This window comes from Aquarana catesbeiana, linkage group LG08 (genome assembly GCF_042186555.1).
Source record: "Aquarana catesbeiana isolate 2022-GZ linkage group LG08, ASM4218655v1, whole genome shotgun sequence".
Taxonomy (NCBI): Eukaryota; Metazoa; Chordata; class Amphibia; order Anura; family Ranidae; genus Aquarana; species Aquarana catesbeiana.
The window spans coordinates 268,343,660-268,415,748 of record NC_133331.1 but is presented as its reverse complement, the minus strand read 5'-3'; the positions used below and the strand labels follow the sequence as shown (position 1 = coordinate 268,415,748).

At 43.4% G+C, this 72,089-nt stretch overlaps 1 protein-coding gene across 1 annotated transcript; it reads left to right on the top strand.

Annotated features, from left to right (window-relative positions):
- The first annotated feature begins 15,767 nt into the window (after window positions 1-15,767).
- On the top strand, window positions 15,768-44,603 carry LOC141106426 (pulmonary surfactant-associated protein A-like). Its single transcript, XM_073597201.1, has 5 exons — window positions 15,768-15,922; window positions 16,531-16,624; window positions 30,343-30,441; window positions 40,886-40,969; window positions 42,790-44,603. The coding sequence occupies exons 2-5, from the start codon at window positions 16,534-16,536 to the stop codon at window positions 43,167-43,169; spliced, it is 654 nt and encodes a 217-aa protein (XP_073453302.1). The 5' UTR covers window positions 15,768-15,922; window positions 16,531-16,533; the 3' UTR covers window positions 43,170-44,603.
- The last annotated feature ends 27,486 nt before the right edge of the window (window positions 44,604-72,089 follow it).

The following is a 72,089-nucleotide window of genomic DNA, read 5'->3' as shown; positions in this document are numbered from 1 at the left end:
TAGATCCATCTGCATGCCGCACTCCAATAATATACTGTTTGCCAAAAATACATAAGAGTAGTACCAACCCACCTGGCCGACCAATAGTCAATGGGATTGACTCAGTCTCGTCAAGACTGGGTCAATACATTGACTTTTTCCTTCAACCCATGGTTACCAAAACCAGTTCCTTTTTGAAAGATACTAAACATATCATTCAGATTATAGAAGCCTTACCTGACTTATCATCTTGTTTTTTAATTACAGCGGATGTCAGCTCACTGTACACAATTATTAGTCATGAGGATGCCTTGAAGTCTGTGCAGTGGGCTTTTAGAACATCCGATCTTACAAGGAGACATAAGAGCTTCATCCTGGATTGTTTAAATTTCTGTCTATCAAAAAATTACTTCTGGTACAACAGACAATTCTACCTCCAGACTAGAGGTGTGGCTATGGGGGCTCGGTTCGCTCCCAGTGTGGCCAATTTATTCATGGCACACTGGGAGGAAGACGCTATTTACAAAAATACGCCCCCAGAACTTGTCTGTTACCAGAGATATATTGATGACATTATTATGATTTGGACGGGAGATAGGACCAAGCTGGATTTGTTTATGCAGAAACTGGATAGGAACACCAGGAACATTGTTCTCTCTTAGAACATTAGTAGTGAACGCATTGTATTTCTTGATTTGGACATCTCTATGGAGGGGAATCGTTTTAGGCTGATGAATCATTTCAAGCCGACCGATCGCAATGCGTTCATCCCCCTAGGAAGCTGCCACCACTCTCAGTGGCTGTGCAATATTCCGAAGAGATAATTTGTGCGCATTAGGCAAAACTGTACACCGGAGAGTGATTACATTTCACAATCACAGGTACTGGCGTCCCGCTTTATTCAAAAGGGGTATGACAGGACCAGTATTGATAAAGATATAGAAAATGTTCGGACGCTCGATAAAAATACGCTAGTGTCCAATTGCCCTAAAGTCCAACAGGACACACCAGGGAATATCAAAATGATCCTTGACTTCAATGTTCAGTACAAACAATTTGAAAGAGTTGTTCACAAACATTGGCCTATTCTCAAGCGGGACAGGGTGCTAGGTCCAGTTCTTCCTCAGTTTCCTCAGTTTGTATACAAAAAGGGCCCTTCTTTGCAAGATAAGTTGGCCCCTGGGGTTATTAATCCACCGGTTCCGTTTGAAAATAGGATTTTTAATATACTGACAGGATTTTACGCCTGTGGACAGTGTCCACCATGTAAACAGGCTAAAATTAATATTAAAAAATGTAAGGAGTTTATCGCCACAGCAACCAAGAAAGTTTATAAAATAAAGGATTTTATCACATGTTCCACCACAGGGGTAGTGTACATGATGGAGTGCTAATGTGGCCTCCAGTATATAGGGAGAACATCTAGACCTCTGCACATTCGATTAGGAGAACATGTGAATAACATTAAAAAAGGTTTGGTTACTCACAATTTTTTCAAGCATTTTCGATTATTCCATGCTCGAAGCCCCGCCAAATTAAAATTTTGGGGGGTTGAAAAAGTGACCCCTCACTGGAGGGGGGGGGGGACTTTATTTGACAATTGAGCCGCTGTGAGTCTTTTTGGGTTTATGAGACCTGATAGATAATAATTTGTACGGTGTATCATCTTTGATTGGCTTATCAAGCGCATGGTGATAGAGAGATAGATAATATCTGTATGGCATATCATTGCAGACTGTTAATTACGTACATGGTGCATTTTTTCACTGTAATATTGATACTTACATTTTTAATATGTGTGTCTTTTATATCAGGATTGTGAATAGATATACATTAGACACATATATCTGCATTATGGTTATTTTATCCATTTGGGTTGTGAACAGATGTTCTGGGTAGGTGTGTTAGGTGGCTGCAGTGATGTCATTTATATAGTATATGGGGAATTTTTCTCCATGTGCTGATTTTATTGCTATAATTTTTAATACCAACCATTTTATTTTGAAATCTCCTTCCTATCCTTTTTTTCAGCTCAGGGCATGTAATGTGATTTGGAAACCTGCTCCATTCATAGGCCCGGCAATAGCTTTACGAATGGTGACATTTGGTTGTCACATTAAAATGTCACTAAGCAAGCTGAGTAAATGGCTGTTGCTATATTTAGCTGATTGCCATAGTAACGGCTCGAGGAGGAGTTTTGGCCATTAGGGGCGGTGCTCTGCATTTGTTTGTGTTCCAGCTTCTGCTGGTAACAAGAGTGTAGGGTCACATGACCAGCCGTCCCGACGTCTGCAACGTCACGTCGGCCTCTTAACTTGATCTGATGCTGATGGGAGTGTCCGGCCTCCTGAGTGATGGCCTGAGGGGGAGGCTTGGCTATCAGAGGTGGGGCTCTTTATTTGGGTGAGTTCACATAACATGAACATGAACGTAGGGTCGCATGACTGGCCGTCCCGGCATCAGTGATGTCACGGCGGTCGTTTTAATTAGATCTCATGCCAACAGGTGTTTCCTGCTTCCCGAGTATAATGTCACATGACCGGGCGTCATGATGCAAAGGCCTGGGTTACTATGGTGACTTAGTAGCTTCGGTAGGAAGCAATACCTTTGACCCTCGGTGGCCGGAGCTGATTGGACGGCACCCATGGGAGGGTTTTTTACCTTATAGGAAGTAGATATTGGGGCTCTATATATATAGATGTGATGTCTTTTATCTCCATTACCGCTGATGAAGTCCGGATGTGGACGATACGCGTGCGGGAGGTCTTTGAACATCACTACAGCCACCATCTAACTGACGCTATCTTTTGATGTTATTTTATCTTTATTCCAGCACTAGGGCATAGTGCTGTGTATGTGAGTACCTGACTTTTAATAAATGTTATTATTTTAAGCCACGCAGTGTGCACTATGTATCTTCATTTTTATTTGCATGTGAAATGATCATCAATATTGAGTGCCATCTATATTACCGTGGGACCATCTACCTATACAAGTCCTCTTCCTCATCCACTGAGAGTGGTAAATGCTGTTTTTGACCCATCTGTTAGTTCAGGGGTCCATATGCTGAGGTGAGCAGTTTGGCTAGCCAGTGGTGGAATCACGGATGTGTAGCACTGCATGGACTGTCTTGAGCACTTATATCATCACAGAGGATTACCTTTCTCTACCAACTTTATTTTAAAGGGATTTTTATTTGGACTTTTGGGTTTAGCACTGCACTGCTTTGTTTACTATGGGTCCAAGTCTGCCTGCAGGACTTTACTACAAAACAGGCAAAGCAGGTTTTAAAGTGGAGCTCCAGGCTCCTTTAGAAAAAAAATTAAGTCAGCAGCTTTAAATACTGTAGCTGCTGACTTTTAATATTGGGACACTTACCTGTCCAGGAATCCAGCAATGTCGGCACCCCAGCCAATGTTTCCATTGGCTTTCAGGTGCTGCTGCCACCATTGCCTGTAAGGGAAAATGGCAGTGAAGCCTTACAGCTTCCAAGATGGTTCCCTACTGCGCATGTGCAATGCACGCTGCGCTTTGTGAATGGCGTGGCGGCGGGGGAAGGAGCGAACATTCACAGCGAGATCACCCGGAAGTGGAAGCCCTCCAAAAGGTGCCAAATGTGGCACCAGAGGGGGGGAGGAGGCAAATAAGTGAAGCTTCCTTTTTTAGGTGGTGCTCTGCTTTAAAAACTATGGGTGGTGAGATCTATACAGATTGAAGGGATACAGAATGGGGAAGGCTTAGGTTAGTTATTTCTGCCGAGTTTTGTTGGGGCCCTTACGATGGTGCACTGCTAGTGATGTTTGGTGTCTTTTGTCTGCTTTCAATTCAAAAGAACAAACTGTTGGGGAGAGGGTTAGTGGAGTTAGTTTGCAGAAGAATTGGAACAGGTAAAAAAAATATAGAGGAAATTCTATGTCAACGGGGCAGTTCTGGATGGATGCTTTGATAGACTGAACAGGAAGGGCAATGCCCAAGGAGCAGGAGGAAGAGGCTGTGCTGGGTTAAAGTTTCAGTTCCCGTTGTACAGTATGAGCAGGTTAACAACCCTCTCACCAATCCTGCGCTTCAGCCATGAATGTTGATGGCAGAGGGGCCCCTCATAGGTACATAGCATGAGCTCCAGTGAACCTGCTCTGGAATGCTGGAGATGTAGAAGATGGCCGAGGAACCCGCACTGGAACACTGTGGATGCAGAAGATGGCTAATGAACCCGCACTGGAACACTGTGGCTCAACACTTTAGCCTGGACGTCTGTTCTTTTCCCTAGTTCTGGCACCAAGAGCCAGCTCCCTAAGCATTTCTGCACATCTCCCTCAGGCTACATGGCTCCCTGGGAACTGAAGTTTCTTTCACGCTGTAGAGCAGTGCCGCCTGTACATAGTGATACTACACCTCCGACAATCCTTTTTTTAACAGTGTCTCCTCCTCCACAGTCTAATGTTGTCCAGTTAATGGGGAACATGCAGTACAAATTGAAACATAGTGCTCTCCAAGCACACCACCATCCAGCGTGCAGACTGCATGGAGGGTCCACGATCCCAACCATACAGAATAGTTCTCTTTGTGACAATAGATTACAACAGTGGGACTTTTACTCTGCTCTGGCTGCCTCTTCAGATCCATCATTTTCAAGCTGGTAAGTCCCATTGCATGATTAGGCATACAGTATAGCACATTTGCATTGCTACAAATGCAGATGAAGCCAAAAGACATATCTCCTAAGATCCAGTCTGTATGGACAATATAGCACTTCGTGACTTAGAAAGATCCACACGCAGTTTACCTCTTCAAGAAGACACTGAAGTTGAATCCAATGTAGTTTTACTTCAGCTCAGCACAGTACAGAGGATGTTTTTCCAGTCTTTTGGAGTGCAAGAAGACAATGATTTTACAGAGCCCTGCCTCTGTAGTGGTAAAATGAAGCTAACAATGCTGCATGAACAAAACAGGAAGAGGGAGGGTGTGCAAAAGGAGGAACGCATGAAAAGCAGAACATATAAAGCCCACATTTAATTTTACTCATATTGGTATCATCTTGTATCTTTATTCATAAAAATCAAATGTATTTATTCAGCATTAGGGATGAGCTTCGAGTCAAACACATGTTCGACTCTAACATTGGCTGTTCGCAAGTTCGCCGAACAGCGAACAATTTTGGGGTGTTCGCGTCAAATTCAAATGCCGCGGAACACCCTTTAAAAGTCTATGGGAGAAATCAAAAGTGCTAATTTTAAATGCTTATATGCAAGTTATTGTCATAAAAAGTGTTTGGGGACCTGGGTCCTGCCCCAGGGGACATGGATCAATGCAAAAAAAAGTTTTAAAAACGGACATTTTTTCAGGAGCAATGATTTTAATAATGCTTAAAGTCAAACAATAAAAGTGTAATATCCCTTTAAACTTCATAGCTGGGGGGTGTCTATAGTATGCCTGTAAAGGGGCGCATGTTTCCCGTGTTTAGAACAGTCTGACAGCAAAATGACATTTGAAAGGAAAAAAGCCATTTAAAACTACTCGCGGCTATTGCATTGCCGGTCCGGCAATACACATAGAAGTTCATTGATAAAAACGGCATAGGAATTCCCCACAGGGAACCCCGAACCATGATGAAAAAAAAAATGACGTGGGGGTCCCCCTAAATTCCATACCAGGCCCTTCAGGTCTGGTAGGGATTTTAAGGGGAACCCTGCGCCAAAAAAAAAAAATTGCGTGGGGTCCCCCCAAAAATCCATACCAGACCCTTATCCGAGCACGCAACCTGGCAGGCCGCAGGAAAAGAGGGGGGGACGAGAGAGCGCCCCCCCTCCTTAACCGTACCAGGCCACATGCCCTCAACATTGGGAGGGTGCTTTGGGGTAGCCCCCAAAACACCTTGTCCCCATGTTGATGAGGACAAGGGCCTCATCCCCACAACCCTGGCCGGTGGTTGTGGGGGTCTGCGAGCGGGGGGCTTATCGGAATCTGGAAGCCCACTTTAACAAGGGGACCCCCAGATCCTGGCCACCTCTGTGTGAAATGGTAAGGGGGTACTTTGTACCCCTACCATTTCACTAAAAAACTGTCAAAGATGTTAAAAATGACAAGAGACAGTTTTTGACAATTCCTTTATTTAAATGCTTCTTCTTTCTTCCTTCATCTTCTTCTTCTTCCTCTGGCGTTCTCGTCCAGCATCTCCTCTGCGACGTCTTCTATCTTCTTCTCCTCGGGCCACTCCGCACCCATGGCATGGAGGGAGGCTCCCGCTCTTCTCTTCATCTTCTTCTCTTCTTCATCTTCTTCATCTTCTTCTTTTCTTCTCTTCTTCTCTTCTCTTCTTCATCTTCTTATCCGGGCCGCTCCGCATCCATGGTGGCATGGAGGGAGGCTCCTGCTGTGTGACGGTGTCTCCTCTTCTGATGGTTCTTAAATAACGGGGGGTGGGGCCACCCGGTGACCCTGCCCCCTCTGATGCACGGGACATGACGGGACTTCCCTGTGGCATTCCCCGTGACGTCACAGGGAAGTCCCGTCAAGCCACCGTGCGTCAGAGGGGGGCGGGGTCACTGGGTGGCCCCGCCCTGTGTTATTTAAGAACCGTCAGATGAGGAGACGCCGTCACACAGCGGGAGCCTCCCTCCATGCCAGCATGGATGCGGAGCGGCCTGGAGAAGAAAATGAAGAAGATGAGGAGAAGAGCGGGAGCCTTCCCCCATGCCATGGGTGCAGAGTGGCCCGAGGAGAAGAAGATAGAAGACGCCGCGGAGGAGATGCTGGACGAGAACGCCGGAGGAAGAACCAGAAGAGCCAGAAGAACCAAAAGAAGAAGAAGAAGATGAAGGAAGATAGAAGAAAGAAGAAAGAAGAAGCATTTAAATAAAGGAATTGTCAAAAACTGTCTCTTGTCATTTTTAACATTTTTGACAGTTTTTTAGTGAAATGGTAGGGGTACTTTTGTACCCCCTTACCATTTCACACGGGGGGGGGGGGCCGGGATCTGGGGGTCCCCTTGTTAAAGGGGAATTCCAGATTCCGATAAGCCCCCCGCCCGCAGACCCCCACAACCACTGGCCAGGGTTGTGGGGATGAGACCCTTGTCCTCATCAACATGGGGACAAGGTGTTTTGGGGGGCTACCCCAAAGCACCCTCCCAATGTTGAGGGCATGTGGCCTGGTATGGTTCAGGAGGGGGGGGCGCTCTCTCACCCCCCCTCTTTTCCTGCGGCCTGCCAGGTTGCGTGCTCGGATAAGGGTCTGGTATGGATCTTTGGGGGGACCCCACACCGTTTTGTTTTTTTTTGGCGCAGGGTTCCCCTTAAAATCCATACCAGACCTGAAGGGTCTGGTATGGAATTTAGGGGGACCCCCACGTCATTTTTTTTTTTTTTGGCCGGGGTTCCCCTTAATATCCATACCAGACCTGAAGGGCCTGGTATGGAATTTAGGGGGACCCCCACGTTATTTATTTTTTTTAATTTTGGTTCGGGGTTCCTGTGTGGGGAATTCCCATGCCGTTTTTATCAATGAACTTCTATGTGTATTGTCGGACCGGCAATGCATTAATAGCCGCGAGTAGTTTTAAATGGCTTTTTTCCTTTCAAATGTCATTTTGCTGTCAGACTGTTCTAAACACAGGAAACATGCGCCCCTTTACAGGCATACTATAGACACCCCCCAGGTACGAAATTTAAAGGGATATTACACTTTTATTGTTTGACTTTAAGCATTATTAAAATCACTGCTCCTGAAAAAACGGCCGTTTCTAAAACTTTTTTTTGAAATGATCCATGTCCCCTGGGGCAGGACCCAGGTCCCCAAACACTTTTTATGACAATAACTTGCATATAAGCCTTTAAAATTAGCACTTTTGATTATTCATGTTCGTGTCCCATAGACTTTAACGGTGTTCACGTGTTCGAACGAACTTTATTCCTGTTCGCATGTTCTGGTGCGAACCGAACAGGGGGGTGTTCGGCTCATCCCTATTCAGCATCATATACAGTATCTCACAAAAGTGAGTACACCTCTCACATTTTTGTAAATTTTCATGTGACAACACTGAAGAAATGACACTTTGCTACAATGTGAAGTAGTGAGTGTATAGCTTGTATAACAGTGTAAATTGTCTATCCCCTCAAAATAATAAGATATATTTAAGACTCTATGTGTAGTTAATAGGGACTAAAAACCCAATGTGGGTGGGGAGTTAGATAATATATTTACCTTTCCTCTGGCTTTCTCCCGCTGAGCATGGGCCCGGTGATGTGATTCTCCTGACCAGATCCCAGAGACCGTTAAGTAGCCCCAATCTCTCTAGATGAAGATTCTACACTGTGCAGCAGCATCTTCTCATGAAATTTGGGCTACTCAGCATTCCCAGGATCTGGTCAGTAGCAGGATGTTGTCAACCCCTGCACTGTAGAAGTCAGGGAAAAAGTGAGCATATTATCAAAATATCTCCCCCCCCCCCCCCCCCCCCGGCTCTCTTTTTTGCTGCATTTTGCTGAAAAAGCGGACCTCACCTGAAGTACAAAGTCAGCTTTATTAAAAATGTGATTTTTGGGGATGAAGCTGGTGGCTCATGTTAAAAAACTTGGGCTGCAGAGCTCTGGTGTCTGCAGGACCAGTGCTTAGTGTGAACTTTGCCTGTCAGTGCTCTCTGGCTCCTGCCCTCTCTCTACTACTGAGCTGACAACAATCCCCAGCAGCATAACAAGGAGGAAAAAGGTCTCTAGCACTGTGGAACATAGTGTGCAAGATGGAGGCAGCTGTGCTCAGACACCACATGGAGGCTGCAACACCAGAGAGAAAGTGCAGGAGATGGTGACAAGCCAGATTAGAGAACTTCACTAGTGAGCCCAGCCTTGACGGGGATGGAGATTCCTCACCACTCCCCTGTCATGGTCAGGGGTCAAGCTCGGAGACCAGTAGCTATAGCAGTAAAGAGGCTCACACCGACCAACAGGAAATGTAGGTGAGCAGGTCACCCTAGGAGATGACATTGGCTGACCCAAGGTGTAGGGTTTAAGCAATAACTGGTCTGAACCAGAGTACCATATGGTGGAGATGGGTTTCACTGCACTGCATTTTACTTCTCAGACATGATTTACAAAAAGCGTGGGAATGCACTTCATCACTGGAGGGACATCTAAGCGAGCTACAAGACATAGTACACTCTTTTCAAACAGATGTGAAAGTGACCGTGTAGACAGGTGCATCTGCTTTCTCCACTGCAGGTGGCACTCAAAATCAGCGGCATTGCAGAGGAAGTCAAGAGGAACTTAGTTCCTTTGTGGTTTCCTGAGTCACAGGGGGCAGCTATCCAATTGGATGCTGCCACCCAGTGCCTCTAGTGGCCATCTTGGGTCAGGCAGAGTCTAATTAAGACCCTGGCTCAGGCGCATTTAGTGTGTGGCTAAAGTAGGGACAGGTCACCCGTCTGGCAAGGAAAGTGCTAAATATCAGGGAGAGGTTCCGAAGGAGTAGGGAAAGTGCAGGGACACGCCATCCTATCTGGAAGCCTCCCTATATGGCCAGGCCACATTCTGCCCCTCGAGACAGATGCTGTTGGCACACCCAAGGCCTACTTTTACTGACAGATTGCTTTTACATGCTGTGAGTTTTCCTGGTCCAGTTGCCTTGTCGTGTATTGCAGAACTTCAGTTGCAATATATTTCTGTTTCGCTTCGCTGGGACTCTGTGTTTTCTGCTGCCGCACAGTGCTGCACCAACCTACAACCATGCATAAGATTAATACCACATACAGAAATCATAGAATCTCAAAAAATGCCTGTGTTACAATAATATCAAACTGGTGGGCCTCCCAGAGCATGCATCTGATTTTGTAGAATGCTGACTATTAAACATGTTTGGAAAAGAGCATCTTTCATCACTATTCACGATTGAGAGAACAAACCCACCATGTTCCTACTTGCCCCTTACCTCCTGCTTATCCTTCGGACCCTTTACTTATCTGATTTCTCATTTACCAAGACTAGATAAATATTAATTGTATTATTAATTATATTAACAAGTGATGGCGCCAAACAATAATAGGCAAAAGTGCAATACAAGTGCAAAAAATGTGAAAAGAGCTGACCCTTTTTCAAGTGAATAAATCACCCTATTAAACAGTTTAAGAAATATATATAAAAGGTCGATGCTAACTCAAATCAAATGAAAATAAACATTCAGTGCTTGAAAAACACAATATTTCATAATGGTCAAACCAAAACAATTTTGAAAAATGTTCAAAGAAAAGTCCAAACACCAAAACCAAAGAGTCTGTGTAGTGACAGGTAATCTTAGTTATCCGTGCTCCACCATCACTCGTGTAGGAGAAAAACAAACTCACCACATAACTAATTATGGCAAACAAAATGCATTGCGGCTGCACGCTCGCCCGCACTGACGCCACTTCCAGTATGCTTGGTTCCAATCTCCAATCCAACCTTTTATATATGTTTCTTAAAATATTTATTGTAGGTTCAAATAGCTAATGCCACGTACACACGAGCGGACTTTTTGTCCGGACTGGTCTGACGGACCGAGTCCGGCGGACAATTCAACTGTGTGTGGGCTTCATCGGACCTGCAGCCAACTTTTTTGTCGAAAATCTGACGGACTTTAGATTTGGAACATGTTTCAAATCTTTACGTCAGAACTCCACCGGACCCAGTTCCTATCACAGTCTGCTCGTCTGTATGCTAGTCCGATAAACGAAAACCAACGCAAGGGCAGCTATTGGCTACTGGCTATCAACTTTCTTATTTTAGTCCGGTCGTACGTCATCACGTACGAATCCGTTGGACTTTGGTGTGATCGTGTGTAGGCAAGTCCGTTTGTTCGGAAAGTCCATCGGAAGTCAGCTGAAAGTCCTTCGGATAGACCGTCGGACCAGTCCGGTCGAAAAGTCTGCTCGTGTGTACGCGGCATTAGAGATGTTTCCTTTAATGGAACCAAAGTTATGATCTTTCTGGCTTTCTTGCCAGAGGTAGATAAGCAACATGCTAAATGTCAAGAAGTCAAGAAAAGACTGCAACATTTGCATCTCCAATACTAAATGGTTTACCCCACTAAATTGTGAGTAGTTGTAAATGACGCTACCCATTTCTTCAATGCACCAGGAGCTGTCACCAATTGGTTAGATAGACACTATAACAAGTGATTTCTACTTCCATCAGTGGGGCTCTGTTCAATCAATATGTAACTTGAATCTACGATACTGGAGGCTCTTACAGCTGAGAACTTTGTCTAGTTGCTGTTTTGTGTACGCTTTGATTCAGATTTGTTGCAAGTTTACTGTTACTTTTGTAGCGCTGACAACTGTTGTTTTAGCCATATGTGTGTTATGCAGTACATAAGTTGTTATAGTGCCATCTTGTGGATAATTGAAAAGGTACAATACTTTTACGTTTCATGATTAAGTGAAGTGACATGGAAGTGATTGATTGTTTACTTCAGAACTTTAGCTGTGATCCACCCACAATGCTCCTGGACAAAAGGAGAACTGAACTGCATTGTGGGAGGATATAAAAGGGTAGGAGCGGCCATTTTAGCTGTCTTGTTCCTGGGACGCTTGGCCTACCAGCAGGACTCTGTGGGTGTGTGTGTCCCACAGGGTTGCCGCCTACTTTGAGAAGGAGCGGAGCAGCTGCAAGGATCCTGCCGTTGTATCACAGTGTGCTGGAGCAGCAGAATTGATCGTTCCGGAGACCCGTGGGGAGGTAACCGAGGACTCCTGGTCGTTAGTGAACGGAACAGTGTGACGGTGTGGTGGTGCCTCCATACGGACTGAGAACTGCTGAAACGGAGACATCCATCTGCCTGGATCCCGTGTGGTGAGAGGGTTGACACTCGGAAGTTTGTTTAATACTACACACACTTAGAACTGTAACAGAGTGTTACTGGGACTGATAGTCCCACAGAACAAGTTAAGTTGGAAAACAGTACATCTACATAGACTTCAGTATTCAAGAGCGGATGCTAGATGTTTGTCTTCTTTATATGAGAACACTTAGTCTGCCGGATTATAACTGCCTTAGTGTATTACCTTACACTGCGCAGTACCCAAGAGGAACCCCTTGTGGATTACAATTACAAGTTCTTAGCTAGCAAAGACTGAAGACTATCTTTTTTATTACAGGGCTCTGTATTTATTTACTAAGTATAGTGACTTTACAGTTTAGAGCAGGGGGAGCTCCCTGGTATAGATGTATACAATTAGGTATATTTGTGTGAGTTACCAATTGTCATAACTATTTACTATATTATTGCACTATGTTGGTGTGATAGTGTAGTCATTGTAATAACCCTTTATATAAATATACTACTTGCTCAAAGAAAGAAGTTATTTCTGGTTATTATTGAAGTTTGTGTGCAGTGTTGTTATTTCTCCTGCAGGTGGAGCTACAGACACCCAGGTAGAGGTAAATATAAATATAAGTGTATATTGTGGGTTAAAGTCAATACTCATATCATTACAACACTGCACTACAGATGTGCCAAGGGGATTGAATGTTTTAAGAGGGGTAAAGAGATAAGAGGACAGGCCCGCTTTAAACCAGCAGCTCCACCGAGAGTTATTGCTACACTTTCTCCCTCAAATTTTTCATGAGCTCATTCTATATCCTCTGTACAGTAGAGGACTTCTCCTTTTAAGCAGAATAGAGAACACCAGATCTGCCAGTGTAGGGAACCCTCCACTTTTCTTCTGCGTGGAGTTTTTTTTTTTTATCCCTAAGCACTTATCCCTTCTAGTACTTGTGCAATTCTCAGCAGTAATGTTGGCCTCTGTCTTGTTAAAGTTGATTTATTTTTGTTGCATTTTCCTTTCTTCTTTGTTTTCTAGTTTTCACTCTTTTACTACAGCACGGAACCCAGACCCATTCATATCTTTGAGGACCTTTGGAAGATTCCCCTTTATGATCTCTCGACCATGCGAGAACCAACTCCTACAATGAACAGTGTTGAACATTCCTATTGTCCACCCATTTTATTAGATTTCTTTCTTGGAATGTATGAGGTACAAATGTCTCTCTGAAGAGACAATGGGGGTTGATTTATTAAAGTTGGAGTGTGCAAAATCTGGTGTATCTCTGCATAGAAACCAATCAGCTTCCAGGTTTTTTTGTCAAAGCTTAACTTGAAAAGCTGAAGTTAGAAGCTGATTGGCTACCATGCAGAGCTGCACTAGATTTTGAACTCTCCAGTTTTAGTAAACCCTTTAAATCAATCTGTGTTTAACACTCTTATGTCATTCAGTCCCAATCAAATCTTTCTCCAAGAGATGCATGTCACTGGTGAGACCACTAAATTTCCTGGAAGGTGCTGCATTCAGTCTGTTTATTAGCCTATTATTCAACTTATTCATTTGTGTGATTAGTGTCAGTTCTGGTCTACAGGGGATCATTTTACTCTTGTAAATGATCAGAGGTGAATAAACATGGTATATATATCTTTTTGCACTGTAAATTGTTTTAGTTGTGTTGTAGCAAATGTATATTTACCCCCCTTATTCTCCTGAACTGCTTTGCCTGCTTGCTAGATTTTTATGTGATGAATTGCTACTTCCAGTTTTAGTTATACTTATTTTATTGTGGCTCAACTCCAACGCATGGCTGGCTGGGAGAATTGCTTCCCAAACACGTCCTCCTATAATATACTCTCCTCTTTAGTGCTTGGTAAAAATCCATTGCAGCATTGGACTCTCCTATTTTTACTCTACAGCCCCTATGTCCCACTTCATATTTGATGTGCAAGGTATGGCAGGCAGCTAGGCACTTGCTGGCAGTAACTGGCCACACTAGGTATACCCCACTTTGGTCAAATGAAATGCTGTCTGAACTCAACTTGCTTAAGGGCTTTCAGGGGTTGGAGGGGGTGGGAGTCACAACTCTTTCAACTCTATTCAGAAGGAAATTTTAATATCTTTTCAACAATTGTGCTTAAAATTCGAACTTAGACTAAAAATGGTTTTTATCAGTATTTACAATTATGCCATGTGCTTCATACAAAACGTCCTACTTTCTCCTTCTTTTCTGAGTCCCTATTTTATACTCTAAAGTCAGCCATAGATGGTTCAAATCTTGGCCAGTTCATCAGGGACCAGCCGAGATTTCGAACCATCAATGGGCAGGCTGATTGTACCCAAGTCGATCCATTAATAGACTTGGGTACAACCAGAATGTCAGATTTTTACATGCGATTATTGCTAGTGGCTATAGCTGCTAGCAATAATCAGTGTTCTCCTTGTAGGGACAGCTCCCCATGCCCCCCTGCCAGGAGAACACAATCGCTCTACAGGAAGGTTTCCCCCATCAACACTAGCTGTGTTGATGGGGGAATCAAGCACAGGTTGCAGGAAAGAAAATTGCATCATCTATGGCCTGCTTACCTCTAAGCTAAATCCACCAAAGGGGCTTATCTCAATACTGTATACACAGTTGGTAATGAAATTCCTCCTTAAATGAGAAGTCCAGAAAAAGCTTGTTTGGCTGTACTTCTCCCATGGATCACAGGAGTGCAGTTCGTTTTGCACTCCTGTGACCCGTTTTCCGCAGAGAGCGGGCTGAAGTCCACTCTCTGCTGACATCATGGATGTCTGTTCAGGCACCGCGTCATCACGACAATACAGTCTGGATCCAAGAGGTGCCTGGACTGACACCCGGCTCAGCCTCTCAGCGGCTCGCCCCTGCCTCCCCCACAGCCCAGCGCTCCAGTGAGTGAGGAGGGGGCAGAGCAGAGAGCTGTGACTGACAGTCTACAGACTTCTAAAAACCGAGCAATGTTGGCAGTGTTTGATATTTTGGTTCTCAGTGCAGAGGCGCCAATTGACAGATGCAGGTTGACAGGTTGACAGATGCAGCATCGGACTGATGCTCCATCCACCAAGGTAAGTATGAATCTGAAAAGAAACAATTCTTTACTTCTCTTTTAAGTTTCCACTCCCCTGCAAACACAGATGGGAGGAGGATCTGGTTTCTCTCTTCGAGGAGCTCTGAGAAGATATACTATAGCACATGCAACTGGTTTTGCTCTCCCATATGCACAGCTTTATATCCTTCATAGAGTGCATTTTACAGCTGACTTTCTTTATAGAACTGATCTTAGAGAGAATTCACAGTGTGTCGGTGTAACCATGTGCAGGGTACCCTTATACATTTATTATGGAGATGACCAAACCTTAGGAGGTATTGGAACAAGGTCATCACAACCTTAAAGCGGGGGTCCACCTATCTATCGTTTTTTTTTTTTTTTTAGTTCATTCACAAACTTTTCTTCTCAGCATTACATACTGACATATTGTGTGTAATATGTCCGCCTGTGTCAGATTTCGTCGGAAAGAATAACTTATATTATTCACTGCAGGCGGTTTCCATCTTCATTGTGGGCATTTGAAACCCACAAGCATTTATTTCCTGGATGTGGTGAATGCTGTGCTCCCAGCATTCACCGCTCGTTCCCGCACATGCTCAGTGGCATCCTGGGAAGCCTGAGACTAGCTCCCAGGAGTCTGGGAGAGAATAGAAACACGCCTACTCCCACGGGAGGAGAACCAGGAAGTGCAAAGAAGAATAGAAAAATAAAAGTTTTTTAAACGGCATGTCAGCATCTAGGCAAGGAAGAGAATACATACAGATATTGTTCAAAATTTGGGTGGAACCCCGCTTTAAGTTGGCTTTATGATATTACCATGAATCCTTAAAAAAGTGTTATGCACACAGAAGTTTAATAATTGTAGATCTTCTATGTCTCATGGTCTGCTTACTGGAGTTATTCTTTTATTCAGGAGAGATTTGCGGTCAAAGTTTGTATTTGCTGTTTTTGATTTATTTAGTTTGCAGGTAGAAATATGTACATAGTCAGATAACGTATCAGTATATATAGATGAACACTTTGGATTTTCTGCTTCATCTTCTCCAGGTCTCTTGTGTCTACCTTGGTCAGGTCTCTTGTGTCTACCTTGGTGAGTACAGTACCTGTATTGTACAATTAAGTACCATTTAAATGAGCACCTTACTTCTATTTCTCAATACATGTATTTCTATGTATTGGTAGGTCCAGCTGCCAAAATTACTTAAGATCTTTTTTTTTTCAATTCACCAGTTTTTGGATTGTGAGGATATTTTTAAATTTTCTATGAAAAAAATTGAATTCAACGAAAAATATTTTTTTCTTTATTTGTAGTTTTGGATAGAGTCAGGAAGAGTAAAATCCTCTGCAATGATTAATTACTGTATTTCCGCTCGGGAGATTCACTCTATTTGCTATGGTGGCCATCGTCACCAGGACATAACGTGGTATGAGATCTGGAACAGAAAAGATCATCCAGTAGGGACACCTGTTTCTCCAACAACTAGAAGGGGATTCCCCATTACATTGGGGAGATTTCCTGGTGCGTTTCCAGGAAAGTAAAAACCTCCCCAACTGGTCAATGACTTAGAACACATTCTTGCTATTAAATTTCTATGACAAGTAGTATTTTTTGAGATCCGCAAAGGCAAGTTCATTCAATAATGGAGTGGGGGCATTAGCATGAATTGAATAAAAGATTTTTTTTTTCTTCCTCTGTAGAATATGAAAGCTCTGTTGTGTTTCGGTGTACTTTTTCTTCATGCGGCTTTAGTGACGTCGAGCGATACTCCAGAAAAAGAGAAGGAACAACGAGGTATAAATATTCATATCATTAAGGGAATTTTATAAATTTGTTGCATCAATTTTCACTTTTTAAAATCAGTTATATTTTTCATATGAGTAAAAATGTGTTTATGTGATAAATATACATATATATATATACAGTGGGGACAGGAAGTATTTAAAGTATTTCGACCCCCTTACATTTTTCACTCTTTGTTATATTGCAGTCATTTGCTAAAATCATTTAAGTTCATTTTTTTCCCTCATTAATGTACACCAGCACCCCATATTGACAGAAAAACAAAGAATTGTTGAAATTTTTGCAGATTTATTAAAAAAAGAAAAACTGAAATATCACATGGTCCTAAGTATTCAGACCCTTTGCTGTGACACTCATATATTTAACTCAGGTGCTGTCCATTTCTTCTGATCATCCTTGAGATGGTTCTACACCTTCATTTGAGTCCAGCTGTGTTTGATTATACTGATTGGACTTGATTAGGAAAGCCACACACCTGTCTATATAAGACCTTACAGCTCACAGTGCATGTCAGAGCAAATGATAATCATGAGGTCAAAGAAACTGCCTGAAGAGCTCAGAGACAGAATTGTGACAAGGCACAGATCTGGCCAAGGTTACAAATTTTTTTTGCTGCACTTAAGGTTCCTAAGAGCACAGTGACCTCCATAATCCTTAAATGGAAGACGCTTGGGATGACCAGAACCCTTCCTAGAGCTGGCCGTCTGGCCAAACTGAGCTATCGGGGGAGAAGAGCCTTGGTAAGAGAGGTAAAGAAGAACCCAAAGATCACTGTGGCTGAGCTCCAGAGATGCAGCCAGGAGATGGGAGAAAGTTGTAGAAAGTCAACCATCACTGCAGCCCTCCACCAGTCGGATCTTTATGGCAGAGTGGCCCGACGGAAGCCTCTTCTCAGTGCAAGACACATGAAAGCCTGCATGGAGTTTGCTAAAAAACACCTGAAGGACTCCAAGATGGTGAGCAATAAGATTCTCTGGTCTGATGAGACCAAGATAGAACTTGTTGGCCTTAATTCTAAGCGGTATGTGTGGAGAAAACCAGGACTGCTCATCACCTGTCCAATACAGTCCCAACAGTGAAGCATGGTGGTGGCAGCATCATGCTGTGGGGGTGTTTTTCAGCTGCAGGGACAGGACGACTGGTTGCAATTGAAGGAAAGATGAATGCGGCCAAGTGCAGGGATATCCTGGACGAAAACCTTCTCCAGAGTGCTCAGGACCTCAGACTGGGCCGAAGGTTTACCTTCCAACAAGACAATGACCCTAAGCACACAGCTAAAATAACGAAGGAGTGGCTTCACAACAACTCCGTGACTGTTCTTGAATGGCCCAGCCAGAGCCCTGACTTAAACCCAATTGAGCATCTCTGGAGAGACCTAAAAATGGCTGTCCACCAATGTTTACCATCCAACCTGACAGAACTGGAGAGGATCTGCAAGGAGGAATGGCAGAGGATCCCCAAATCCAGGTGTGAAAAACTTGTTGCATCTTTCCCAAAAAGATTCATGGCTGCATTAGATCAAAAGGGTGCTTCTACTAAATACTGAGCAAAGGGTCTGAATACTTAGGACCATGTGATATTTCAGTTTTTCTTTTTTAATAAATCTGCAAAAATGTCAACAATTCTGTGTTTTTCTGTCAATATGGAGTGCTGTGTGTACATTAATGAGGAAAAAAATGAACTTAAAAGATTTTAGCAAATGGCTGCAATATAACAAAGAGTGAAAAATTTAAGGGGGTCTGAATACTTTCCGTCCCCCCATACTATATATATATATATATATATATATATATATATATATATATATATATATATATATATAATCAATCATATAAACAAATTATTATCTTTACAAAAAATATAAAAATGTTTTAAAGTGATTGTAAAGTCAAGTTTTAGTTTTTTTTTTTTTAAATAAAAAAACATGCCATACCTGCGCTGTCAAACCTCCCCTTCTCGGGCTCACTGCTGCACACTCCTGGCTCCTCTTCTTCAGGGAGTGCCCCCCATAGGAAGCCGTTTTCCTTTGGGGGCACTCATGTGGGCGTTCATAGACACAGACAGCGTGGCTTGGCCCCGCCCTATGTTTCTTATCACAGAATTTGACTGACAGCAGTGGGAGCCAATGGCTTCTGCTGCTTTCAGTCTGTCCTGTGAGAGTGGGGAGAGAAGACAGAGCCACTCCAGACAGGCACAGCACTGGATTGAGCGAGAACTCAGGTAAGTATAAGGTGGGTAAGGGGGCAATACTGATGCCTAAATATTTTTTACCTACGGGCCAGTTCACACCATAGAAATGAGCTCCAGATGCTTTTTTTCATGCGTGTTTTTGATGCGTTCCAGTGCTTTTTTGATGCATTTTCTGGTGCAGTCCAGTGCATCCCCCCCCCTTTTTTTTTTTCTTTAACCTTAAATAAGAACATGGGTGTTCCAGTGCGTTTTTGGTGCGTTTAGGTGCGTTCCCGTGAGTTTTTGATTTTTTTTTACAGCGTTCCAGTACAGTCCAGTGTAGGAAAAATGCAGCATGTTTTACTTTTTTTTCTGGAACTGCAAGCACTGGTGTGAACTATGCCATTGAAAACCATATAACTTGCTTTCTATGCATTTTTGATGCAGAAAAAAAATGCATTGGACTGCATGTGATGTGAACTGGCCCTTAATGCAGGCAATGCAGTAGGGTGAATTTGCACAGGAACAGACAGCTGACACTCTGGTAGCTGTCTATTCCTAACTGTGATAGGGAACAGTGTGAAGCCCGATTCAGCACATCACACAGCTACCTTTTTTTTTTTTGTAGAAACTATATGTGACTACACTTCATTCATGGCAATGTACAGCAGTGCGATACACTGTGCTGCTGAACAGTGCCATGCGATTCAGTATCATCCACTGAAATAAAAGGCAGAAAACAATTGTTTTGTGTGTCCTTGCTGTAACAGACGTTTTACAATTGCAGTAAATTGTCTGTCACCCTAGATAGTGTGAAATCAGCATTAGAACCACTTTAAACATTTCATTAATTTTACAAAAAATCTAAAAAAATAAGTTTTATATATATATATATACACACACACACACAGTATATATATATATATATATATATATATATATATATATATGAAGAGAAAATGGACCAATGCTTGATGCAAATATTTCTTTTACTTGAAAATTCCAAAACATACAAAACTTGAAAGTGCAGACGTGCAAGCTACTGTACAGTATTGAGCGTGAATCGTTTTTCATCAGGCTTCTCTGGCTGTGTGTGGAGAACCCGACATCATCTTCCTCTCTTATCCCCACCCAACACATCACCCCACATGTATCAAATCTAACCATTACCATTACTGATTAGTAAAGCCTAAAAGTTTAACCCTCACTACATAAAATCAATAATAAGTGACATTACAATTCCATAAACCAAAATATTTACAAAAAAGTATCATCTTAACTTCGAGCATTCTCCAGAAGTCAACGACATCTACAGTCATCAAAACATATGCATTTATAAATCAGTAATCATTCCGGTTCTTAATAATATAATTTCAGATTTCTTAACCCATTTCAACTGGTAATTCGGTTGGCCGATTTCTCAAACGGGAATTCATTCCATTAGATCTGGAGAAGATATAGAATGTATGTATCACATATCAGATCATTGGACTACCCTGTATCCACACCCTATAAAAATAGGTATAGATCATAGTCTCTATTCATACCACCCGGGTATAGAGACTGTAATCTATTGATCCACCAAACTTCACGTTTCCTCAATTTCAAAATCCTGTCCCCCCCTCTTTTGTCACGAGGTATTTCCTCCAAAACCATAAATCGCAAATCGGTATCTCTGTGTCCCATCTCAGAAAAGTGACGTGACACAGGGAGACCTGACTGTGGATGTCGGATCGTACTGCAATGTTGTACAATACGATCCTTAATTTTCTGGGTAGTCTCACCCACATAGATAAGATTGCACGGGCATAAAAGGATGTATATCACATAAGATGTCTGACATGTGTAAAAGCCATTAAGCATTACTTTACAGTAGGTGACCACGATATTGTGTCAATCTCGCCGCATTTCTCGGCGAGATTTGACACCTGCGAACCCCGTCGCAGGAGCCAGCGCCGAGATGGCTCACTCATCGGGAAAGGAAAACTTTGTTTTCCTTCCGCGATGAGTGACAGGCAGTGCTGACAGCTGTCTGGTATGAATACTGAGGCGGGAACACCGTGCCAAATTTTAAATGAAAAAAACGGCGTGGGTTCCCCCCCCAGGGGCATACCAGGGGAACCCCCTACACCAAAAAATTGGCGTGGGGTCCCCCCCAATCCATACCAGACCCTTATCCGAGCACGCAGCCCGGCCGGCCAGGAAAGGGGGTGGGGACGAGCGAGCGCCCCCCCTCCTGAGCTGTACCAGGCCGCATGCCCTCAACATGGGGGGTGGGTGCCTTAGGGGAGGGGGGCGCCCTGCGGGGGCCCCCCCACCCCAAAGCACCTTGTCCCCATGTTGATGAGGACAAGGGCCTCTTCCCGACAACCCTGGCCGTTGGTTGTCGGGGTCTGTGGGCGGGGGGCTTATCAGAATCCGGGAGCCCCCTTTAATAAGGGGGGCCCCAGATCCCAGCCCCCCACCCTGTGTGAATGAGTTTGGGGTACATGGTACCCCTACCCATTCACCTAGGGAAAAGTGACAATATAAAAAAAACACAGTACACAGGTTTTAAGAGTAATTTATTAGTCAGCTCCGGGATCTTCTTCCAACTTCGGGGGGTCTCCTTCCGACTTCTCCCGGTGTTCGGCCTCTTCTCCCGGGCCCCGCTGCTATCTTCTTCCAGCTCTATTGCCAGCGAGGGGCCCGGTCTGCTGCCGCTGTCTCGCCGCCGCTGTCTTGTCGCCGCTTCTTCTCTTCTTCCCCGGTGTTGACACGACGCTCTCAGCGGCTCGAATGCTGTGTGCGAGCTGCGGAGCCATTTATATAGGCGGTGACCCCGCCCCCTTACGACGTCATGGTCCCAGCATGCGCAGGGACTCTGAGGTCACGCCCCTTATGACGTCAGAGTCCCTGCGCATGCTGGGACCATGACGTCATAAGGGGGCGGGGTCACCGCCTATATAAATGGCTCCGCAGCTCGCACACAGCATTCGAGCCGCTGAGAGCGTCGTGTCAACACCGGGGAAGAAGAGAAGAAGCGGCGACAAGACAGCGGCAGCGAGACAGCGGCAGCAGACCGGGCCCCTCGCTGGCAATAGAGCTGGAAGAAGATAGCGGCGGGGCCCGGGAGAAGAGTCCGAACACCGGGAGAAGAGGCCAAACACCGGGAGAAGTCGGAAGGAGACCCCCTGAAGTTGGAAGAAGATCCCGGAGCTGACTAATAAATTACTCTTAAAACCTGTGTACTGTGTTTTTTTTATATTGTCACTTTTCCCTAAGTGAATGAGTAGGGGTACCATGTACCCCAAACTCATTCACACAGGGTGGGGGGCCGGGATCTGGGGGCCCCCTCATTAAAGGGGGCTCCCGGATTCTGATAAGCCCCCCGCCCGCAGACCCCGACAACCAACGGCCAGGGTTGTCGGGAAGAGGCCCTTGTCCTCATCAACATGGGGACAAGGTGCTTTGGGGTGGGGGGGCCCCCCGCAGGGCAACCCCCTCCCCTAAGGCACCCACCCCCCATGTTGAGGGCATGCGGCCTGGTATGGCTCAGGAGGGGGGGGGGGGGCGCTCGCTCGTCCCCACCCCCTTTCCTGGCCGGCCGGGCTGCGTGCTCGGATAAGGGTCTGGTATGGATTGGGGGGGACCCCCACGCCAATTTTTTGGCGTAGGGGGTTCCCCTTACAATCCATGCCAGACCTAAGGGCCTGGTATGCCCCTGGGGGGGGAACCCACGCCGGTTTTTTCATTTAAAATTTGGCACGGTGTTCCCGCCTCAGGATTCATACCAGACAGCTGTCAGCACTGCCTGTCACTCATCGCGGAAGGAAAACAAAGTTTTCCTTTCCCGATGAGTGAGCCATCTCGACGCTGGCTCCTGCGACGGGGTTCGCAGGTGTCAAATCTCGCCGAGAATTGCGGCGAGATTGACACAATATCGCGGTCACCTACTGTAAAGTAATGCTTAATGGCTTTTACACATGTCAGACATCTTATGTGATATACATCCTTTTATGCCCGTGCAATCTTATCTATGTGGGTGAGACTACCCAGAAAATTAAGGATCGTATTGTACAACATCGCAGTACGATCCGACATCCACAGTCAGGTCTCCCTGTGTCACGTCACTTTTCTGAGATGGGACACAGAGATACCGATTTGCGTTTTATGGTTTTGGAGGAAATACCTCGTGACAAAAGAGGGGGGGACAGGATTTTGAAATTGAGGAAACGTGAAGTTTGGTGGATCAATAGATTACAGTCTCTATACCCGGGTGGTATGAATAGAGACTATGATCTATACCTATTTTTATAGGGTGTGGATACAGGGTAGTCCAATGATCTGATATGTGATACATACATTCTATATCTTCTCCAGATCTAATGGAATGAATTCCCGTTTGAGAAATCGGCCAACCGAATTACCAGTTGAAATGGGTTAAGAAATCTGAAATTATATTATTAAGAACTGGAATGATTACTCGTTTATAAATGCATATGTTTTGATGACTGTAGATGTCGTTGACTTCTGGAGAATGCTCGAAGTTAAGATGATACTTTTTTGTAAATATTTTGGTTTATGGAATTGTAATGTCACTTATTATTGATTTTATGTAGTGAGGGTTAAACTTTTAGGCTTTACTAATCAGTAATGGTAATGGTTAGATTTGATACATGTGGGGTGATGTGTTGGGTGGGGATAAGAGAGGAAGATGATGTCGGGTTCTCCACACACAGCCAGAGAAGCCTGATGAAGAGCGATTCACGCTCAATACTGTACAGTAGCTTGCACGTCTGCACTTTCAAGTTTTGTATGTTTTGGAATTTTCAAGTAAAAGAAATATTTGCATCAAGCATCGGTCCATTTTCTCTTCATTATTGATTTATGGTGGAAGATTGGGAGTCCACCCTGATGGTGCTGTGATCTGACTAAAGGACTAAGAAAAGAAGGTAACCCACCTGAAGTTTGAATATATATATTATATATATATATATATATATATATATATATATATATATATATATATATATATATATATAAATATATATATAGATATAGATCTAGATATAGATATAGATCTATATATATATATTTATATATAGATAGATAGATATAGATCTATATATATATATAGATCTATATATATATATATTTATATATATTTATATATATATATATTTATATATTACAGCATATCACTGTTTACACAAATTGGCAAAGAGGACCTTTGCTGTGATTGAACCCGGACAGATCTTTTTAAATCAATGTTTCAAAGGGTGATGCAGCAATGGAAATGTATCATAGCACAGAGTGGTACTGTGGATACATATTGAATATAAAAGTGCCACGTCCTGAAACTATATTAGCAAAAGAAAATCAAGAGGGACTTTGGACTTTGTAGGCACAGTAACACCAAGTATTTATATCAAAAATAGTTTATTGAAAAAAACATATAAATAGAACACTGGTTAAAAACCACAGATCACAAGAATACATTGAGATGTTAAATAGAGCAGTTGCTATACAAAACCATCTATATACATAGCAGCTCGGACATGGGGATAACCATCCAGAGTAACGACAGGTCCGAGGTGATGGTTGGATAGCAAATCAGCAGATGATAAATTTATATCACATAAGTACTCAACATGTTGCGCGTCTTCAACGCTTCTTCAGGAGCAGAAAATGTGTTGTGGCTATCAAAATACATAACGTATAATTAATATATCACACAATAAAATCCAAAATACAAAGCGCTACAAAAAGGTAGTCATACCATGAGGAAAAAGAAAAGGAAAACCTGTGCTGGCAGGACCAATGCGGCAATGAATAGGAAACCACAGGGGGCAATTAAAGTCACCACGGGGGCGTGCAAAACATGGTACTAAGCTATGTTTCCAAAGGGTATCAAGGTAAGAAAATTGTAAATCCATGAATAGACCATGTATAGAGACAGAACAGACAATCCAGGAAAGGAGAGGGCGAAGGGAAAAAGAAACACACGGGGGGGGGGAGAAAAATGGAGAATCTGAGAGGGGGGAGGGGAAAGGGGAGGGGGGAGAGAAGAGGAAAAAGGGTAGGGAGGAGGGGGCCCACAAACGGATATGACGGGGGGGGGGGAGGTTTAAAAGGAAAGGGGCAAAAAAATTGTACTTACTGTGTACATATGTATCAAATCATGAAAAACGACCCACAAATGTTTGAAAAAAGGAGAGGCAGACGGAGCAAATTAGCACCACACGTATGAATTCAATAAGTATCTAAGGGAACATCTTATGACCTACAAAGGAATGTAGAACTAAATTCAATAGTTTAGTCAGCAGATAGGGTTTTTTTTTATTAAATTAACAAAATAACATAAAACTAACTCACCAATAGTTTAATTGATTCTTTAAAGAGATATGTATCTTATGCATGGGAAAGCCTCATGGGGTTCAAACAGGTAGGTATAGATGCTTGTCAAAAAGAACTTCAAGTAACCAGCAGTAGTGTGGATACTAAAGACAGTAGTTACATCCGCCTACAATATAAACAAACGAAAGAGAGGGGGGCAGTAAGGAGAAAAAAGCAGGTGACTGAATGTTGCATGTCCTGATAGAGCTAATGCCTAAGCAGGGATAAAAGTACCTGGGTCCCATAGGAGGAGGGTTAACAGCGTGTGGTGCCATCCGTAGGTTGGAGCGGGTTGTAGACAGTGACAGGACACCGTCTGTTATGAATGCCCATCCCGTCCGTAGTCAACCAATTGGCGTAGCCGACGTGACGTCATCCGGGCCGGCCGAAAAGCTTCCAGTGCGCATGCGCACCACTCGGCCAGGAGCGCCATCAAGGATATAGGCGACGCGCCTACCAAGGGGAGGGGCGCAGGCAGCACAGAGCAAAAAATGGCCAGCTGGGAGATGGAAAGACCCATGCCGATGTTCTGACGAGAACTGTCCTCCTATCGGATAGTGTCCGCCCCGTACTGCGCAGGCGCAGCGCTTGCGCAGTACGGAGGAGAAGGAGATGCCGAAAATGTCCAAAGTTGATCAGCTGACCATCAGCTGTACACTGCCCTTGGGCACTTATTAGTGTTGGCTTTGTAACAGGGCCCCTCGTGGGCTCGCTTCTCTCGCCACGCTTCGCTCGCCACGCTTCGCTCGCCACGCTTCGGGCACAGTCTCGCTGCGCTCGGCATCTATTTATTGTAACTCTATTTTCTCTTGGATAGTAGGGAATGAACCTGGACACAGGGTAAGAATAAAAGCGCAGGCGCCGTGTACAGCTGATGATCAGCTGTTGAACTTCAGAGACTTTCGGCGGCTCGTTTGTCCTCCGTACTGCGCATGCGCAGTACAGAGCGGACACTATCCGATGGGGGACAGTATTCGACAAGACACCGGCCATTAAAAGCGTTACAGCCCCAAGGAGATAGGTGCTGTGACGCTGGGCGGCCGCATGGTAACCGAAGACCTGCCACCAGGTGGCGCCCAACCAAGCCGCAGTGGAAAGACCAGCACAGGGAATAACAGTAGAGGAAATACACATGTAGACAATTAGGTAAATACAAATAGGCAAATTAAACATCAATGGTCTTCATAGCAGTACTGCTATAAGCTATAAAGCTAAAAAATGCACTATGATAAGCAGATACACTCGTATATATTGTTTTCTATAAAGTCACAGTTTTAAAGTTTTAAAAGGACCTAAATCATACAGCAGGACTGGGGAGGAAAAAGGAAAATAAACATCTACAAATGAGGAGAAACTGCAAATGACTATAAAATAAAACCTATATACTGTATATCAGATACTGAACCCGGACTGATCTTTCAGGAAGAGACATACATTTAAATAAAGAAAGGGTTTGTAGGATTGAGCCTCATTAATGTCTGGGGCCCGCGTGGCATCCAAACGTTCTATCTAAAGTGTCACCTTTCTGAGTATTTGTTTGTCCCAATCACCACCTCGGGGGTTTTTCGGGATCACTGCCAGGGCAATATAAGAAACCACCGAGGTGTTGAATTTGTGATAAAGGTCTAGATGCCTACTTACTGAAGTGACCATTTTACCCCCACCTGAATAGAAAATATGATCTTTGATACGAGAACGAAGTTGCCTAATGGTTTTCCCTACATAGAAAGCTCGGCAGCTACATGTCATTAGATAGACTACACCCCGGGTTTCGCAATCAGCGTGGAAGGTGGGGGTAAAAACTTCCCCATTAGGTAGTGTAAAACAAGTGCCTGTGCGAATCCAGGGGCAAAAAGGGCATCTACCGCATCTTGTGATCCCGTTCGAATAATGTTGGGCTAAGGGGTTGTTTTGGTAATGGCTCGACGTGAGTTTGTCCCGTAAAGATCTGGACCTCCGGAACGTGATAGCCGGGGTGGGGATAACATATTTGGTCAAAATGGGATCATCGAGTAGCAAGGACCAGTATGCTGTTAGGATATCACGTTCTTCTGCATGATGTTTGGAGAACCTGGTGATATATCTTACCGTATGGCTAGGTTTGGAGATCTTATTCTGATATAGCAGAGAGTTGTGCGATTGGCGCAATGCTTTGTTATATGCCCGACGAAGGAGGGATTTACTGTAACCTCTTGCCCTCAACCGATCACGAAGTAAGTTGGCCTGACACTTAAATTCCTCCGTGAAAGTACAGTTTCTACGGAGTCTCAAGTATTGTGCATATGGTATGCTGCGAATCAGGGTATGCGGACGAGCACTTTCGGCATGTAAAATAGTGTTGCCTGCCGTCTCTTTTCGAAAGAGCGTAGAGGCCAGGCAACCATTGCTGTCTTTACAGATCGTGAGGTCAAGAAAGGTGATTTTGGATCGATCGCTGAGGACTGTAAACTTAAGATTGAAAGAGTTACAATTCAGAATCTCAATAAAGGTGTTTAAGCTTTCCGTAGTACCCGACCAGATGACAAATATGTCATCAATAAAACGCAGCCAGCACAGTGCCTGGCTCGTGAATTGTGACAAATTATCATCTGAAAAAATGGTGCGTTCCCACCCCCCCAGGTACAGGTTGGCATAAGTGGGTGCACAACATGTGCCCATAGCCACACCCTGTACCTGGAGGAAGTGGGACTCTTTGAAAGTAAAACAGTTATGTGTAAGTATGAATTGTAACAAATCCAGGATAAACTCACAGTATTCCCATCGATGGTGGGTTTGTTCACGAAGGAAGGTACATGCTGTCCTGATGCCCTGCTCGTGAGGGATGCTCGAGTAAAGAGCCTCGACATCCAGAGTCATGAGCAGTGCATCAGGAGGCACGACCATCCCCTCGATATGTTTAAGAAGGTCTAATGTATCTCTAATATAAGATGGTAGTGCCAACACATGTGGTATGAGTATCGAGTCAACCAAACGACTGGCATTTTCCGTGAGGGAGCCAATGCCTGATACTTTGGGTCTACCAGGGGGTTTAATGGAGTTTTTGTGCACTTTAGGAAGTGAGTAAAATGTAGCCAATCTTGGATGGCGTGTATTCAAAAAATTGTAAAGCTCCTGGCCAATTAGGCCTCCCTGGTGGGCAGAACCAATGATAGTCAAAAATTCCATTCTGTATTGGTCAATTAAAGCTGAGTCGATCCGTATATACCACTCCCTATTGTTCTAGATATTCATAACCATCATTTCGTAGTTGGCCTTCGTCATAAGGATGATATTTCCGCCCTTATCGGCGGGTTTGATTATAAGATCTGGGTGATTCTGTAACTGTGAAATTGCTTGTGTCTGTGCCAGAGAAAGGCTCTTATGTTTGGGAGTGATGTCCATTTTTTTGATATCACTGATTGTTCCCATCAGGAAGGCCCAAATATTGGAGTTGGTCATAAGGTCAGGAAAGCGTTGAGATTTGCATCTAAATGCAACTCTTGATGTCAGTGTTTCAGGACTGGGGTTCGAGGCAACTGGAGTATCAGTCTGATTTAGTTGTTCATTTTCGTCTAGTAGTAGCATTAGGTCACGGAGGGCCCGAAAGTCCTCCATTGTATAGTTTTTAACTTGTTCAGAAATTTGTTTGTCCTGTATGGATCGAAGACGATAAAGATAAAGGTCCTTGATTGTTTCATATTTATCAATTGCCATAGAGGGGCAAAAACTAAGGCCCAATCGAAGAACCTCTAGTTGGTGAATGCTGAAAGAATATGGTGTTAGATTTAAATGTCAAGGTTAGAACTCAAGTGGGGAGTGGTGTGTGGGCAGGTGTTTGAAAATTTGGTGGGGGATTTCTAATTTGGGAGACATGTGCGTCTAGAGTGCTTTGCCGTGTAAACGTTTGTAGTTGTGTGGCAAGTATATTATTGCTGGAGGTGTTCAAGAGTGATGATTGTGAAATCTCGGCAGCAGCAGCTCCCTGCAAGGAAAGTCTACCCATGTCACCTACGGTAGAGGGAGGGATCACATTCATAGGCGTAGTTTGTGTCTGTGATTGTGAGTTAAGAAGGTGAATGGCCTGTAGGGCTGTTGCACCCAGGTATTTGCCTGGTGGGTGACCATTTGTGTCTAGAGTTTGAGGGGTGTCATAAAGGGGCCTAACATGAGAAAAGGTAGTTTCTGAAGGGGGACGTTTTTTGAAGTAGGGTGTGTAAGACACACCACCAAGATCCCGCCTACGTGCTCCTTGATGAGAATGGTGAGCTGTAGAGTTGTTTTTCCTGTAAGAAGGCTGTGGAGGAAACAAAGAAGAGTCAGATTCTGTGTCATCATCAGTAGTATAAGGAATATTTCCCTGGCTTTTAGATGTACAATGCTTAGTCCTAGACCCTTTGTTTTGGGAAGATAGCTGCCAGTTATACGCGAAGCCCTCCATGAAGGCCAGCCTATCCTTGGATATTTTATTTTGTTTCTTATAAATAATGTCTCAATGTGATTCTGGTAACAAAGTCCTTTATATCTTGCCAGCGTTTGGTATATAAGGCATGAGTTTTTATACTCTCGTTGGAAGACTGTAACAATACAATCTCCTGATCGAGTGTTGCAAGTTCTGATTGATATTGGGTGATAAGGAGTTTCATCAAGTTGATGCTGGTTTTTAACCAGTGTTCTATTTATATGTTTTTTTCAATAAACTATTTTTGATATAAATACTTGGTGTTACTGTGCCTACAAAGTCCAAAGTCCTTCTTGATTTTCTTTTGCTAATGCTTCAAAGGGCTCTAAAGTGTGGGGGCTGGTAAATCCAGAAGTTAATTTAAAAAAAAGAAAAGAAAAAAAAAAAAGTTACTTAAAATTAGAAGAAATGAGGTTTAGTCTTAAACTACGTAGAGGGTTTTTTACTGTAAGAATGGCAAGGATGTGGAATTCCCTTCCACAGGCGGTGGTCTCAGCGGGGAGCATCGATAGTTTCAAAAAACACCTAAGAAGCACCTAAATGACTGCATTATACAGGGATACACAATGTAATACTGACACATAATCACACACATAGGTTGGACTTGATGGACTTGTGTCTTTTTTCAACCTCACCTATTATGGAACTATGTAACTATGTTTAAAGTGATCCCAGGGTCACCTCACTCTCAAATTGTGCTGAATTGTATGCTATAATTAAATAGAATTGCCTGAATTGTTTGGAATTCCGGGACCACAAGGAGAACCAGGACCCCCGGGCCCCCCCGGGCCCCCGGGACCACCAGGAGACTGCAAGAATTCAGGTAGGATGGAACATTGTACTCAAGAATTTTTGCTTTAAATGACATACTATATCTAGATGATATCATTTTTAAGGTTAAAGTAAAGCTCTAGACAAAATGTTTTTTTCTTAGCTTTGAAATATGAAGAAAGGTTAAACCTCTGCTAAGTTTATAATGCTGTGTCCTATTTGGGTTAATTTTATTTTTTTGATGGATGTTTAATATTATTTTTCAAACATTTTGATATGGAAACCTATTACAAAAATTCCTTTGAAAAATTATTCCTTTATTTTACAACTAAACGTCTGATACAGGGATCAGCATGCAAGATATATGCATGCAAGATATATTGCAAAGCATTCTGTAAAAGGAAAGGCCCAGCACTGGCTGTGTACACTGAAGCAGCTTGTGTACAGCTCAGAGAGCCCAACAGTTTGATTTGAGAAACAAAATGAAAATTAAATGAAATGAAAGTGGTGTAAGGGGGTTCCTCTGTGTGACTCAATTTAGGGTTTGTCTAACCTGATCCCCCCCACTTTGCCATAACTGTTAGGTAGAAGCTGGTATTAAAGAGGAAATTTCTTCAACCCTTGTTCACTAGACATGTGCAATTTGTTTCGGTCCGAATACAAATTTGGACAAATTTTTGGTTATTCAGAGATTGGAATGTATCCAAATCTCCAAATAAAATTGTAACGAATAGTAATGAATTCTGTTAAAAAATTAATTTTGTTTATTTATTTTCCAAAAAATTCCTACTTTTTAGAAATTTAGAACAATTAGAATTTGAATCGTTCGAAAAAATGATCGATTTGAATTCTGTGTGAAGAATAGCTGGTTGTTAAGCAGCGGGCAGTAAGCTGCTTTGTCCTTAACAACCGTGAGTCATCATCTGTCAGCGGGCTTTTCCACTGATCGATGAATGTAAAGAAAAGAATGATGGCATTGCCAGGCAATAGAAAAATGTTAAAAAAAAAACGGAGTGTGCCCCCCCCCCCTCCCAGTCCATACCAGGCTCTTTGGGTCTGGTAATGAATTTTAACCACTTGCCAACCGCCTAACGCAGATATACTGCGTCAGAATGGCACGGGCAGGAAAAATTACGTACCCGGTGCCCGAGGTGGTCGGCATTGTTAGGGGAGCGATCCGTGCTGAGGGGGGAGGCCACTCATTCGTGGTCACCCCCTCGCGATTGCTCCCAACGAATGACAATCTTCCTCTGCCTCTGTAATGTAAACAGTGGCAGAGAAAGTGATGTCATCTCTCCTCGTGTCGGTCTTTTCGTTCCGGCGCCGAGGAGAGAAGACATCCAAGTAAGTGCACCAACACTACACGTACAGTAGAACACTCTAGGCACACATTTCACCCCCCAGTCACCCCCCAATCACCCCCCTGTACCCCCTGTCACAGTGACACCAATAGCAGTTTTTTTTCTGATTATTGCATTGGTGGCATTTTGTGACAGTTATAAGTGGTAGGGCAGTTAATGTTAGGCCCCTTTAGGTCTAGGGTACCCCCCAACCCCCCCTAATAAAGTTTTAACCCCTTGATCACCCCCCGTCGCCAGTGTCACTAAGCGATCATTTTTCTGATCGTTGTATTAGTGTCACAGGTGACGCTAGTTAGGGAGGTAAGTATTTAGGTTCCCCGTCAGCGTTTTATAGCGTAAGGGCCCCTATATACTAACCAGTAAAGGTTTTAACCCTCTGATTGCCCCCTAGTAAACCCTTTCACCAGTGATCACCGTATAACTGTTATGGGTGAGCTGGTTAGTTAGTTTGTTTTTTATAGTTTCAGGGTATCCGCCGTTTATTACCTAATAAAGGTTTAACCCCCTGATATAAGTTAAGTTTTAGGGTCAGATAGGGTCTGCGTCGCCCCAGGCAACGTCAGGTTAGTGCCAGTACCGCTAACAGCCATGCACGCAGCATACACCTCACTTAGTGGTATAATATCTGAACGGATCAATATCTGATCCGATCAGATCTATACTAGTGTCCCCAGCAGTTTAGGGTTCCCAAAAACGCAGTGTTAGCGGGATCAGCCCAGATACCTGCTAGCACCTGCGTTTAGCCCCTCCGCCCGGCCCAGCCCAGCCCACTCAAGTGCAGTATCGATCGATCACTGACACTTACAAAACACTAAGCACACATAACTGCAGCGTTCGCAGAGTCAGGCCTGATCCCTGCAATCGCTAACAGTTTTTTTTGGTAGCGTTTTGAATCAGTCGCTAACAGACATGAGCTTTTTTTCCTGTGAGTCTCACTAGTGTACCACTAAATTTAGAGCCCAAAATGGCAAATTGATGGTACACTAGTGAAGAGGCCTACACGTTTCTGAGCATGACAGATGGTGAAGAGGAAGTTACTCATCTGTCAGATTCAGGCTCAGAATACGATCCTGTAGAGGACAGCGGCTCAATGACAGATAGCTCTGACGACGAAGTTGTGATCCCTGCCAAGGTCAGGCGTACCAGACCCCAATCTTCTTCTTCTGTCGTTGATGTGCAAGAACCGCAGGTCCCCTGTATGGAGCAGAGCAGTACTAGCGCTGCTATTCCTTCTGGTGAACTGGCAAGCACCAGCGGCCTAGTACACCCTGGTCGTAGTCAATCCAGCACTGCAGTATCTTGTGGTGACATGGTGAGTCCCATAAGTGCAGTTCAAGCTGGTGAGGTGGCAAGCACAAGTAGTGTCCCGCTGCCACCAAGAAGACGAACACAGGCCCGTCGTGCCAATAGTACCCTTCCTGCTGCATTCGCCAATCTTAATTGGGAACCCACCACTTCTGCAGCACCCGTACTTCCCCCATTCACTGGCCAACCCGGCATTCAGGTGGAAACAGTTCATTTTACGTCACTTGATTTTTTTTTTCGCTGTTTTTCACCGAAGATCTCTATAGATCTATTGTGGACCAAAGCAATCTGTACACTGGTCAACACATCCCCAGTCCTCCCTTGCCAGAGATAGGAGACCAATTACGGTTTCCGAATTTAAGCTCTTTCTGGGCCTTTCCTTCAACATGGGCATAACTAAAAAGAGTGAGTTGCGGTCATATTGGTCCACTGACCCAATTCACCATATGCCCTTGTTCTCTGCCTCCATGCCCAGGGCACGATAAGAGCAGATTTTGTGGTTCATGCACTTCAATGACAATGAACTCTGTTGTCCTCATGGAGACCCTGGATACTATCGGCTCTACAAAATTCGTCCCTTCATAAACCACTTCAACCAACGTTTTGCAGACTTGTTTACTCCCCATCAAGTTGTCTGCGTTGATGAGTCCCTGATTAAGTTTTCTGGCCGCTTGTCATTCAAACAGTACCTTCCCAGCAAGCATTCCAGATATGGGGTCAATATGTAGAAGCTCTGTGACAGAGCCACAGACTATACATGTAGTTTTATGGTTTACGAGGGAAAAGATAGCCACATAGAGCCAACAAACTGCCCTGACTACATAGGAAGCGCTGGCAAGATTGTGTGTGACTTGGTGTCACCCTTATTCGGAAAGGGGTACCACTTATATGTGGACAATTATTACACGAGCGTGCCACTTTTTAGTCACTTGTTTGATCAGCAGATTGGAGCATGTGGCACCGTGTGACCTAATCGCCGGGGCTTTCCCCAGCGGCTTGTAGATTAGGCTGAGGGAGAGAGCCTGCTTGAAGTGTAATAACTTGCTCGCTATGAAGTGGAGGGATAATAAGAATGTTTTCGTTGTTACCTCCCTTCATGCAGACACGACGGTCCAAATTACTACGGTGACTGGTGTTTTGGAGAAAATCCTCTGTGTCCACGAATATAACCAAAATATGGGAGGGGTGGACCTCAACGACCAGTTGTTGGCGCCATACCTAATTGCCCGTAAGGCCAGACGCTGGTACAAGAAAGTGTCTGTTTATTTATTTCAACTGGCTTTGCTGAACGCTCATGTGCTATACAGAGCTTCAGGACGGACTGGATCCTTCCTTAAATTCCAGGAAGAGATAGTCAGAGCCCTTCTGTTTCCAGACAGTGCTCAACCTCACCTTCCCCAACTAAATGCAGTAAGCCGGCTGCATGAGAGGCATTTTCCTTATGTCCTCCCGAGTACCCCTACCCAACGAGCCCCCCAAAGAAGATGTGTGTCTGCAGCAAGCGCGGATATAGGCATGACACCCGCTATTATTGTCCCTCCCGTCCTGACAATCCTGATCTTTGCATTGGTGAATGTTTTGAACGCTACCATACACTAGTTGAGTATTAGCGTAGGGTACAGCATTGCACTGACTAGGAACACTTTCACAGGGTCTCCCAAGATGCCATCGCATTTTGAGAGACCCAAACCTGGAACCAGTTACAGTTACAAAAGTTACAGTTACAAAAAAAGTGTAAAAAAGAAAAAGTTAAAAAAAAAAAAAACACAAAAAAAAATATTAGATAAATAAAACAAAAATAGTTGTCGTTTTATTGTTCTCGCTCTATTCTCTCTCTGTTGTTCTGCTCTTTTTTACTGTATTCTATTCTGCAATGTTTTATTGTTATTATGCTTTATCATGTTTGCTTGATAGGTATACAATTTTTGTATACTTTACTGTTTACTGTGTTTTATTGTTAACCATTTTTTTGTTTTCAGGTACGCCATTCAGCTGCAGAGTGGATTTATTTATCTTGACAGCAACAGCGTTTGCTCCCATGATATATAAAGCCGTGACTCCAGCGCTGTCGGAGGTGATTTCACCACGACAGTTAAAAAAAGAGCATATATGCCGAAGCATGGGGGCAGCAGGGGCGGAGGAGCAATTTGCTCCTACCTTTTGCGGGTGGATGCCCCCATGCTTCGGCATATATAAACGGTCCATGTATGCCCATCATTAAAAGTGGGTGGATGAAGGGAGGTATTCTAATGGTGGGCATACCCACCGATCAATCTCTTATTTTCGTTCAGCCCACAGGCTGCATGAAAAAAAAATTTACAATATATGCCCAACAAGGACCAGCAACATACTGGTATGTTGCTGAACTTTGAGTGGTTATATCAGAATTATGTCTGCAGGTTTAGGTATCATCTTGGTATCATTCTTTTCAGCCAGCGGTCGGCTTTCATGTAAAAGCAATCCTAGCAGCTAATTAGCCTGTAGACTGCTTTTTCAAGCAGTGGGAGGGAATGCCCTCCCCACCGTCTTCCATGTTTTTCTCTGGCTCTCCTGTCCCAACAGAGAACCTGAGAATGCAGCCGGGGATTCGGCTAGCTGACCATAGAGCTGATCAGAGACCAGAATGGCTCCAAACATCTCTATGGCCTAAGAAACCAGAAGCTACGAGCATTTTATGACTTAGATTTTGCGGGATGTAAACAGCGCCATTGGGAAACTGGGAAAGCATTTTATCACACCGATCTTGGTGTGGTCAGATGCTTTGAGGGCAGAGGAGAGATCTAGGGTCTAATAGACCCCAATTTTTTCAAAAAAGAGCACCTGTCACTACCTATTGCCTATTGCCTATATCCCTATAGGGGATATTTACATTCCCTGAGATAACAATAAAAATGATTTAAAAAAAAAAAATGAAAGGAACAGTTTAAAAATAAGATAAAAAAAGCAAAAAAAAAATAAATAAAAAATATATATATATATCACTGCGAAGGTCAGATCGAGGGCAGTAATTTTAGCAGTAGACCTCCTCTGTAAATCTAAAGTGGTAACCTGTAAAGGCTTTTAAAGGCTTTTAAAAATGTATGTAGTTTGTCGCCACTGCACGTTTGTGCACAATTTTAAAGCATGTCGTGTTTGGTATCTATGTACTCGGCCTAAGATCATCTTTTTTATTTCATCAAACATTTGGGCAATATAGTGTGTTTTAGTGCATTAAAATTAAGAAAAGTGTGTTTTTTCCCAAAAAAATGCGTTTGAAAAAATCGCTGCGCAAATACTGTGTGAAAAAAAAAGAAACACCCACCATTTTAATCTGTAGGGTCTTTGCTTTAAATAAATATATAATGTTTGGGGGTTCAAAGTAATTTTCTTGCAAAAAAAAATATTTTTTCATGTAAACAAAAAGTGTCAGAGAGGGCTTTGTCTTCAAGTGGTTAGAAGAGTGGGTGATGTGTAACATAAGCTTTAAATGTTGTGCATAAAACGCCAGGACGGTTCAAAACCCCCCCAAATGACCCCATTTTGGAAAGTAGACATTTGGGGGGGGGGTTGTGCCCCTTAGCATTTTATAGCCTTCAAAACTGTGATAGGTAGTGAGGAGTGAAATCAAAAATTTACACCCTTAGAAATCCAGAAGGCGGTGCTTGGTTTTTGGGGCCACGTGCGCGGCTAGGCTCCCAAGAAGTCCCACACATGTGGTATCCCCGTACTCAGGAGAAGCAGCAGAATGTATTTTGGGGTGCAATTCAACATATGCCCATGTCCTGTTTGAGCAATATATCATTTAGTGACAACTTTGTGCAGAAAAAAAAAAAAATTGTCATCTTCCTGCAACTTATGGCAAAATATAAAATATTCCATGGACTCAACATGCCTCTCAGCAAATAGCATGGGGTGTCTACTTTCCAAAATGGGGTCATTTGGGGGGGAGGGTTGTGGCATTTTAGCATTTTATGGCCTTCAAAACTGTGATAGGTAGTAAAGAGTGAAATCAAAAATTTACGCCCTTAGAAATCCTGAAGGCGGTGCTTGGATTTCGGGGCCCCGTACGTGGCTAGGCTCCCAAGAAGTCCCACTTATGTGGTATCCCCGTACTCAGGAGAAGCAGTAGAATGTATTTTGGGGTGCAATTCCACATATACTCATGGCATGTTTGAGCAATATATCATTTAGTGACAACTTTGTGCAGAAAAAAAAGTTTGTCATTTTCCTGCAACTTGTGGCAAAATATAAAATATTCCATGGACTCAACATGCCTCTCAGCAAATAGCTTGAGGTGTCTACTTTCCAAAATGGGGTCATTTTGGGGGGTTTGTGCCATCTTGGCATTTTCTGGCCTTCAAAACTGTGATAGGTAGTATGGCCTGAAATAAAAAATGTACGCCCTTAGAAATCCTGAAGGCGGTGATTGGTTATTGGGGGCCCCGTACGCGGCTAGGCTCCCAAAAACTCCCGAACATGTAGTATCCCCGTACTCAGGAGAAGCAGCAAAATGTATTTTGGGGTGCAATTCCGTATATAACCATGGCATGTGTGAGCAATATATCATTTAGTGACAACTTTTTGTAAATTTTTTTTTTTGTCATTATTCAATCACTTGGGACAAAAAAATAAAATATTCAATGGGCTCAACATGCCTCTCAGCAACTTCCTTGGGGTGTCTACTTTCCAAAATGGGGTCATTTGGGGGGGGGGGGTTGTACTGCCCTGCCATTTTAGTACCTCAAGAAATGAGATAGGCAGTCATAAACTAAAAGTTGTGTAAATTCCAGAAAATGTACCCTAGTTTGTAGACGCTATAACTTTTGCGCAAACCAATAAATATACGCTTATTGACATTAAAGACATGTGGCTGAATACATTTTGGCCCAAAATATATGACTAAAATTGAGTTTATTGGATTTTTTTATAACAAAAAGTAGAAAATATCATTTTGTTTTCAAAATTTTCGGTCTTTTTCCGTTTATAGCGCAAAAAATAAAAACTGCAGAGGTGATCAAATAACATCAAAAGAAAGCTCTATTTGTGGCAAGAAAAAGACACAAATTTTGTTTGGGTACAACATTGCAATTAGCAGTTAAAGCGACACAGTGCCAAATTGTAAAAAGTGCTCTGATCAGGAAGGGGGTAAAACCTTCTGGGGCTGAAGTGGTTAAATGGTAGAGACAGAATATCAACCAAAAATCCACAAAAAACACATGATACAAATGTTATAAAGTGAGTTGCTGTTCAATAAGTCAAATAAGTATTTGATCCCCAAGCAAAACATGACTTAGTACTTGGTGGAGAAACCCTTGTTGGCAAGCGTAGAGGTAAGACATTTCTTGTAGTTGATTACCAGGTTTGCACACAGCTCAGGATGGATTTTGGTCCACACTTCTTTACATATCTTCTCTAAATCCTTAAGGTTTCTTGGCTGTCGCTTGACAACTCGAAGTTTCAGCTCTCTCTATACATTTTCTATAGGATTGAGGTCTAGAGACACTCCATGACCTAATGTGCTTCTTCTTGAGCCACTCCTTTGTTGTCTTGTTAGTATGTTTTGGGTCATTGTCATGCTGGAAGACCCATCCACGACCCATCTTCAGTGTTCTGTCTAAAGGAAGAAGGTTCCCATCCAAGATTTTACAATGGCCCCGTCCATTGGCCCCTCAATGTGGCAAAGTCAGCCTGTACCTTTAGCAGAGAAACAGCCCCAAAGCATAATATTTCCACCAAAATTCAGCTTTTTGGCATAAACTTGACTCGCCGTGTTTGGAGGAAGAAAAATGCCGACTATGACCCTAAGAACACCATCCCTACAGTCAAGCACGAAGGTAGAAACATTATGCTTTGGGACCGTTGTAAATGTTCCAAACTTTTTTGTACTGGGGAGCAATTCTGGATGCTCAGTGCACTTTGTCAGAGAAGGAAGTTCACCTTCCCATTAACTTTCCAGATCTAAGAGCAACTCGGTTGTTTCCTCTATTGCGAAGACACCAGATGAGAATCAAGTCAGACATGGCCTTGGCCTACATCAGCCAATAAGGAGGCACCAAAAGTCATGTTAAAGGACAAAGTTGTTTTGTGGTCTAAGGCCTCCTTCCTCCCAAAGGTGGGTCCTGCTATTCATCATACCCAGAGCATTGTACTTCCTTCCTTAAGTCCTGCTCCAAAACATTTAAAGAAATTTTCTCTCTAAATGTGGGGCATGGGTGTCCCAAACTTTATTGGACTGGGGAGCAGTGCACTTTAAAAGAAGGTAAGCTTCCTTCTCTGGCAAACAATTAGATTCCCTCTTTGTGTTTCCTGAGGATTACCGCAGAGGTCTTCATGCTTCTTGCTTTACATTTCCATTTAGATGGATGGAAGTTATTTTTAGGACCTAGATTCTGAACTTGTAGTGCTTTCTCCTAAAAGAGCCATTGATGTTTGGGTTCCCTGGCTCTTGGTGGTAATGACCCTTCGAGCAGTACCGCGATCTCTGACATTAAGGCTAAAGGAAAGGATTTTTTTGGGGCAGCATGTTCAACAGGGAAAATAACAGCAACAATAATAATAAACAATTGTAAACAGAATCAAATCAGGGTTGAACCAAAACACAGTTTGTTAAAAAAATATGAAAGCTTCTTAAACAGGGAACCCAAAACTTGATTTGAAGGGGCAAAGTCTATACCTCTTAAGACCTGATCTATGGGGTACCTTAAATACAGGAAGTCTACACTCAAGGACTATAAATCACAGTTCCTCCTAATGACCGATGGTGGCCAGTGTTGGGGTCCAAGGCTATGTAGAAATGCTCTCAACAGAAATTTTGAATTCCAACAGGAAAGGGGGACATAGCCTCAGAATGAATCCCTGGAGGCTGTGTCATTAAGCAGGAGTATAATAAAGATGGTGGCCAAGGCCTCTCACCTCTCTGAGGTCTGTCACACGATCTTCTTTCTCTTGTAGGTGTCTGAAACTCTGGCTACATGAGCAGACCAACTCTTGCGGTCACTGAGGGTGACATCAAAAGCTCTGAACACTGTAGCAGTGATCTTAGGCAAAGCAGCAGATATTCTGGGTTTAGAAGTTCTCTCTTGTAACTCACTGGGTCTTGCAGTCCTATAGTGACACAGACCTGGATACTGCAACTTTAGCGAGGTCCCACCTGGGCAAGGATGTGAGAAGCAGTCTTTCACCAATCGTGGTGTGCAATCATGGCCTTGTGGGTTCCTCTGCTTCAGGGCATGGTCCTCTGTGGTCCCTCCAGCAGTGTTGGTCTCTAGCCATGTGTAGCAGTGTAGCCTTGATTCAGTATTAAGTACTGGTACTCATCAGGGTCACTAGCCTCAGCAGCCCAGCTCTCTCTGTGGCTCTTCACTGAAGACTTTCCTCAGCAGAAACTTTCTGGAACTTTTTCAGAACATCTCAGACATCACTTTTGGGTACAAGGACCCTTCTTCCTATTTTGGTGGTTGTATGCTTCCACTGCTGATGTTAAAGCCCTAGGAACACATGCAGTTCATACGGTAAATGCTCAGATCTTGGGAACCACAAAAGTTAAATGGAATAGCTGGATTTAGTAAAGAGTCATATGGTTGGTAGTCTGAAGTTGTCTATGGGGGGTTTCTGCATTGGGTAATATGGTGGAAATGCTCCTTTGTTTTTGTAATTAGTCAGTTAGAGACATGTTATTATTTTATGGTGCCCGCTACAAACACTGGAAAACTGGAATGAAAAGTTCCCTCTTAATTCTCAATGTCTCGAGAGCAAAAAAAAAGTAGAAACGTATTCTAATGTTTAGTCCTGAACATAAAAATTATTTAGCATATAATACATTCAAATTGATTGTGTGAACTCTTTTCTTAGCTATCGAAAATCTTGAATTGCAAATGGCTGCTATGGATTCACGGATGAGAGATCTGCAATCAAACCTTGAGAAGCAGGAAAAAGGTTAGCTGGATGCTTTATACTGGGGCTACTTTCAGTTGGGTTATGTATATCTTGTATTTGGGGACAATGGATAGTTAGGTATGCAGAAGAGACAGTTGCTTTGGACACTTCAGTAGGGGGAGGAGAGCTGAAAGAATTGGAGGTCCAACCTATGCTGCTGAAGTCAACAGCTCATAGTCGACATCAGCAGTCTACTGAGCCAATAATGCAAATACTCAAAATCTGTGTGGCAAGCTTAAAGCCCAACTCCAGGAAACCTAAAAGCATTCCCTTGCAGCAGTAAGCAAAAAAGCAGTGCATTGGTCTTGTTGAAGTCAGAAGACCTTAGACCACAGAAGCATAGGAGAGTTCAAGCTTCAGGGACTGATCCAGCAGTGCAGAGGAGCCTGCAGGAGTGGAGGATCAGGTTAGTAAAAGTGCTTTACCAAGTTCTCTAATCATAAACAAGCATTTAACCCTGCCTTGCAGATGCAGCCCTACTACAAGAGATGATTTTTAGGTGTCCTGGAGTGCATGTTTAGATGAACAAGAGCTACTGCTGAGGCTGCAGTTTAGACATCTGGATTTTAGGCAGCTGAGCCCTCTAAATTACAATTATTAGATGGAGATCATTAATGGCTGCCACAGTTGTCCACCTACAGCAGGCATGTCCAAAGTCCAGTCTGCGGGCCAATTGCGGCCCGCGTTCCAGTTTAATGCGGCCCCACTAGTGGTTCAGATATATATATCTTTTGTGGACCCTAACGAATCCCACGCTTGGGATTTATCGTTCCTCGGAGGGGGTGGGATGAGTGCCGTTAGATTACATCCAGTGAGAATCTCCTGTTTACTCGGCAGCCTCTGTAATAGGAAGTCCTGTCTCCTGGGCCATCATTGGACTACTGTTCTGTCTATCATAGGGGGCGGGACTTTGTATTAAAGAGGCCGCCACGTAAACAGGAGATTCTCCTGTATGTAATCTGTTGGCGCTCTTTCCGCCCCCTCCCTGTCCCCTCCAAGGCTGCAAATGGGCATGGATCAGGCTGCAACAATGGCAATGGTGAGGCTGCATTCATGTCAATGGTGAGACTGCATTCATGGCAATGGTGAGGCTGCATTCATGGCACTTATGAGGCTGCATTCATGGCACTTGTGAGGCTGCATTCATGGCACTTGTGAGGCTGCATTCATGTCAATGGTAAGGCTGCATTCTTGTCAATAATAAGGGTGCATTCTTGGCAATGGTAAGGCTGCATTCTTGGCAATGGTGAGGCTGCATTCATGGCAATGGTGAGGCTGCATTCAGAGGCTGCATTCATGTCAATGGTGAGGCAGCATTCAGAGGCTGCATTCATGGCAATGGTGAGGCTGCATTCATAGCAATGGTGAGGCTGCAGATGGGCACTGATTAGGCTGCATTGATAGGCACTGACCCTTATTTTGCTTCACAGTTCTTTATCTAAAATGTATTTTTTTTCCTGAAACTTCCCTCTTAAAGTGAAGGTGTGTGTTATATGTTGATAAATATCCAAATAACACGCTCAAGCTCATCCTCAGACTCTTCACCACACACAACCACAAAGGCAAGAGAATTCTTGTTGGACAGTGTATTAGTTAATTTGCTTTTCATTTTAATGGTTCAAAGAATGTCAGGCAAAATGGTCGACCCTCACGCATGTTAAGTTCATCAAATCTGGCCCTCTTTGAAAAATGTTTGAACACCCCTGACCTAAAGGATCCCTTTAACCTAATAAAAAGTGGCAGATGTTACTTTCTACTATGTGTTACATGAAGTCTCATGATAAAAATGTTTTCTTTTTTGTTTCTTCCCACTATTACAGTTTTTTCATTTGGAAAAGAGATTGCTAGAAGCAGCAACAAAATCTATATTATGAATCATTTAGAAGTCACTTACGATGAGGCCAAAACCATTTGTGCCAGTGGCGGAGGTCAGTTGGCCGTACCCCGGACCCAAGAAGAAAACCAAGCCATTTTCTCCCTCCGCAAAAAGGTCCAAACGCACTCATTCATGGGTATAAACGACATACAGAGTGAGGGTGACTTTAGAGATCTGTCTGGACAAGTCATTACATACTTCAACTGGCGCGCAGGTGAACCCAACAACCTTCATAACAATGAGAACTGCGTGGAAATGTGGTATGATGGAGGGTGGAATGATGAGAATTGCGCAAGCAAACGTTTTTTCGTTTGTGAGTTTTAAATCAGTGCAAATAAGCCAATTCTTTGAATTCATACACCTCTTTTATCCTTCAAATTCTCTTTTTATAATTTTTCAAAAACCAAACTTATAGAAGCTACATTCCTTTTTTCTCTTGCGCGACTCCATTTACCAAGCATTAAAGTGGTTGTAAATCCTTACATTAACCCAGTGAAGTGACTGGCCTGACATGATATACAGAGATGAAACAAATCTTCCTACTTAAGTTGCACCTGTTTATCTACAGTCCATTATTCTCTACAGACCTTCAAAGTGCAGAATTTATGCAGCTTATCTGAGCTTTCAGAAAGCAGGGGGGGAGATGGCATCACACACGCACTGCAGAGCTCAGTGAGGGGATCGCTGAGAGCTGATTGGAGGGAAGAGACACTCCTCACTTCACACAGCACACCGTAACAGAGCTGAGGCTGTCAATCACAGGCACTTGATGCCAGAAAAACTTGTCAGAAGTGACTCATACACATAGCAGAGGAATGAAGCAGCAGACAGAAATGTCACTCAGTGCTCTGGACTGAGATATGTACAGACTATAGAGGGATATGCTTTGTTCATATTTCATGTCTGAGGTTTACAATCACTTTAATACATTTTGGTGATTGTGTTCAGTTATTCTCCTGAAAAGCATTAAATACATGTGACTATATGAAAAATGACATCTTATTTACGATTTATCACTGTTTCTCCAGTTTTGATGTTTCTTCTAAATATGTACCGCTTTCAGAAATGTTTTGCATAGAGAAATAATGCATGGTGGCACTAAGCCAAAACAACCAATCAGAAATAATCTTTTGATAAGGCAATAAAAGACCAACCAATTACTGAACTTACTAAATAGGAACACACCTGATCTTAGTCTTGAAAAGAAAATGGGTTGGTAAATGTTTCTTCATAATTTGTTAATATTTAGTTATGTATGTTAGGCCTTAACTTCCCGGGGGTTTCAAATAGGGGAGAAACAAGGAAAGGAGGTACAAGACTCATGGAGATACTCATATCCCTTTGGCTTAGGATGTAGGACTCTGGAAAAAACTCCTCAACACACAGCTCCCAGGAGAGAGCGGGGACCACTTGGGACGCGCAGCGCGACTCGCGCATGCGCAGTAGGGAACCGGGAAGTGAAGCCGCAACGCTTCACTTCCTGATTCCCTCACCTAGGATGGCGGCGGCAGCTGCCGAGAACCGAGCGGGTTCTCAGCGTCCCCTGCCGACATCGCTGGACCCTGGAACAGGTAAGTGGCCATGTATTAAAAGTCAGCAGCTGCAGTATTTGTAGCTGCTGGCTTTTAATATTTTTTTTTTTTGGCGGTGTGGGTGAACCCCCGCTTTAAGGAATGTACTGTCACCATTGGGATGACTGACATAATCTAGTGCAAATCAACTATGAATCAACTGTGTTCCAATAAAGAGTAAAATGTCTGTCGTTGTGTGGACTCTTTTTTCTCCTAAGCTTAAGTTGGAAACTTCTTCTGAAAACAAACCTTGTGCTGGGTGGGGCTGCTATGGGGGTGATTTGCTGTAAGGCCTAAGAAAGGTATGCAATGGGCTTAGTTTTGTACTGCCGGAGACCCGGGCACATTATTCAGCTCAGACCAGGGGCAGACCATTCAGGTGGGGGGGGGTGGGGGGGGCTTTTTAGGGTTGCCACCTTTTCTTCAAGCCAAACCCGAACACCATAGCGGCACAGGGCACTTCTTTTTCCCCGTAGTATTCACTATAGGATTACACCTTTGTGTGCCCCAAGGAAAGTAGGAATGCAAGCTATGCACGCTGTGGTGAACAATGGGTGTGGCCAAGTTGTTCTTGCTGACATCATCACCCCGTGCCCCCCCAGTGATGCCGAATCTGCCCACAGACAGCTGTCCACAGCTCCGTGTGGCTACCTCAGTTCATAGGAGAGCCACAGCCCAGTTTGAATCATGTGTCTGGGTTTTAGGCAGACTGAAAGCCGGACACATGATTCAAAACCCGGACTGTCCGGGTGAATCCTGGACAGGTGGCAACTCTAGGGCTTTTACATGCTAGCTGCTGTGGAGACAGAAGCAGTGTCATTGCTTCTAAAGAAATACACTGTCATGGCAAAGTGTGTTGGGAATCTCAAAAGCTCCTTTCACAGCCTCACAGTATCTCCCAAGCAGTACACATATCTATCTATACAAACATCCCCCAATCCTCTGTCCAGATAATGTGAAGTTAATTTATGACCATTCACTTAACCCTGTGTATATGTGGTGAGTTTACACCTCTGATTGTACAGACTCAGAGCCTGGATAACACAGGGTTATGTGAATGGTCATCAATTACCATCACATCATCTGGGCATACACAGAGTGCTAGAGGCTGGCATCTTTTATAACAGGAGATTTGTTTTCATTGAGTAGTATTGTTGTATGATTTATTGTTGTATATATTAGTGGATGAGCACAATAGCTTTTTTTTTATTATAGACACACATCACTATCTGACCACTTCGCCCCAACCCCCCTCCAGCTTGTATCACCCCCAGACCACTTCATATCCAGCTGACAGACATCACTTAGAGCTGCTTCTTACCCCCCAGCTGAGGGACATTATTCCATAGTCGCTCCACAGACAGTGCACAAAATCCCCATTCTGCCCCTTCATACCGTGCGCACTCCTCTCCTGTACATACTACCCTCATCATACCCCCCACACTCCTCTCCTGTACATACCGCCCCATCATACCCTCCACACTCCTCTCCTGTACATACTACCCTCATCATACCCTCTGCACTCCTGTACATACTGCTCCATCATACCCTCCGCACTCCTCTCTTGTACATACTGCTCCCATCATACCCTCCACACTCCTCTCCTGTACATACTACACTCATCATACCCTCTGCACTCCTCTCCTGTACTTACCACCCCATCATACCCTCCACACTTCTCTCTTGTACCTACACCCTCATCATACCCTCCGTACTCCTCTCTTGTACATACCGCCCCATCATACCCTTCACACTCCTCTCCTGTACATACTACCCTCATCATACCCTCCGCACTCCTCTCCTGTACATACCGCCCCATCATACCCTTCACACTCCTCTCCTGTACATACTACCCTCATCATACCCTCTGCACTCCTCTCCTGTACATACTGCTCCATCATACCCTCCGCACTCCTCTCTTGTACATACTGCCCCCATCATACCCTCCACACTCCTCTCCTGTACATACTACACTCATCATACCCACTGCACTCCTCTCCTGTACTTACCACCCCATCATACCCTCCACACTTCTCTCTTGTACCTACACCCTCATCATACCCTCCGTACTCCTCTCTTGTACATAGCACCCCCATCATACCCTCCGCACTCCTCTCCTGTACATACCGCCCCATCATACCCTTCACACTCCTCTCCTGTACATACTACCCTCATCATACCCTCTGCACTCCTCTCCTGTACATACTGCTCCATCATACCCTCCACACTCCTCTCTTGTACATACTACCCCCATCATACCCTCCACACTCCTCTCCTGTACATACTACCCCCATCATACCCTCCACACCCCTCTCCTGTACATACTATCCCCATCATATCCTCTGCACTCCTCTCCTGTACATACCACCCCATCATACCCTCCACACTCCTCTCCTGTACATACCACCCCATCATACCCTCGGCACTCCTCTCCTGTACATACTACCCCCATCATACCCTCCACACCCCTCTCCTGTACATACTATCCCCATCATATCCTCTGCACACCTCTCCTGTACATACCACCCCATCATACCCTCCACACTCCTCTCCTGTACATACCACTCCATCATACCCTCCGCACTCCTCTCCTGTACATTCTACCCCCATCATACCCTCCACACTCCTCTCCTGTACATACCACCCCATAATACCCTCTGCACTCCTCTCCTGTACATACTACCCCATCATACCCTCCACACTCCTCTCCTGTACATACTGCCCCCATCATACCCTCCACACTCCTCTCCTGTACATATTACCCTCATCATACCCTTCACACTCCTCTCCTGTACATACCGCCCCCATAATACCCTTCGCACTCCTCTCCTGTACATACTGCCTCCATCAGTTCTTGTAGCCCTGGCATGGCCCAGAAGATCCTGCTATGCAGAAATCATAAAGATGGCAGTGGGGGACCCGTGAACCCTTCCACCACGTCCAGACCTGCTTTCGCAGGGACCAGTGTTCCATCCTACCTTACCAACTCAAAATTTACCGGTTTGGCTATTGAAACCCACATTCTAAAAGATCGGGGGCTTTCAGGTTCAGTGGTGACTACCCTGATCAATGCTAGGAAGCCGGCCCCTAGAGTCATTTATTATAGAATCTGGAGGGCATATGTTTCTTGGTGCGAATCCAAGGGTTGGCATCCTTGGAAGTATGTCATAAGTAGGGATGAGCTTGATGTTCGGGTCGAACATAAGTTTGACTCGAACAGTGGGTGTTCGGCCGTTCGGCAAAAACTAACATTATGGGGTGTTTGCTGCAAAATTGAGCACCACGGAATGCCCCATAATGCACTGTGGGATCGCAGTGCATTGCTGTATGATGATTGGCCAAAGCATGCACCATGACCTGCATGCTTTGGCCAAACCCAGCGCCCTCTGCTAAGAAAGCCATAATTGGCCAAAGGCAGGGTGCCTTTGGCCAATCATAGCTCAGGGGGACTAAGTCCATGCCCCACATTATATAAGGTTGCCTGCACAGCGGCCCTGTGTAGTGTTGTTGTTGTCGACGGAGGGATAGTGTGATTTAGATTGATCAGACAGGTTATTCAGTTAGCTGCAGTGTATTTCATATATATATATACAGCCAGTCTAGTATATATATATATATATATATATATATATACTCTGCATCCAGTGTAGCCTATATCTGACTGCAGTGCATTCCTGGTGTACTTTTTCTAATATACTTTAGGCGGTGCATTAATATATATACAGTCTAGTATATATATATACTCTGCATCCAGTGTAGCCTATATCTGACTGCAGTGCATTCCTGGTGTACCTTTTCTACTACACTTCTGGTGGTGTACACAATAAAGTGCACCCGTAGTGCAGTTGCTACTACTTTTCTGATGGTGTACACAGTACACATTACAGTGCAGCCGTAGTGCAGTTGCTACTACTTTTCCGGTGGTATGCACAGTACACAATACAGGGCAGCCGTAGTACAGTTTCTATTACTTTTCTGGTGGTGTGCACAGTACACAATACAGTGCAGCCGTAGTGCAGTTGCTACTACTTTTCTGGTGGTGTACACAGTACACAATACAGTGCAGCCAAAGTGCACTTGCTACTACACTTCTAGTGGTGCACACAATACAGTGCACCCGTAGTGCAGTTGCTACTACTTTTCTGGTGGTGTACACAGTACACAATACAGTGCACCTGTAGTGCAGTTGCTACTGCTTTTCTGTTGGTGTATACAGTACACAATACAGTGCACCTGTAGTGCAGTTGCTACTACTTTTCTGGTAGTGTACACAGTACACAATACAGTGCAGCCGTAGTGCACTTGCTACTACACTTCTGGTGGTGTACACAATACAGTGCACCCATAGTGCATTTGCTACTACTTTTGTGGTGGTGTACACAAAACAGTGCAGCCTTAGTGCAGTTGCTACTACACTTCTGGTGGTGTACACAATACAGTGCACCCGTAGTGCAGTTGCTACTACTTTTCTGGTGGAGTACATAGTACATAATACAGTGCACCCATAGTGCAGTTGCTACTACTTTTCTGGTGGTGAAGACAGTGCACAATACAGTGCAGCCATAATGCACTTGCTCCTACTTTTCTGGTGGTGTACACAGTATCTAATACAGTGTAGTGTGGTGTTGCAAAACAAAATTGACATCATGTCCAGAAGGCCACCAAGGAGAGGCAGATGCTTACAGGCCACTAAAAGAGGGCAAGCAGGCTCTGTGTCTACAGTCAACAGTTCTGGTCGTGGACATGGTGCATCCTCTGCACGTGGCTGTGGGGCACGCTTGTCCGATTTTTCTGCTGCTGGCCATGTTATTGAGCCACAACATGCAGAAGAGTTGGTGGAGTGGATAATAAAGCTGTCCTCATCCTCCTCATCCTCTGTCACCCAGGCTCAGAGTAGTTTGCCTTCCAATGCAGCTGCAAAAGCGGCCTATTCCACCGGCTTCTTGTCCACAGTTACTCCTTCTGTAGCCCCACCCTCATGCACGGAGGAGTCCCCCAAACTATTCAAGCACAGTGTCGGGTACATGCTGCTGGAGGATGCGCAGCGATTTGAAGGCTCCGATGTTGATACCCAGGTTGAGGAAGGGAGTAACGTGAGCCTAGAGAGAGGGGGTGCCCAAAAAAGACAAGAAAAAGGCAGTCATGTTCCCCCAGCTGCTGCATACTGCCAAGTTTGCTCCAGTGATGAGCAGGGAGGGGATGATGAGGTCACTGACTCCACTTAGGTGCCTGATAGAAGAGAGGAGGAGGCACATCTCCAACGAGGCAGGATGCCCACCAGGGGATAGTTTAAGGGCAGCCACCCTATTGCATCACACCACAGAGCTAAGCAGGTGCAGGGTGCTGCTGACTCCCCGCTGATTTTGAAGTTTTTTGGTGTGGACCTTTTTTGACACGTGTGCAGCAGATCGCACCGTTGCTGTTTGAAACCTATGTCTGAAGTGGATCAAGTGTGGCCAAAACAGCAGCTGCTTGGGCACCACATGCTTGACCAGACATATGACGATGTCCCATGCAGTACATTGGCAACAGCACTTGAAAGAACCACATCAAAGAACAAGGCGGTCTTCTCCTTGCTCCTCATCTGGGATCTCCAACCCCACTATACCTCCAGTCCTCTCAGAAACCTGCACTGAGAGGAATGAAGATATAGCAATAGGTGTCCCAAGTACTTGCGGCCAATCTGCAATTTTAGCAGGCAAATTTCCCTACCCCAATTGCTAAACCGTAGAAAGAAATTCGGTCCCAGCCATGCACATGCTCAGTGTCTGAATGCTAGCTTGGCCAAATTGCTAGCACTGCAACTGCTGCCTTTTCATCTGGTAGACTCTGCCCCCTTTCGTGAATTTGTGGAATGTGCTGTACCTCAGTGGCAGGTTCCAAAACGCCATTTCTTTTCACGGAAGGCCATTCCGGCTCTCTACCGGCATGTGAAAGGCAATGTTTTGGCCTTGTTGGTCAAGGCGGTCAGCAGTAAAGTGCATATTACCGCTGACTCATGATCCAGCGGGCATGGACAGGGATGTTACCTTTCTTTCCCGGTGCACTGGGTAACTCTGCTGGCAACTGGGAAGGATGCAGGACAGGGTTCAGTATTATTGGAGCTTGTCCTGCCACCACGCCTCCAAAATGCTAGTGGTGATTATGCCACAGCTCTCTCCTCCATTATGGTGGCCACATATAATATTGACACTTTGGGCCCAATTTGGACATTTTCACTTAGTGGTGTACTCACTTTTGTTGCCAGTGTTTGGCTGTGTTGCATTATTTTGAAGGGACAGCAAATTTACACTGTTATACCAGCTGTACATTTTACAATAACAATGTACAATATTTACAAAAATGTGAGATACTGTATATATACAGTGTAGTCGGTGTAGTGTAGAATATATATACAGTGCAGGCAGTGTATTTATTTATATATCTAGATATATATCTAGATATATATCTAGATATATATATATCTAGATATATATATATCTAGATATATATCTAGATATATATATAGAGATATATATATCTATATATATATAGAGATATATAGATATATATCTCTATATATATATAGATATATATATATATCTATATATATCTATATATAGATATATATATATCTATATATATAGATATATATATATATATATATCTATATATATAGATATATATATATCTATATATATATATATATATCTATATATATATATATATATAGATATATATATAGATATATCTATATATATATCTATATATATATATCTATATATATATATAGATATATATATATACAGTGGGGACGGAAAGTATTCAGATCCCCTTAAATTTTTCACTCTTTGTTATATTGTAGCTATTTGCTAAAATCATTTAAGTTAATTTTTTTTTCCTCATTAATGTACACTCTGCACCCCATATTGACAGAAAAACACAGAATTGTTGACATTTTTGCAGAGTTATTAAAAAAGAAAAACTGAAATATCACATGATAAGTATTCAGAGCCTTTGCTGTGACACTCATATATTTAACTCGGGTGCTGTCCATTTCTACTGATCATCCTTGAGATGGTTCTACACCTTCATTTGAGTCCAGCTGTGTTTGATTATACTGATTGGACTTGATTAGGAAAGCCACACACCTGTCTATATAAGACCGTACAGCTCACAGTGCATGTCAGAGCAAATGAGAACCATGAGGTCAAAGGAAATGCCTGAAGAGCTCAGAGACCGAACTGTGGCAAGGCACAGATCTGGCCAAAATGGAGAAAAACAGGAAAAGAAACCCCCTAAAAAGCAGCAGTTCAACTGTGCAACATACACAACAATACAGGAAAACAAAGAATAAACTGCGCTATACCATGAATAAATGCATAAAAATCAATGGATGCAAAATAAAAATATGCAAAAACATCAAAATACATCAAAACATAAGTGTGCAAAATAGTGTTATATAGCAAAGTCCATAAGTCAGAAATCCAGAAAATCTTCTAGGGAGATAGGGAGAATCCCCTAATAGCTCTTCATAAGGGCTAATGTGGAAAGGTAGGAAATAGAAACACCCCTCACAGTGATCCTCCACCACCTAAAATGCACGCTTACCAGATTGTAAGCACAACAGGCACGTAGATAGACCGAAATCCGGGTATACAGTGAGCAGTGAAGCACCCTTGATGTATTGATGTATTTTGATGTTTTTGCATATTTTTATTTTGCATCAATTGATTTTTATGCATTTATTCATGGTATAGCGCAGTTTTTTCTTAGTTTTCCTACAGATCTGGCCAAGATTACAAAAAATTTCTGCTGCACTTAAGGTTCCTAAGAGCACAGTGGCCTCCATAATCCTTAAATGGAAGACGTTTGGGACGACCAGAATCCTTCCTAGAGCTGGCCGTCCTGCCAAACTGAGCTATCGGGGGAGAAGAGCCTTGGTGAGAGGTAAAGAAGAACCCAAAGATCACTGTGGCTGAGCTCCAGAGATGCAGTTGGGAGATGGAAGAAAGTTGTAGAAAGTCAACCATCACTGCAGTCCTCCACCAGTTGGGGCTTTAATTGTAGAGTGGCCCGACGGAAGCCTCTCCTCAGTGCAAGACACATGAAAGCCGCATGGAGTTTGCTAAAAAACACCTGAAGGAGTCCAAGATGGTGAGAAATAAGATTCTCTGGTCTGATGAGACCAAGATAGAACTTTTTGGCCTTAATTCTAAGCGGTATATGGAGAAAACCAGACACTGCTGCTCATCACCTGTCCATTACAGTCCCAACAGTGAGGCATGGTGGTGGCAGCATCATGCTGTGGGGGTGTTTTTCAGCTGCAGGGACAGGACTACTGGTTGCAATAGAGGGAAAGATGAATGCGGCCAAGTATAGGGATATCCTGGATGAAAACCTTCTCCAGAGTGCTCAGGACCTCAGACTGGGCCGAAGGTTTACCTTCCAACAAGACAATGACCCTAAGCACACAGCTAAAATAACGAATGAAGAGTTTATTTTTTTCCTAATTACTCCAGTTTTTGATCAATGCATGTCATGACTGTATGGTGGCACTTTGCTACAATAGCTTCAGAAAACAGTCAGTCACTATTGAAAGAAATCGTACACACATTATTTTAATTTTTTTATTTTATTTACACCAATTTTGGTTTGAAAAATTCCCCTTTTTTTGGGATAAAGTGTTCTAGGAATTCAAACCATCTCAAACACTTACTTATTAGAGGTGACCATCACAGTGGTATAACACTTCGCCTGATACCAGAATAGCGCCACACCCACACACAAACTTTCTCTCTAAAATAACGAATGAGTGGTTTCACAACAACTCCGTGACTGTTCTTGAATGGCCCAGCCAGAGCCCTGACTTAAACCCAATTCAGCATCTCTGGAGAGACCTAAAAATGGCTGTCCACCAATGTTTACCATCCAACCTGACAGAACTGGAGAGGATCTGCAAGGAGGAATGGCAGAGGATCCCCAAATCCAGGTGTGAAAAACTTGTTGCATCTTTCCCAAAAAGACTCATGGCTGTATTAGATCAAAAGGGTGCTTCTACTAAATACTGAGCAAAGGGTCTGAATACTTAGGACCATGTGATATTTCAGTTTTTCTTTTTTAATAATTCTGCAAAAATGTCAACAATTCTGTGTTTTTCTGTCAATATGGGGTGCTGTGTGTACATTAATGAGGAAAAAAATGAACTTAAATGATTTTAGCAAATGGCTGCAATATAACAAAGAGTGAAAAATTTAAGGGGGTCTGAATACTTTCCGTCCCCACTGTATATATAAATTAAAACAAAAAAAAGAAAAAAAAAACGGGCAGATTTTACGAACATTTGGTCCTTTTTTAGCTGTCACTTTTCTATGTTTCTACAGTATGTGTCATATAAAAGGAAGCAAAATAAATTGTTGTTATATTAAATGTGCCCTCATTTGGATATACTTTTGTTTTCTCTAATGGCATATTTCCATTTCGGGACACGAGGGCTCCTCTAATTCTAGAGATGTACTTGAATACTGTTGTTTCTACATATTTTCCTAAATGGACAAGATTGTTTTCTTACTCTTGTGATGTAGAGATGTATTGTTTAAGGAAATGCAAATAAAAATATATTCAACCTAAAAGGAAGCAAAATGTATGTGTGTGTATAGATATACAGTAGATACATTGAAAGTTTAGGACCCTCAAGGTGCTGCGTACCCTAATAATTATGATTAATTATTCAACAGTGATAAACATATATATTTGGAATGTATGCCCTCAAAGAAAAAATACAATAATGATAATGTAGAGGGGGAGGAGAGAAGGGATGGGAGCTCACATTATGCATATAACTAGAAACTCAAAAATAAAAACCTGTAATAGCTCAACCAACCCTTATGGTAGAACATGTCTATGACTCCACTCACCATACAACCGTTATTGAGAAAAAAAAATATTTTACTGATATCAAAAATTGTAGAAAGCGACTTAATAAAAACACCATACATACATAGCATATGAGCTATAAAAACATTTGGTCCATCTCTGGAAAGTTTGGTATGTAGCCACCCAGTGCTACAGAAATGAGGAATACTGTGGAATATGTAGTAGTTGTATCCCCAGGCTAACAATGGCCTGTTGAGAGGGTGTAATGTGTCATGTGATGTCAGAAGGGAGCGGTTCCCGCCCCTTACCTATATAAGATCTGTCAAAGCAGAGAGGAGGCAAACGGGCGGTGGCCTCCCAAGAGGCAAAAGCGTTTTATTTTTTCTATTTTTTACGTCAGTGGGCATTGTGATTGACGATGGATTTACATCGAGGGACACTATTTATTTTTTTACTTTCAAAAGGTTTTTTATATTTCAAACCAACGAAAAATCATCACAATACGATATATCAACATACATCATGGAAATTGACAGTTTATTGGAGATGTGAAGGTATAAGCACATAACAATGCAACCAAGTTAGATTACTAGGGGCTTCCTGACAACTATGGCCTGGTCTTTATAAAGGCTTTCACAGGTATTTTGGTCTGGAGGGGAGCGGCAGCAGGTTTAGAACAGGGAAATCCCTGCCCCCAGCACCCCTGATGGGATCGTTCTGTGCCAGGGGGAAACCCCACCTCTACCGCCACCACCCCACCCCATAACCATCAAATGGAAAGCAATCACCGTGGGAGTCTACTTCTGGGGAATTTGATATACTACGAGGCAGTGGCGGAATTATAGGGGTCGCTGAGATCGCCATGGCGACCGGGCCCCTTGCTGCGGGGGGCCCTTGAGGGCCCCCAGTACTCTTCGATAGGAGGAACAGCAGGGGCGGCTGAGATGAGCTCCCTGATTGTCAGCGGAACTGTAATCGTGTCACTACAGTGCAGTGGCTGGAGGAAGAGCTAAGGTAAAGGTCTGTCGTTTTTTTTATAAGACTATCTATCTACTGTATGTGTATTTATATGTGTGCATGTATGTGTGTGTGTATGCATGTGTATGCATGTGTGTGTGTGTACGTATGTGTGTGTGTGTATGTATGTGTGTGTGCATATGTATGTGAGTGTGCATGTATGTATGTATGTGAGTGTGCATGTATGTGCATGTGTTTATCAGTGGCGGTGCGTCCATAAGGGCGCACAGGTGCCGCCCCCTCTCTCCAGCCACCCCCTCCCTCTATGACCAATGTATAGATTCATGCATAGCATGAATCTATCCATGGCCACCGCTGCCACCCCCATATTTAGGTGTCCGGCCCGTTTTTGGGTGCCGGACGCCTGAATTACAGCAGGGGGGGGGGTGTTTTTGAAGCACCTGATTAGAGCCATAGGCTCTAATAGGCTTCAAAATAGGTGAACTGTGAGTGCCATGCTTGGCGCTCACAGTCCACCCAGGCGTGTTAGAAAAGCGACTTAATATTCACTTTCCTAACACTGAACCACCTTTCCGCTAATCAGGTGTACGGCAGGAGACGCATGGATGACCCCGCTCGTGGCCATCACTTGCTGCCCCACAGAGACAGGGTATGTGGTGGGCAGACAGCGAGCGGGCGGGGGGGATTCACAGTGGCAGCATTCGATGGCACACTGGCAGCATTTAATGGGTACAGTGGCAGCATTCAATGGCACAGTTGCAGCATTTGATGGCACACTGGCAGCATTTGATGGGCACACTGGCAGCATTTAATATGCACAGTGGCGGCATTTGATGGACACAGTGGCGGCATTTGATGGCACAATGGTAGACTTCGATGGGCACAGTGGCAGACTTTGATGGGCACAGTGGCAGCGTTTGATGGGCACACTGGCAGCATTTGATGGGCACAGTGGCGGCATTTGATGGCACAGCGGCAGAGTTTGATGGCACAGTGGCAGCAATTGATGGGCACAGTTGCTGCAATTGATGGGCACAGTGGCTGCACTTTATGGGCACAGTGGCTGCAACTGATGTTTTTTTTCAAAATTTCTCAGTTTGCTTGCGCCTCCCTAAAATTTTTGAGCACCAGGCACCACTGGTTTACATGCCCGTGCATATGTGCATTTATATATATATATATATATATATATATATATATATATATATATATATGTGTGTGTGTTTTTATATATGTGTGTGTGTGTTTATACATGTGTGTGTGTGTTTACATGTTTGTATGCACATTTTAGGTATACTCTTTTAATCCTGACCCCCTATATGTGTACAATCAGAACCGATTTTTTTAATTTTTTTTTTGCTTGTTCATATTACCAGCAAAAAAATGCTGTTCCTCTGAAAAGCGATCCATGCTCAGTTCACTTTTCAGAGGCATTTGACAGCCGGTAAAGAGGCAATATGTTGCCTACTGACCGCCTGTTGTAACCCCTTAAATGCATCATCACTATCCTGCAACTGCATGCAATGCACACAGTTGCGGAGTGGTTGCAGTGCAGCCCCATTCACCTAGGAGTACACTTCAAGGGTGCCCTGGCTGGAAAAAGATTGAGAAACACCGACATAGAGGAACTCATCTCTCCATTTTCCTCCTGCAGCCGCTAAATGCCTGTGGGAGGGAGAAGAGGAGAAGCGGGGAAATGGAGAAATCAATTCCTTTATATGCAGCCACCCACTTGTGACCGGGCCCTGTTGTTCCGCCATCGGGCTCGGAGAAAAGAGCCCTGTCCGGGGGTCAGAGGGGGCCCTCCATGGTTTCTTGCATCGGAGCCCTAAAGGTTCTAGTTACACCGCTGCTACGAGGTTTGCATTGCTGTGCAAAATTAATTATCAAGTGCTAAATATATCATCTCCTTAATTCGAACTATTAGAAAGAAGATAAGAAAGGAAGACAAGGAGGTGATAGAGAAAGAAGAGGGTAAAAAATATGAGCCAGTCCTTAGTTTGTGAATACAGGTTGGTTGGGGAGATCACCAGGAGTAAACAAAATGCCTACAAATAGGGCCCAAGGTTCCCAGACAATTTCAAATTTCTGGGTTGTGTCTGTTACATTTTCTTGGGACATAATCCAGGAGATCTTGCTTTGTGCTGCCGCTAAGGAAATCTTGGGCTGTTTCCAGGCCCTAGCTATAGTCAGCTTTGCTCCAAGGAGAATAAAGTGGATCAGCTTTTGTTTAGACTTGGAGATTTGGGGGACATGGACATTAACCACTTCCAGCCCAAAGCCGTCATATGACGTCCTTGACTTTCAGTGGGAATATCTGAATGATGCCTGCAGCTACAGGTATCCTCTTTTTCAGCCGGCGATTCTGTGCACCGTTATGCCCCGTACACACGGTCGGACATTGATCGGACATTCTGACAACAAAATCCTAGGATTTTTTCCGACGGATGTTGTCTCAACTTGTCTTGTATACACACGGTCACACAAAGTTGTCGGAAAATCCAATCATTCTGAACGCGGTGACGTAAAACATGTACGTCGGGACTATAAACAGGGCAGTAGCCAATAGCTTTCATCTCTTTATTTATTCTGAGCATGCCTGGCACTTTGTGTGTCGGATTTGTGTACACACGATCGGAAATTCCGACAACGGATTTTGTTGTCGGAAAATTTTATGCCTGCTCTCAAACATTGTATGTCGGAAAATCCGATGGAAAATGTGTGATGGAGCCTACACACGGTCGGAATTTCCGACAACAAGGTCCTATCACACATTTTCCCTTGGAAAATCCGACCAGGTGTACGGGGCATAAGAATGATCATAGCGGCACGACGTTATGACGTCACGTCTGGACCGCGCTTGTAAACAAAGCCGCGATCGCGGCTGAAAAGCATTGTGAATTTTTTTTTTATCTCATGCTTTCCAGCCTGGAGGAGAGATGTGGGGTCTTATTGACCCCACATCTCTCCATAAAGAGGACCTGTCACACACCATTCCTATTACAAGGGATGCTTACATTCCTTGTAATAGGAATAAAAGTGATCAAAAAAAAAATTAAAAGAGAAAATGTAAAAATAAAAAAAATAAAGTAAAATAAGCAATTAAAAAAAGCACCCTGCCCCCAGTAGCTCACACACAGAAGCGAACGCACACATAAGTCCCGCCCACATATGTAAAGGCCGTTCAAACCACACATGTGAGGTATCACCGCATGCGTTAGAGCGAGAGCAATAATTCTAGCACTAGACCTCTTCTGTAACTCTAAACTGGTAACCTGTAAAACATTTTAAAACATTGCCTAGGAGATTTTTAAGTACCGAAGTTTGGCGCCATTCCATGATTGCGTACAATATTAAAACATGAGATGTTGGGTATCTATTTACTCGGCGTAACCTCATCTTTCACATTATACAAAAAAATTGGGCTAACTTGAATGTTTTATAATTTTTTAATTCATGAAACGTTTTTTTTTTCCAAAAAAAGGCGTTTAAAAAATTGTTGCGCAAATACTGTGCGACATAAAAAGTTGCAATGACCGCCATTTTATTCCCTAGGGTGTCTGATAAAACAAACATATATTATGTTTGGGGGTTCTGAGTAATTTTCTAGCAAAAAAAATATGATTTTTACATGTAGGAGAGGAGTGCCAGAAAAGGCCCTACCAGCCACTATTACCCTGATCATGTCTACCATCAATATAGTCAGTCCAGATATTTCATTAGCTTTACTTTTGTGTTTTCCCACAAAGTCTATTCAGCCTAAAACCATTTCCCTTTTTCTCCATCCCTGCACATACAATAGCACAGTAGTACTATAACAGTCAGCGAGGGGCTTTTCTGACCGTCACTGCTATACAAAGTCACAGTCCTAATTTTAAATACTCTGGCATCACTTCTGACTTTTCCTAAATCTTAAAACATAAATCATCAAAAAAATCACTTTAAAATAAAAAGAAAACATAATAAAAATTACAAATCTCCAATTCCTTTTTAACCCCGTTGGTCAAAATAAAAAATTAAATAAAATAACTAGGAGGGGCATGACTTGCCGGATGGAGCAGTGAGACGTGTTTCCTCACAGCTCCCAGGTCCTTCAGCTCAACAGACCATATAACACCAGGAAACTCACCCAAACTTGGCATATGGGGAAAGATAAGCACCGTGCACAGAAGGGCACCTGTGGGAACCGAAAAGGAGGTGATTTGGAGGATTATTTTGCCCGATCTCGGGCCGCTACACAGCGCCATTCTAAATCCAAGATGGCGCTGGCACCTCCGTCCCCGGCCCGCTCCGAATCATCCCTGCACTCACAGGTGAGCTCTCACAGCCTTTGCCCTCTCCCTGAGGATTCTGACTTTATGCTCACCAGAAGCCGCTCTAATGCCTCCCTGGGCTCAGGTGAAGGCTGGGATATGGAGTCACAGATCTGTTCCCTGCACAGTTACATCAGATCCCTGCCCACTAAAGCAGACTTTGAACACTGTGCCCATAGGATAGAGAAAGCCTATAAGAAAGAGATCTCTGACCTCAAGAGGGATATGGGTGTTCGCTGTGAGGACATGGACACTACCACAGACAGTCTCAGCAACGCAGTGCAGGCACATGACAAAATTCTTAACATCCACACTGTCATGCTGCAGCAACTCGCATACCAACAGGAAGACATAGAGAATTGTAATCGTCGTAATAATATCCGCATTCGCGGGATTCCTGAGTCTGTAAACGCTAAACACCTGCCTGTGGCCCTGACTGCCATCTTCAATCAATTGCTACAGTGCCCTAAGGATGACCCCATTGAGCTGGACCATGTTCACAGAACCTCAGGACCGCGGATCCCGGGCCCCTCCTTTGTGCGAGACACCCGGTGACGGGTCCATTTTTATAAGATCAAAGAGGACATCATGAGAGCTGCTAGCTCGCAGGACACCATACTCTTTAACGACACCCCCGTGATGCTTCTCCCAGACCTGTCCCGTCAGACACTGGCGATGAGTAAAGTGCTGAAACCGCTTACACAGCTCTTACAATCTAAACAGTTGAAATATCAATGGTGGTTTCCCTTCCACTTATGAGTACACCATGAGGGCAAAACTGCCATCTTCCGCACACTAGGAGACCTGCCATCCTTTCTCAGTACACTGGAACTTCCACAGATGTCTATTCCGGATTGGTCGTTCACACCGTCTACCCCACAATGGCAGAAGCCATTGGTGTGTCACAAACACAATTCTAAGCCTTTGCCTCAACGGGACCCCAACGATTGAACCCGGACTGATCGAATTTGATGCTTCACTTTCTCTGCCTTCACAGGGTCTTCCCCTGTGACAACACAGGGCTGATGCAGACACGATCCTAGTACAGTCTGCCCTCCCCCCCGTATACATGTTACTATTACAGTCTTTGAGGCCTATTTTGATCTCCTCATCGCATTACTGTTACTGTTTTCTTCACGATTTACTCACCCTAAGCCCTGGACTATTGTAATTGTTTTACTCTTGTTAACCCCATTACATTTTTTCCAGGTTGCTCAAGTTATCTAGCTCATATTGATATATGTTAACATATATTATTTCTTTGCAGCTTTAATGTGCATGTTTCTATTTTGCTTCCACCTCCCACCTATGATTTTTATACTATGCTCGCCCTAAGCCATATTATATGCCTTCCTGAATCCTGAGTTTCCTATAACCCGTTCATAACCAATTTAATGCATCACCATTTTAATGTTGTGATTTATGCCTATTGGTTCTGTTTCTTATTTGATTCCCCGTGGAGCCAAGGACCAGGGGGCTACTCTGCCCAGCAAGTTTCCCCTGCACCCCCCCCCTTAAAGGGGTTTTTCTTTTTTCAGTGTCACTATGGACACTGACTGGTATACGGCTGTATGCCACACTGTAAGGTCTTTTTATCCTTTACTTACAGTCTTTTGGAGCCACCTAGTGGCCTTTTTTGTTTATGTTCAACTTTTTGTAAATTTGATATAGCGGTCCTCTTCCCTACTAATCCACCGTGAATTTTCCTTGACATTTCTGTTTACTATTATCAGATGTGGGGCTGACGACCATGACCGAACCAAGTGCTTATATATTAACCTGGTCCTACTGACCTGTATCACTCCCTCTTCCTCTTTTTCTTTTTGTCTACTTTCCCCTCTTTTCTCTCTCCCCCCCCACATCTTTTCTCTTTCCCTATCTGGGCCTCCTATGGCCTTGTTTTCATCTCCAAGAGCTGCTGACCTCTGAGACACCCGACATGTCAAACTTCTCCCCCTCCCCAAACCCCCCCCGGCACCTGACTATATCATGGCTTCTGTTGGCCTGATTGCTTTAGTATCTTTCAACTGCAGGGGGTTTAACACACCGGAAAAGCGGAGCCAGATTCTCTATCACTTTCATAAAAAGCGCTCAAAAATTTTTTACTACGGGAAACTCACTTCCGTACGGACTTCGTACCCGCCTTACACAACAGGTACTATTCACAATGGTACCACAGTACTAACCCCCAGGCCAAATCTAAGGGAGTATCCATCGCCTTCCATAAACATTTTAAGCCTGAGGTCCTAGACTCTCTTATTGATGTTACTAGTCGCTTTATCTTTCTTAAACTGAAACTAAACAATTTTCTCTTCACAGTGGCCAACATATATGTACCTAACGTGGATCAGGCTCGGTTTCTCTCGTCCGTTCTCACCTCATTTGGGGGTCCCTGTTTTATCATTGGTGGAGATCTCAACATCGCCATGTCCCCGTCTGCAGACACATCCTCGGGTAAGTCCTCTGTTCCATCCTCTACACTGACACACATCAAAGCCCTACTACATTCTTCCCACCTGGTGAATGTTTGGTGTGTCCAGCATCCCACAGAGAGGGATTACAGCCATTATTCAGCAGCACACAATTCCTACAGCAGACTCGACCACTTTCTAATATTCCAATCACTACTGGATAACCCCATCCAGGCATCACTGGGTCACCTACTCTGGTCTGACCACGCCCCGGTCTATTTGACCCTTGCACGCCCCCCAACATCGCATAGAGGTACTCAATGGAGTCTCAATGACAATTTATTACGGGACTCCGTCTGTGTAGCGGACATTTCCAAAACCATTCAGAACTTTATCTCCGACCACTCCTTAGATACTACCTCCCCCCTTATTCAATGGGAGGCCCTGAAATGCGTGGTTTGGGGCTTATTTATACAACACGGCTCCCACCTCAAACGGATATGAATGGATGATATCCGTCGTCTCCTCTCCACTATAGCAGAACTCAAACCTTTATACAAACGAGATTTAGACCCTGCCATTTTTGTCAGATTGTCGAATGCCCGCAGAGACCTACTCCAACTTTTAGACTCACATTCCTTAATAGCTTGAGATAGGGCACACAATTATCACTACTCTTTAGCAAACAAATGCGGCAAACACCTGGCACGGGTCCTCCCCCCATAGGCCACCCCGATACTCCATTCCCTTTATTACACATCCCAATCAAAATAAAACGTTCAACGCGAAAGGCCTTATCCTCTGCCTTTCGGGAATACTACTCCCAATTCTACAACTTACAGTCCACAAACCCAAACACACATACCACCTCCTCGAGCGACAAAATGCGAGACTACATTATGGAAACGGCACTACCCATTATCAACACACCAGATGCTGAAGAACTAGACAAACCTCTGGTCGCACCCTAATCTCTAGGCACCATCAAAGATCTGAAGATAGGCAAATGCCCTGGCCCAGATGGGTACACCCCCTGTTTTTACAAAACTTTTTCCCCTCAACTAGCTCCACTTATGACTAAGGCGTTCAATACCATAGACGACTCCCACCCGTCACCTAAAGGTTTATTGTGCGCTAATATCTCCATATTACCCAAACCAGGCAAAGACCCATCCCAATGTAGCAGCTACCGGCCAAAATCTCTGCTCAACATAGACCTTAAACTGTTCGCAAAGGTATTGGCCAACCGCTTATCCCCTCTATTCCCTGGAGTGATCCATAACGACCAAATGGGATTTGTCCCTAGGTCGCGAGGCAAGGGACAATACCACCAAAACTATTCACCTCATCTCCTTTATTCAACGCAAAAACCTGAAAGCCTGTCTCCTCTCCTTCGACGTTGAAAAAGCATTCGATAGAGTCAACTGGAGATTCCTTCGACTCTTATTAGAACAGTTAGGCTTAGGAACAACCTTTATCTCTAAGGTGCTGTCTCTATACTCCCAACCTTTGGCCTCGGTCTTAGTAAATGGCACTGCCTCTGAGCCATTCGATATCTCCAATGGCACTTGACAGGGCTGTCCCCTTTCTCCCCTCCTGTTTGTCATTGTTATAGAACACACTGGGCACCTTCGCTGCCATTGTGCTCTTGCTGGGTGTCCAGTGTGCTCCTATTCCTTTAAGGGGGCTTGGGCTGCCTCCAGGCTCACCTGCCCCAAATCTATCCATTCCATGCATGTGCTTCCACTGTGGAGACACTTATAAATTTGTAGTGTTAGGACTGAAAGCAACACAGGGTGCCATGACGAGGCCTTGCAGCTTTCACATGCGTTTGCAAATGTGTGCTAACTAAACCCTTGCTTTTAACAGATGGTTAGACACGTAATTTGGTTCGTCAGCAGACTGGTTGGTGAGTTGAGCTATGGAATTGTTTTTGTCTTACATGTATATGCCCCTTCATGTGCTCCTTGATGTGAAGGCCAGTTATACGTGGGGGCAGTGGCCAGTTTTTTGTTACTGCTAGTATATATGGGCCGGGGACATACTGGGCACCTTTACTGCCATTGTGCTCTTGCTGGGTGTCCAGTGTGCTCCTGTTCCTTTAAGGGGGCTTTGGTTGTGTTGGAATTCAACATGAATACCAGATTTCTGGATTTTGTACATATGTTTCCTCACTCCCAAGAGAAGCCTGACTCCCATGGTTTTTGAAAGAAGGAGAGTTTCACACTTCCGGGAGGACAGGATGCTGCCCCCCGAGGTTGGAATGTAGCCTGTTAAGCTTCTAACTGCGTATGACAATGCTGGCTCTGACCTGTCTATGAGAATTTTCTGATTAGCTTCTCTGCAAGCGAACTTCAAAGAGAACCTAACTGACAAGGATGATAAATTAATTGGGATACAGGAGATCAAGGACCCAGATATCTGCAAAAGTTGACTCCGGTCGAATAATTGCAGTTCATGGACAAACACTGCCCCCAGAGGCCAATTATGGCAAGACGGTCAGTGATATAACCTGTTGAGGAAATGCCCCAGAGATACTGTGATTCGTCCAAAAGCAAAGTTGGGCAGGCAATGGGAGGGGGTTTGGATGAGGTGTGTTTGTGAAAAAGGAATGTTTGCAAACAGAGCTCCCTTTTTCAACACCTGGAGACCAGCCTATAGGATGTGTTAAGTATAAGTCTTGTATTGTGTTCTGATTGTAAGCTTTGTAACATTGCAATTTCTTGTAATACCTTTATGTTAGTTTTTTCCTAATTCTGCTGTTTTAGTACATTCCTATTTTATTGGGAAATAAACGTAACTTGTTTACTAAGCAGAGGTGTTTGTTATATGATTGTGCTTATCGGACTCTTACAGATTAGAAACTATAGGGATTAGACAAATTAATACATGTATGCAATAGTTATATAGGATATATTAGATTGTATAATATTGCACCCATTACATCATTTGGCACCCCAGAAAGCGTGTGAATTTTATTTTTACACAGGATCCACAAAAACCTAATGTATTTTTTGTCTTGAGTCCCTGTAAGCGTAAATCCTCAAATACACCCAGAACTGAAAATCATCTCTAGTGTGGACAAGACTGGCGTTGGCTCGTGAATTTTGAAACCACGCTTGGATGGTCATGAAGATTCTGTGAAATAGTTCATCAGGGAGATAGACGCGAATAACCTGGTGACATCTTTGGCTGATATATGTATATGTTTGTATCGTTAATGTGATTTAGGCCTGTAACCAGTCAACGGTGCTGGTGAGTGAGGGATTGATCATCCCTGGTTCTGATGTAGCCTGCAAATTGACAGGATAAACACCACATCTTTGAGGAAAAAGTGGGAGAAATATAGATTTTTGTTTTTATTTTTTAAATTATTTAATTAATTTTATTTATTTTTTTCATTTTTTTTTTTTTTAATTTTATTACTAGTTTATTTAATTTTTTTTATTTTTATTTTTCCCCACGTGAGTGTGAAATAGCTCTCTGTTCCAATAGTAGTTCAATGTGGCCTGCAATCTAAAGGGTTTAAAAATCAATGGTAATATAGTAAGGCATTGACTAAGAGTGTGCCTTGTGTCTTGTAGGCTGTAGAACTGCAAGGAACAAATTAGTTTTTAAATGGCTTGGTATCTGTTTTTTTTTTTTTTTTTTTGGTTGTGGGACTACAGGTAAAAAGATAGCTTTTAAACAGCTTTTATCTGTGTGTGTTTTGTATCTGTCTGTGTGTCTGTATGCATTGTAAGCAACTGTTGTAAAAACAGGTTAGACGAGCTTCAGGGTAGGCTAAGGTGCAAATTAGCATACCAATGGAAGCCATTGAAGACTTTGTTAAGAAGTATGGCTGTGTTAGACTTGATTCTATACAAAAGAATGCGTTAACACACCAATACAATGATCTATTAAAACAATGCAATACTTATAATGATGCCATAGAGTATAAAAAGTTTTCCAAAAAAGGCAAGTAGCAAAAAATGGCAAATATTATATGCATGTTGTTGAAGATAAAAGACATTGCAGAACAAAAAGAATTAGAATGGTATAGTGAGAGGAAACAATTATTTGAACAGGTACAAAGTGTAACAGAGAATATATTGGCAATGGTTGCAAAAGCAGATGCAAATGTTGCTGATCACATTCAACAATTAGTGACTGAGAAATGTATATTGGAACAGAGATTAGATGAGTTGGAGAAAACACGCATGTTGAAGGAACAATATATTGCATCTTTAGGACAGCGAGAGGCTGAGAATTTGCGTGTTATCACACTGCTTAGGGAGGAATTACAGGGTGCACAGGCAGCCATAATGGAGTTATCCTCCAAACATGCAAAAGCCGAATGTGCAATGCTGGACGTACCCTCCGCACAGGCGCAGTGCTCAGCAAAGATAAAAGTGAAACAACATGCAGAAAAAACAGATGCTCTTATTGCTGCAAGTGGTGTTGCTATGACAGAAATTAATGTTGGAGATTTAACCCTTTCATGACTAAGCCTATTTTTGACATTTGGTGTTTACAAGTTAAAATCCGTATTTTTTGCTAGAAAATTACTTAAAGCCCCCAAGCATTATATATATATTTTTAGCAGAGAATCTAGAGAATAAAATGGCAATTGTTGCAATATTTTTTATCAAATGGTATTTGTGCAGCGGTGTTTTAAATGCAACTTTTTGGGAAAAAGACACTTTCATGAATTTAAAAAAAAATCAAACAGTAAAGTTAACTCAATTTTTTTGTATAATGTGAAAGATGATGTTACGCCGAGTAAATAGATACCAAACATGTCACACTTTATAATTGCACGTACTCGTTTAATAGTGACAAACTACGGTACCTAAAAATCTCCATAGGCGACGCTTTTTTACGGTTACCAGGTTAGAGTTACAGAGGAGGTCTAGTACTGGAATTATTGCTCTCGCTCTGACGATCGTGGTGATACCTCACATTTGTGATTTGAACACCGTTTACATATGCCGGCGCGACTTCCGTATGCGTTTCCTTTGCTGCGCGGGCTCGCGGGGACGGGGTGCTTTAAAAAAAAAAATTTTTTTTTTTTCTTATTTATTTTCTTTATTTTTATATTTAGAAATTGTTTTTTTTTTACATTTTTGATCACTTTTATTGCTGTCACAAGGAATGTAAACATCCCTTGTGACAGTAATAGGTGGTGACAGGTACTCTTTATGGAGGAATAGGGGGTCTTTTAGATCCCTCCTTTGCAAAACAGCGATTCTGAATACTGTATACTTTTTTAAAACCGGCGCCATTGGCAGCTAAGTAAACGGGAAGTGACGTCATGACATCGCTTCCGTGTTTACAATCAGAAGGCTGGAACGAAGCTGCCCACGGCTTCTTTCCAGCCCGCCCCCAGCCGCCGGAGGCAGGCGATTGGTCACCGGGCCTCCCGATCGAACGGTAGGCCCGGTAAGAGCGCCGGGAGGTGGCGGGAGGGGGGACATCCCCTCCTGCTCCTCTGGTATAACAGCCGAGCGGCTTTTAGCCACATCGGTTGTTATACATGGATAGCCAATCGCCCGCTCTAAAAAACGGTACCGGAACGGCGCTTGAAATTGATTCAGGAGTTGAAACAATGGAAACTTCTGATGACTCCTCAGAAGATGAAAGTGTAAAGTCTGCTTATTCCAATCATAGTAATTGTAGTAATAATGTCCAGCAATGTGAGTTTCCAGCGCCATATGCTCAAAGAAGGGCCTATACATAGAGACCAGCCCTCAAATGTTTTTTGTGTAAAAGGGGGGGGGGTCACATCGCTAAGTATTGTTGGGCAGCGAATAATGATATCAAAAGAAGATCGCAATACCCCAAAACTACCCCAAGGCATTATGAAGTGTATTCTGCCCGATGGGGCAGCAACCCAAAGCATGGAGGCCATAGTAATCAAACCCATTTCCCTTTTAAGACCCAAATGCGGAGACTACAAACTGAAAGTCATCAATATGTAGAACAGTTACGTAAAGTCAAAATCGAGATAGCCGCATGATTATTCAAATGTAGCACTGGGGGAAACAATGTTAGCAGCACTTAGTGAGCTGCATGGATGCTAAGAATTTTCTGGTCAAGGTTTCCTTGCTATAAATAGGGTTTAGATGTGAGCTTCATGTTTAAATAAAATATGGCAATTGTTGCCCTAGCTTTGCAATTAATGGGAAAAGGCTTGGGGGACTCAAAAAGTCAATTGTCATGATAATTGTGTGTAATCACTGTCTTTGTGTTCCTTTTTAAGCGACAGGAAGAAGTTAAAACTGGTTTGGATACTAATGTCTGTGTTTTGTTTGCAGGCCCTTCAAAGTGAGAACAACATGGGGCAAATTTAGCAAAACAGGGGTTAAGTTATTGTAAAGGCATAATCATATGGTATCATGAGCTCATTAATTAGTAATTGTTTGCAAATAATGAAAAAATTTGATAAACAATACGGTAGTCAGGCATTAATGGATTCAAGAGTTACAAGTGAAGTTACAAATGTTGTGATGAGGTACAGATGTTTTGTTTTTTGTTTTCCCATTAACTAATTGTCTTTCAGATGGAAATGAGCACTTACTCTTCTCAGGAGGAAAATCCATGGATGTCTTTAGTTAAAAGTTGAGTGTTTGCCATTGTTTTATGGTGGTTGTCTTGTTATGTTGTTTTTGTGTGATAATGGCCAGAATTTTAATTTTTTTTTTTTTGTTTATTTTTTTTTTATTTTTTTTATATTTTTGGTATTTGTTTAGTCATCTATTTTATTTTTGTTTTGTTCAGGTGGAAAAATTTTTGTTTAGTCCACCTGGAAGGGGGGTAATTGGCTATTCCGTCAATTAACAGCTGATTATGGTCATGGGAATATGTCCTCCAGCTGAATACATTTTGTTTATTTAAGACAAGAGTTGTTGGTAGGAGGAAGCCATTCTAGCCCCTGGAGTTCATTTTTTTTTCTCTTTGTTTTATGTTCATTCAGGTGGAAAAAGTTACAAGGTGTACGCTTTGTCCACCTGAAAGGGGGGTTAGTGCATAGGTCTGAAAGTACAGATAATGCATTGTCTTTTTGATGCTTAGAATTTTGGATCCTTGAGAAGCGACGTTCACGTTCATTTTTTTTTTTTTTATTTTGATCATACCAGGGGGATACATTTTAGAGTGGGTTCAGCCTAAAGAGGTCGTGGTTGTTTTGATAGTTTGGTCAGAATTGCAGAAAGCCAGGTATACTAAGTTCCGGGTTCCAAGGAAGGAACTATAAATAAACGTAGCAAGCGAGCAGATATTATGGATAAGAATTTGATTCTGCTCTTGTGTTTCACTTCCAGAGTCCTGGTGGAGCGAGATTGGAGAGGTCTCTGGAACATGGATGACAGATGTTCATCTGGTTGGCAGTTTGTCTGTGCCATACCACACTGCAAATTTATTCTGATAGACATCAGGAGAGAAGGGACAAACGAAAAGATACAGTTTAATACTTGTTTTTGCTTATGGACAATTTAGGGCTAATGCCGAATCTGAAGGACTGTGCCTATCAACAAGACTTGTGAAACATTTTTGCCGGAGTCTCTCCTGATGAATGCAAATGTGCCATTATTACATGTGCGATGGGTTGGAGGTTGGGGAAGGAATATACACATCCAATCCGTCAGAACATGAAATGTAAAATATATGTTTTTTTTGTTGGAGGGAGGAATTGATAAAAGAAAAGGTTTTTAATATATGACATGTATTGACGTAATGGAATTAATATGGTGTAGGTACCCAGGAGGCTGGCTGACACTTATGCATAATAAGGTGTCGGTTGGCCAGACTAGAGGGTGCCAGGTGACATATCAACGGGGTGAAAACTGCCTTGTGGGGGCGGTATCTCAGTCTTATCAGTCCTACAGAGAAGCTCTCGGTTACTGGACACGTGGGACACCAGAATTGGACATGGGGGAGATACGCCTGGTTGATGTCTCACCTGAAAGGTTGAAACCCTGCACAGGTAATGCCAGTGAATACACACAGGAGCATGCTCCATTAGATAAAGGGAACAAAACGCTGGCTACCAGGGTACAGTATGCCTTCATCACATGGCGCTTCAACATCTCACAATGGTTGATAAAAACCTATTACCTTATATGTGCTGAGTATACGCTGAATCAAGTGCGGTCATTGTACCAGTAGCTTACTCCTAGAGATGTGCGGACACAGAATGAGGTTCATGCAGGAATCTTATTTCTGAGGAGTAACCCGAAAGAGGAGGGATGTATTCAGCACTATATTGGGAGAATAGGAGCTGGGATAGGTGTTGTTAATGGACTTGACATCGGCCTCCTGAGGAACAAACTCGCAGCCATAGATTCAGACAATAAGCGGGGCTTTGTTGCTCAGAGAGATCGGTGGCATCCTTAATAACATTCAACAAAGTCACATAAACACCCAGGTTAAAGTGGCTCCGGATTTTGGTCAACCATGTTGAGAGGTTGGTAGAGAGTGTGATGGTATAGGACAGGAATCTGTCATGGGCTCTGGCGTGCACAGAGTGGCAGGCGGAAGTATCAACCAACATCAAGCTGATTGTACAGTCTCTGTATGAGGGGCAGTGGCCTGATGAGTTAGCATCACTGCTCAGTAAGACTTTGCCAAAACATGTCGCTTACACTGATCCAAAGTGGTGGTCGAATGGCTGTACTAGTTTGGATTGTGGAAAGTGTTATGCTGTATGATCCCATAGTGCAGACTCGGTCTGTATATTTGGTGGCATCAATGGGCTTACTGGCTGGGGATTCTATCTTGTTGCATTTGAGGCTAGATTACCCAAATGTGGTCAGAGAAGATGGAAGCTCGAGGCAAGTTGATACTTCCCTTGGTCGGAAGCATGACCATGATGTCCTTTGTAGGCCAGGTCAATACATGGTGGTGAACAAAGAATGTTGGGAAGATATTGCACTCTGGGTTCTGGATGAAGAGATCATTGCTGGGAAGGAAGCACCTGGGTATTATTTGGGACATAGACGAGTTTGTTTCCTTGTCCTAAAGAATACCGATGAAACGTTACTCATGGAACTAGAGGGTTTCTTGAACCTAACAATAGGTAGGGGTGCATGGTATACCATGGGCATGGTCTCTTAAATCCAGGCACAGGGATGGAATTGTGTGGGTTTTGTCATTGTTGCAGATTTATATGTGTTGTTAGACTCAATATTTATATAGAAGGGTCGCCCAGTTATATATGCAAGCTGGGGGACAAATTGACGGTAGGGTCTCTGCGTACAAGTCGGAGACTTTTCTGTCAAGTCAGAGTCCTGCAATACCGCTAACATGCCAAAAGTGCGGTAGGAAAGGCCATTGTGAGCAAGCCTGCCTAATCCCAACCCGTATCTACAGTGAGGAGTTGTGGGAGGTTGGGAGTGGGATACATAATTGGATGGGACACATATATGTATATATTATGATAATGGGTTGATTTATATCATGGTATAGTGTGATAAAGGTATGTTTTAAGCTAGTAATATGGGCAAGAAAGGCCCTCCTTGAGACTCAATATCTCAATGCTGGTTGATATGTTGCTCTGAATGTGTGCTAGTGAATGGTGAGTAAATGGACACCCCTTGCCTTTACTGCACCCCGTCTTGAAGATATCGGAAAGAAGAAGACACAGAATGGTGACATGGAACCGTCACGGAAGAGTGATGTTGGTGTGTCACCCAGTAACAAAGCGGCACCTGTGGGAAAGCGCAACACGGTAAGAACCTTATGGACTGTTCAATAGGAGCTGTGTCTGAAGCACATGTTGAAAACCGCAACGCAGTAAGACAGTTATGGCTGTTCAATAGGAGCCGTGTCTGAAGAAGGGTGGTATGCGCTCTTTAGGCGCAAAGCGGCTTATGTTGGACTTCAACATGAATATCAGAATTCTGGATTTTGTACATATGTTTCCTTACTCCCAAGAGAAGCCAGACTCCCATGGTTTTTGAAAGAAGGAGAGTTTCACACTTCCGGGAGGACAGGATGCTGCCCTTCCAGGTTGGAATGTAGCCCGTTAAGCTTCTAGCTGCGTATGACAATGCTGGCTCCGACCTGTCAATGAGAATTTTCTGATTAGCTGCTCTGCAAGCGAACTTCAAAGAGAACCTAACTGACAGGGATGATAAA

Excerpts from the sequence above, each read along its gene's own strand:
- LOC141106426 (XM_073597201.1), top strand. The coding sequence starts at position 16,534 with ATGAAAGCTCTGTTGTGTTTCGGTGTACTTTTTCTTCATGCGGCTTTA. Across the intron at positions 16,625-30,342 it reads AAAAGAGAAGGAACAACGAG|AATTGCCTGAATTGTTTGGA; the intron begins GTATAAATATTC and ends ATAATTAAATAG. Across the intron at positions 40,970-42,789 it reads CCTTGAGAAGCAGGAAAAAG|TTTTTTCATTTGGAAAAGAG; the intron begins GTTAGCTGGATG and ends CCACTATTACAG.